This window comes from Thermobia domestica, chromosome 8, assembly GCF_964235325.1.
Source record: "Thermobia domestica chromosome 8, izTheDome1.hap1.1, whole genome shotgun sequence".
In the NCBI taxonomy this organism is placed as follows: Eukaryota; Metazoa; Arthropoda; class Insecta; order Zygentoma; family Lepismatidae; genus Thermobia; species Thermobia domestica.
In genome coordinates, this window is record NC_137461.1 from 67,787,186 (window position 1) to 67,859,274 (window position 72,089).

The following is a 72,089-nucleotide window of genomic DNA, read 5'->3' on the forward strand; positions in this document are numbered from 1 at the left end:
TCGTGTTAGTAAAGGTCTTGTGAAAAGTTTAAGTAACTGATGTTTTAAATATACACTAAAAATATACTAAAATTGATTTATAATATCTTCAATTAATTGAATGTTTTAGAAATGTTTAGTGAATTAATATGTTAAATAAACATCTAATATTTATGTGCTGTTAATTTTTTTTGTGTGTGAAACGTTTACTTAATGATTTCTGAGAACACGTTTAAACATATGTACATGGTAATTACTCTGTGAACATTTAACTAGTTGAACGTTTAACAAAACATTTAATAACACATTTTCTTCGTAACAGTTTCTTTATTTACTCGTATATGTAAATACTCGTATTTTCCTACTTGGCAAGGCTCAAAATCTTTTTTGGATGTCTAAAATTATATTTGAACAAAAATATTACGTTCTATTTCAGCACACCTCCACAATAAACACCACCTTTACGAAGACACTTATATATCCAGTAGGGAGGATTGCATTCTACAGTGAATTTTAGATCTATGTTGGCGGTAGATCGCTACCAAAAGGACCATTCCTATCGAATTGGTCTAAATGGAGTGGGTAGACAAATAGTGTTCTGGCAGAAGGTAGTAGTTCTCCAGTAGCCAAGTTGGATCAAATCATAGTGATTGGTACGGCAACTTAGACATTAGTCCTAGGCGTCGTAAGAATGACATATGAACACTGAGTGGTGGTAGGCAATTGGAAACTACAACTCTATTTTCCCTAGTTTGTTGACAGCAAAAAGAGAACATATATATACAATAATTCTTCGCACGTCAACATTTAGTTTTGAAGGTAAAGCATCCTACCATTCGGATCTTCGAGAGGTGAAGTACTGCAAAGAACTATTGGAGAGAAAGAAACAATGTGGGGAAGATAGATAGGGAAAGAATATCTGAAACGATAAGTGTAAATAGTAACAGATTGTGGGAGCATATGAAACTTTACATACAGCAAGCTACAGAAGAAGTAGTAAGTTATCGAGAACACAAAACAGTTAAGAAACCATGAGTTACAGAAGAGATGCTGCAGAAAATGAAGGAAATGAAGACGTCGAAACAAGTTCATACGGAAGAGGACAAAAAGAAGTACACAAAGTTAAACAATTAGTTATAAAGTAAAACAAACAGAACAAGGAAAGAGTTTTACAAAATAAAATGCGATGACAGAAGAATTAGAAAGAGTTAGGAAATATGAGAAAGTGTACAACGAGGTGAAATCTATGGAACTCAGAGAAAACAAAGGAAAATTAGGATAGCAGTAGAAAATGAGACTGGGAAGGTAGTCAGCGAAAGAAATTAAGTATTAGGAAGATGGAAATAATATGTTTGGCACTTGCATGAGAGTAGGAATAGGCTTAGGTGTTGAAGTACAAAATGAAGTACGCCAGGGTGATAAGAATTTAATATTCTTCTCGGTGAGTTTGAAAAAGGTATATCCGAGATTAGGAATGGAAAGACAACTGGGATAGATAATATACCAATCGAGTTCATTAAAAGTATGGGAGACAAGGGTAAGAAAGGATTGTTCCAACTCTACATCGAAATATATGAAACAGAAAAGTGGGCAAAAGACTGTTTGGAAAACCATAATGACAACAAAGGATAAGAAATCGAACCCAGAGAGGTGTAAGGATTACAGAACTATTAGTTCATATCGCATTCAGTAAAAATTCTGCTTCGAATACTGAACAAAAGGTTGTATGGAAGAACAAATGAAGAAGATGAAAAGAAACAGCTCTGGTTCAAGCGAGGTAAGGGCACAAGAGATACAATTGGATTATTAAGGGTGGTCGGTGAACGGTTTATAGAAAAAAAAGAAAGAAGCTTGTTATATTTATTGATCTAGAAAAGGCTTTTATTCGCGTGAATTAGGGAATTGTTATTGGGAGTTCTAAAGAAGATTGGGGTGGAATGGAAAGATTCGAGACTCATAAAAACTTGTGTATGAACCAACAAGTAAGTGTTAGAATAGGGAAGAAACTGACAGAGGAGAGTACAATTAGAAGTGAAGTTCGACAATGATGCTGCCTCTTGCCAACATTATTTAATATCTATCTAGAAGAGAAAGTGAAAAAGAACCTACGTAATGAAGACGGCATATTGGTACAATATATGATTAGATGGAAACGGTTTGCAGATGATATGAAGCTTGTTGCTTATCTGAAAAAGTCAATAAGATGTTAGAAAACTTGTGGAGGGGTTGTGAAGAATATGTGATGAAAATTAATGTTAGAAAGACAAAAGCAATTTTGATTGGAACGAAGAGGTCGGTGTCAAATATAGAATAAGAAGGAGAAAAATAGAAGAGGTATATCATAGATTTGGATACATTAATAATGATGTGAAATGAAAGCAAGGATAGGAATGGCGAAAGGAGGCTTTAGGCGTTAAGAAAAGTTTATTTTGTGGGTCATTGAATAAAGAGTTGAGAGAAAGACTAATAAAATGATTCGTGTGGAGTATTGTGGTGTATGGGACAGAAACATGCAATAACGCAAAAATGAAGAAAATGACTCAAGCTTTTGAAATGTGGGCGTGGAGAAGAATGGAGAGAATAAGCTGGGTCGAGCTGAAAACGGGTGAGGAGGGTGTTAGGAATGACGAGGAGAAAATAACAGTTTTAGATATTATTGAGAAGAGGAAGAAAGACTGGTTTGGATATTAGCTAAGAAGTAATTATCATGAGGGACGTGCTAGAGGGTATGATGACAGGAAAGAGAGGGAGAGGGCGAAGAAGGCTACAATTGCTGGAAGATGTTAAAATATAAAAACCGTATGTGAAAACGAGGAGGCTAGCTGAACACCATGGAGCATGGAAGCTTTTCAGTTTCGGCAAGTAATATGCCAATAATGGCAGAATATCTATGATGATGATCTTCAGTGCAAGACAATAACATGTATTAATGCATCTCCCAAAATTTATATAAATTACACTAAAATAAGAGAAAGAGGGGTTTACATTTACAGTATCACGACTGTTGTAACTAATATATCATGTTACATTGAGGATATAACAGGAAGCTTCTGTTTCTTGACATGGAATATTAAGTTTATATTTGCATTTTTCTTGTCTTGGTATATTGCTGAGAAGTGATGGCAGAACGCTCTCTTGACAATGTGTGGTTAGCGTTCATGTCTTTGACTCGAGTTCGATTACCGGAAGTGTTTGTGTTGATTAGATCCCACTTGAAGCCAAGCTTTGTCTAATATTGCATTGTTACTGAAAAGGACGCTAAACCTAATTCCAACCAACGAAGAAGAAGTGGTTGAGGTTGATAACTAGCATTCTACTTCCATAATAGTAAAGAATTTTTGCACTTAGTATAGTGCGACACAAATGACGTTATGTCTGAACACCAATTTCTACGTGGCGCTAGGGTCAGTTAGGCACTCGGAACACTCCCCACTTTCTCTCTGACAAGGCGGTGTTGCCATGTTCTAACCCTCCCCTCCCTCTCCAACCTTCGCTCTTCCTTTTACCCAAACGCAAAAAATTAGAAGGGCGAAAGATTCTGTTCACTCAGGATCATTTGATATTGTGTTTGTAGTGGATACAAAATTTAATTTCAGTTTGTTTTGTAAAACTGTTTGCAAATTACATGTGTCTGTTAGTATTTAGGTTCTGTATGAGTTTTTTTGCACGTTAAGTGTATATACCGGCACGTTTAGGTATATATTTTGCTATTCTTTTATTATAATAATGAATTCAAATTCTCGTGCACTTTGATTCCTTAACACAATAATCACTGAAGATAAAATACTACGAAAGACTTACTAACGATACAATAAACTGGGCTTTCTCACCTCATTTTATATCACGACCCCTTTTATCACATCCTCTTGCCTGTAATCCCCATAATTAATTTCCGGTTTCCAATAAGTTTTTCATTATTGCATGCCAATCGCTTACAGTTGTAAGGTGTATTTTTTTTTTTTTTTTTTTGCTTCTGGTGTTTCAATTTGCAGTTTCTCACCAGTTTCTCCTCCGTTTATTCCAAATGTTTTTTTTTAACTAATGCTTTTATTTGTTGAATATTTTTTGCTGTATTTGGTTACAAAGTATAGAAATAAAAATATGTCTATCAAAATTAGAAGTTTAAAATATATATATATATTTTTAAAATACATATTTTTATGCTACTAGGTCCTAATTACAAGTATCGTTTTCATTTCCCTTCGCGATCCCAAGTTGAGAAACCCCGCAAGGGACAAAGTGGACAATTTATTGCAACTAAAAGTATGAGTTTTTTTAGTTTAACGTCCCACACATATGCCATTTAGGCTAAAAGAAACAGATGATTGATTAAAATAAATATTTGACAAATTATTTTTTTGCTGTCCCACCGGAAATGGAACCAGGGGCTACGTGCACTAGAGCCATACGCGCTAACCACTAGACCAGCGGGAAAGGCTAATTTATGATATAAAGAAAAATGAATTATGTTTGCAAAATAACCTTCAAAAGGCATAGCCCTATTTGTTTAGTTTATGAAGTGGTGATAAAGAATCGATCTGAGGAAAGAATGGAGAAATGGTTACTTTAGGGCAACAGAATATGGATGTCGATTTGCTTCATATAATATAATATCGCACGCCTTGATTTTTATTAATATTAACGTGTTACAAGAAAAATGCAGTCGACCAATGTTTTTGTAAAAAAAAAAAAAAAGGTTCTGTTTTCAAAAAAGTAGTAGTAGTATTTACATACGGAAAACAAATGTTATAATATTACTCCCCCACGAAAACAACAAATATTACGAAAACACTTCTAACTTTTCTAACCTCAATTTACACACTGGTCTGTCTAGATCAAAATTCAAGGGGAGAGTTCCTGAGGAATTTTCTCTGTGGAAGCAAAGTTCTGGACTAAATTTTGAACACTGGAATTAATAATACCTTATCTTGCTCTAGGAAAAATGTTTCAATGATTTTATCATTGGTTTTAGATATAATTAGGTCCTTAACATGTGGGACCAGTGGCGTACACAGAATTTCATTAACGACGTCCAAACTTAAATAGTTTCAACTTTCAAAATACGAGCGTTACAAGAGGTCAACAAAGAGTGTGATATAACAACATTTCTTATTTTAATATAATGATTTGTATATATTTGAACGTTGGTAAATGTTCTTCTCTATATTCGCACAGTCACTTTAAAAATGTATAGTTTTTATACTATAAATCATGCAACACTAAAACAATTTTTGCTATCTAAGCCGTGGGTGAACTAGTTTCCCATTAGATTTGAAAGATGTCTCGTCTTGATAACGATAGAAGGAACATTACTTGTATGTTTCTCGTCTCCTCTCTAATTTGAAAATGCACTCGTCTCGTGTGCAACACAGGCCCCCTACCAGCCTCAGAGGTTTGAGGGGGCATGAATATGTTAGGGAGGCCAAGTCATTAAAAAAATCTCTTACACATAGTTAAATTGTGTTTTTTGTATCAATAATAGCATTTGGTGTTAAGGTCTAGGGGGGCCACGAAAAGTTTGGGGGGAAGGTTCCTTAGCCCCCCTCTAGTTGTGGGCCTGGCGCAACACTACTTACAGTCTTACTTAAAACTGCCATATCGATGCAATTGATATGATAAGGTTACATTTAAAGAGTTATGTAACACGAAAGAACACTAATTTTGCACTAAAGAATGTCGTAAAACTTTGTTATGATGCAATAGGCAAAGTTGACAATTTATTCTGAAATAATGTAATGAAACATGAATGGGACTTAATACAAAAGGCTTGGACAACGCGAGGAATTTTTAAAAATTGTCAAGAAACGTGTCACACTGTTAGGAAACAGTGACAGCAGCAATGATGATGATTATATCAATATTAGCTCTCCATGATGGAAAAGACGATGATGATTAATATGTACTGTACATCAAGTGAGTTTGTCGCCACAGCATTTTATTTTTCATTTCTCAATAATAAAAAAATGTCGAGGGTAGCCGAGCCAAAAGGTTAAAAGGAGCAGCAGAACATCTCTCCGTAGAAAACAGGAAGACCAACAATCAGCACTTTCTATTGCTTTATGCCAATTCCAGTACAGGGTCAAACATTTTAACATTGCTCGGTAACAATTAGACTTGAGGAGTTTCTTGCAATCAATTACATAAACAAACTCCACAAAATTTTGAAACTTACTCAAACCCCTTACTTCCAGAAGCACGGCTCAAACTATCCAATTCATGTTGATGATACTTAACCTTCCACCGATTCAGAGAAAGCAACATCATTTGCTAATCATTTCGTGGATATATTTACCTCATTCTCATCCGATATTTACGCATGTTTCTCATCGTCATATTACCAGTATTGACAATATTTCACGACCATTATTTACACCAGCACAGATCATCACCTTGATCTGACTGAAGCACTTGTAGCTTCAATCACGTGTACTGATATCGTCGACGCTCTCCGTAATCGCCGAAATACTTCTCCTGGGACTGACTCTCACTTATAACCAACTTCAAAAGACATTGACAGCTTTTCATGTTCTTGCTATATTATATACCTATATACTCACTACCGGCTTTTTCCCTACTGAATGGAAGCTTCTCAAAATCGTCGTTTTCTTAAAATGTCATAGAGTTCCTAGCAACATTGGTTCCTATCGGCCAATCAGTCCTACCTTTGTATTCAGCAAAATATTGGAGCGAATTCTGGTAAAGCAGTTCCATTCTTACCTTCTTGTTCATTCTCGTCTTCCTCCAACAAGTGAACTTTAGACAGTCGTTTAGCACTATTTATCAACTGTTAAAATTATCGAGCTATCTTGTTAACCATTTAAAATATGGATGCTTTCTATTCTTATTTCCTTTGATATTCAGCGCGCATTTTATACAGCCTGGGATCAAGGACTTCTTTTCAAACTATCCAACGTTCGACTTGTAGCAAATTTTCTTCACAACCGCTCAGCTTTCATACAAATAAATCAGACACAATCACACTACTTTATTCTACGAGCAGGATTACTCCAAGTTTCTGTTTTATCACCATTACTTTACATATTACATGTTACTGATATACCGACAGCACAATTATCCTTTTATGCCCTTCAGTTTGCTGACGATACGGCATATCTGGCTCTATGTTCTATGTGGACTGAATAAGTGCAGCATTGCAACAAGTAATTGATAAGTTTATCAATTGCTGTCTCGATTGGAAACTTAAATTAAATCTACCTGAAACTCAAATGACTTTATTTGGATTTACCATAACAAATACTGTCTAACTTACTATACAGAACGTTTACATCTCACTTTGATGAACTCATCACTGCTATTACAAAATAGTGTGAAGCATCTCGATGTCACTTTCGACAAATTTCTCGCTTGGAACGCCCACTTCTTCAAGTAATAAGCTAATATTCAACGTTAGATCAAATTATTGATCAGTTTGCAAGAAAAGTTTTTGTTCTTTTTGCTTTAACGCACAGATAGGTCGCCAAGTTATCAGCAGCACAAAGGTTTTATGACAAACTACAGGCCTTGGAACGCTATTTCTTACGAGTTGCTTATTCATTACGACCACGCACTTCAACTCCAGAAGTCTACGTTTGCACAACTATCCCAACACTCTTACCTCATTTGTACAACCTCTACTCTTGTTACATTCAACGCCGCATAGCAGACGCTAATCTGAACTCTTAGACCAGATTACAGCTTTACTACGTTAAGCTTATTCACCAATAGATCATGTTCTTTCTATCCACGAACGTGATCAGGCCATTGCTCTCTACAATCCTCGTCTCCCCATGTATTGTCGCAATCTATCCATCCGTTGCACCGAACTTCATCAACGCACCCCTAACTTTCTACTTACAGGGCTCCAGGTGTCTGAATCTGCTTTGAGTAGCCCCAGGACGGAAGATTAACACGTGATCGCAACTAACATCCTACGTCCTTGTGCTCTGTTACCAACACGTCACTTCATCACTTACGTTATGTACCATGCTCAAATTATTTATTTAAATAGCCTAACCGAAAATAAATCCTTATACCGATCTCCAAATCGAACTACAAGTAAATGGATGCTCATGGTCCAGAAAAGTCGTTATCTTCTGCAGCCCGTCCATCTTCGGGTGGAAATGAAAGTAACTTTCAAAAAACCTTTCCATGTAAGTCTGTGTTGGGATTGGTCATCCCTACCAACTTTATCCTGTTTCTGTGAGCCACAGAAACTCCCAACTCTCTTCGATTGCTATAAGGTAGAGAGATCAGTACACCTTCTCCCGCTGCTCTGGGCCAAAGAAGTTCACTCTCTCCGGCTGCTATAGGCTAGAGACATCCTTTTTTCCTTTCAATGCTTTTGTGGGCCAGAGAAAAACTTCACCCTTTCCGGCTGCTGCTGGATAGAAGGATCCTTATATCATCTCCCGCTGCTATGGGCCAGATAATATCTTTACCCTTTCTAGCTGCTATAGGCTACAGAGATCCTTATATGTTCTGCCACTGTTGTAGGCCAGAGAACAATTCCATTCTCTCCGGCTGCTGTACGCCAGAGAGATCTTTATACCTTCTCCCGCTGCTATGAGACAGAAACAACTTCACCCTTTCTAGGTGCGGTAGGCTAAAGAAATCTTTATACCTTCTCCCGTTATTGTGAGCCAGAGAACCACTTCACTCTCTCCTGCTGCTGTAGGCTAGAGATATGCTTATAACTTCTCACTGTTTTTGTGAATCAGAGAACAACTTCAGCCTCTACGGCTGCTGCAGGCTGTATATCTTCCTCTGCTGCTATGGGTCAGAGAACATCTTTGCCCTTTCAACCTGCTGTATGCTAGGGAAATCCTTACATCTTCTGCCGCTGCTGTCAGCCAGAGATCATCACCTTCTCCAGCTGCTATAGGCTAGAGAGATCCTTACACCTTCTCCCACTGCTGTGAACCAGAGAACAACTTCAACCTCTCTGGCTGTTGTAGGCTAAAGAGTACCTTATCCCTTCTAGGGTGCTATTTGGCTTAGAGTCCTTTTTTCGGATACTATGGGTCAGGAAATCCTTCTTTGCACAACCTCTCTCTGGCTGCAGTGAGCTAATACTCTGGGCAACAAAGTAAAGAATATCTAATCTTGTGGGCATTTTCGAGGAAAAGTTGGCATACACCATTTTCGATAAGTTCAATGTCTACGTAGTACAGATCCGCCGTATGCCACCGAATTTGTCTCCATTGTATATTCACCAGAAAAATGTAGTCACTACGCAATCTTTTGTGTATCGAGGTTGAAAGATAAATTGTAGAGTTATAAGAAAGTCGCAAGATGGCAGAAGACCGAGAGCATAAGTTCACTGCAACTTACGTTAATCACAAGAGCTTATTGTTAACAATAAAGACGGAATATGATATAAAATTAGAAATCTTTATAAAATAAACTTTGAAATCTACATTCTATTAATGTTTTAATATCGAGGTAAGATAAATATCAAGTCTTGCCGAGTAGTGTATCGAATTTTCATGTCTATAAATTAGGTTCACCTTTCGTTGTTACAAACAACAAAAAATGTCTTTTTAAGTTGCTTATAACACATATTTGAGATGATTTAATTTATAGAAGGTATGTCAACGTTATCATTAGTCTAGTTCATTCATTCATAAATGCTGGTGTCATTACAGCAGTTTCGGAGTTTGATATGTGTCTGAATTGACGACATTATTCAGATTCCAACGTGGAAGCTGTTTGCAGCTTCAAAAGGAATAAGAAGCTCGATCTTGAAGACTGTCTTATCTGTCAAGAAAGAAAAAGTGAGAGATTAATATGTGGCACCGAAAGAGGTCTAGAGACGTTAGTCAAGCTTTCGAGAGAAGAAAAAACTGCATTCCACGGACAACAGATCTGCAGTCAATCGAATACTAGCAGTGGTATCGTATCATCAGGACTCAATGTACTGTGGTGGCATAAGTCACGTTTTACATCCTTCACAAGCAAGACTACAAAACAGAGCTAACAGTTCAGGATCCGAAAGTTGCATATCACCCCAAAAGCTGAGACGCTCAACACCATCAGTCAATTGAGAGCTTTTAGAAAAGTAACCAACAAAGTTTTGACACTTTTTGTGGAGTCTGTTTTCAGTTGACCCTCACACCGTAAGTTGAATTTGAATGGAGATTAGATGAAGGTCAGATGTTGGTGTGGGTATATGCAACATACTACCTGGTTGTGGCAGTTCAGTTACACCGTGAACTTACATAAGGACAGAGAGATCATTGTACCTCCATAGAGCGTCATAAGGGTGTATATTCTGTATGAGTTCAAACAAACGTCAAACGTCGATGCAGCGGGGTGGAAAATATGCCAGGCCTTTGATGAGGGTGTTGTGACTACGCGGACAGTGCACTAATGTTCTAATAAGTTTAAAGACTGTGACGAAACACTCGAAGACACACTACGTACCGGAAGACCAACATATATACAAAATGAAGATCTTCAGGCAGCAATTGAGGCAAATAGTAGCAAGATATGTGAGGAACAGGTTCGTTGGAACTACAATTCAATGTGAGTGAAGAAATCATTCGGCAGCACCTCCAGCAACTTGGGAAGCACTTCAAGTTGGTCAATAGGTCCCACATGATTTGACTCCGGGCCAGAAGGCACCGCGAGCAGTCTTTCTTTGCTGTCTCGTCTGAGGAAGGAGCCATTTATAGACGAGGTGTTGACATGAGATTAGAAATGGGTCCTGTACGAAGCTCCACGGCGCGGCGCCGACATCATTGGTTAGCATCTCATGTGCCGGTTCCAAAACAGCTAAAACCAGCATTGCACCAGAAGAAGGTCCTCTTGTGTGTTTGGTAGACTGTTCGCTGCATCGTGTATCGGGAACTGATACTAATTGTTCAGAGCATCAATGCAACTGTGTAGAGCATCAATACAATTTATCTTCCAGGTACGTCTTAGATGGCATATCAATGTTCGAAGGTGGTGGGTGAAAAAGTGACAGAACTTTCTTGGTTATCTTAATGTCTTCTGCCAGAACTCTAATATTAAAGGAGCGTTATTCTCTGTGACCACACTCAATATGAGTAGTCATATACTGAATTTGTCTCAATCTGACATAGACGTCCATAGACGACTAGCTGGAGTTATAGTTTTTATCGCAGAAGAAGGGAAATATCATCGAAACTGCTTCAAAAAGTTTCAGCAAAATGCATATAGAAGTAAACAAAATTCAGCTGAAAGAGGTATTGCTATGGAATCTTTGATCAGTGAGATCAGGGAATCAAGATGCAAGGGGCATGTTATTAGACTAAATGAAGTGAGGAACAGATAATGTGACTTAGAATAAAAGCAGATTCTGAGGTACCATAATCGTACAAGAGCAGAAGAGCCAGATTCAAGGAAGAGCTTCAAATCTATTTGTACGATTGTTATGATTTAGTTGCAGTGCCAAACCAAGATGTATTGCTTGTTTCTAGGAAATTTGAACATGTGCTCATTTCAGATGTCATTTCAGAAGAGGAGGAAGAGTCTTACGCAATACCTGCATATCAGTGCCATGGTGACATTTGTTTGGAATTAATCCCCCTTGCATTAAAAGTAAGAAGTGATATTCTGGCACACCCCAAGTACAATGGATTGATTGAAAATGAAATGATAGACTATGTCCCGGAGGGTATATTCATGTTCATTCGCTTTATGTTTGGTGGTTTCAAATTGTTGGAAGAAGACCCAGAGGGTGATGAAGATATAACTTTGGACAGAAAGGAAGCTGATACTCACAAGGAAGGGTCACGCAGTGGCTCCGCTGAGATCCGAACGAGACAATTGTGTTTGCGTTTGATATGTTATAACTAGACGAATCCCAAAGTTATACATGCCACCGGGCGGAATGTCGTGAGTTACAACATATTTTGTAATATAAAAGCTACAAAGTTGGCAGAATATTTGAACCGAGTCATTTGTTCGGAAACGGTTAGGTAAATGGAAAACTCGGACAATACATATCCTATCATTTTCAAGGACACACTTTTCGGATAAAGGGTCCTCGCAGGGTCCCAAACGGGGTCCAACTCAAAAATTTTTAAATGGCAAGGGGGGTTAAGTAGCACATCGTTTGAAAGCTGTTGTAAAATGAAAGAAAATGCAGCAAGTCTCGACTGTCTACGATAACCCTGTGCAAATTGGCGGAGGGTCAAAATGTAAACAAAAACTTAATTGAAAAGTTCATGGTCACCAATATAAATCGGAAACGGTGGGACAAATATGAAAATAGGAAAGGGAGTGTCGCATTAGTTTCAGGGTGTAGAATAGGGCTTGTTCAATACTACATAGATACTACATAGATGAACTCTCTCCAACAAAATTGTTGGGTATCCCAGGGGTAAAAGTGCGGGGGAACGCGAGGGGACACCATCCCCTCACCTCGAGAAAATATGTACGGCATCCCTCAGTTCCTAAAAAATTACTAAGGGCAAAGATGGGCAGGGGGAACGGAGTGACGTCATGCCGCTACCTACCGTCCTCCCACCTATTCAGATCCACTTTTTCCCCACGGGTACTCACCTGTTCTATCCTACAATTCCATGACTTTTTAACTTCTTGAGAATTCAGTAAAAATATTGATAAAGGTTTCAACTCTATAACTTCCTGAAAGTTCAATAAAAACAAAAGTTTTATAGGAATCGGTACAATAACTCCTTAAGTTACACTGAAACTGGAAAAAATAACATGTAAACATATTAAACTGCTACTTGGTAATAAGATTCAAAATTATACCAAAACAAATGGAATGTGAACTTTATTGACAAAGCACATACGTCACAAATGAACACAAGTGATAAATGAGTGTGCATAGGGCTAAATGATTTACGTACTGCAAACATTAGTTGGTACTATCGAATAATTACTATATTTGAAAAATACTCATATTCTACACTAATAAGAAACAATATGAACACCTATCCCGCAAAGCGGAAAAATATCATATGTAACGGATATCTTTGGATTAATATGGGTACAGTTTTCTTGGACCAGGCTTGTCAGGGTTCATACTGCACCCATCTTTTATTGACACTTTTGCCCCAAATTATGCACAAAGTGATACTTGTGTTCAGCTGGGCATATTTTCTCATTTTTCATTGTCTCAAGAAAGCTGTTGCTAGGGAGTTAATTTCGTGGGTGTTTTCTGTGCTTGTTCAAGCACTTTTCTTCCAAATCTTTCTTGGAATTGGTCACAGGTAACTAACTCACTTGGGTTACAACTTCTGTCTGGGTTACCGAGACATTTGGATCACAATTTTTCTTTGAGTTATCGGGTTATTTGGATCATGACTTTTATCTGGATCATCCAGCTCATTGGGTCACAACTTCTATCTGGGTTATTTGGATCACGACTTCTATCTGGGTCACCGGGGCACTTGTGTCACTACATTTTTCGGGGTCACCGGGTCATTTGTGTCACTACATTTTTCTGAGTCAACGGGTCATGTGGGTCACGACTTTTCTCTGAGTCATCCGGGTCATTTGGATCACGACTTCTATCAGAGTCGCCGGGTCACTTGTGTCACGACTTTAGTCTGGGTTATCCAGGTCATTGAATTATGACTTTTGTCTGAGTCTCAGGGACACATGGGTCACGACTTTTGTCTGGGTCATCTGGGTCAGTTTGGTCACGACTTCTGTTTGGATCACAGGGTCATTTGGATCACGACTTTTATCTGGGTCATCTAGGTCACTTTGGTCACGACTTCTGTTTGGATCACAGGGTCATTTTGATCACGACTTTTATCTGGGTTATCCGGGTCATTTGGGTCAGGACTTTTGTCTGGGTCGCCTAGAGATTTGAGTCACGACTTTTGTCTGACAAAGAGATTTACGGAAGTGTCACTCATTGATTTGAATGCATACTTGTAGAACATTGAAAAATAATCGACACGGAATTTTTTATTTCGGCAATAGTGTGAGTTTAAGGGTAGAAACCACCCTTTGAACGATAGGAATGGTCTACAAGCATAGACAAAACAATCATTTAACGTAGAAGAAAACATACTGCCAGGGGTTTTAGAACAGCTGATGCAGAATCTGAATTCAAAAATACAAGATTCAAAATGGCGGATCAAATATGGTGAATACAATTACAAAACGTCTTCTGGTTTGAAATGCTCTGAAGTTAGGCAAGAACAATCATAGTTGGCAGGGGTGACTGCGAGAGGGTTGCTGACCGATTTTAAACCTCTTTCTCTACGTATTTTAACGGGATGCTTGATTAAAGTGCATCTCTGTGCCTCTTACTATTAGGGATGCTTACTTAAAGTCAATCCTCTCGACTGTCAGTATGCGGAGTGCTTATTGAAAGTGACTTCCCATGAATCTCACTATGGCCCAAAACAACCTCTTTAAATCCTAGTGAAAACATCAAATTAGGGAAAATTAACATCAAATCTCGTGAGATCATAGTTTCAAGAGCTTTCTCTTACAACGTCTAATGCAAAGTCCATTTTGTTATTCGACTCGTGGAGTAACCACAATTCATCAACTTTTGAACCTAAGGTAATTACAGGTATATATGCCAGTGCAGCAAAATACGCCGTGCTGGGACGTCCGCTAAAAATGCGCTTCCAATATGTGCCACAGTCTTGGACAAGTTCGATTTGACGAATACTCCGGGAGACAGCGCTGAGATCGCCACGCCGTGCAGTGTTGTTTATTTCGGGAAGCTTCTCTGGAAAGACGTTATTATTTCAATAGAGGTAAGAGTCCGTTATTAGTACCGTGCTAACTCATAACATTGCCGATTGTTTACAGCAATGTATGCCTTATTCCGTATCTATCTACGAATGCTTTGTTTTGTAAGTGTAATTACAGTATTTGTGATTCCATGGCTACTAAATTAATACCAAGCATGGCTCAGGGAAATACACCAGGGATTGGGCAGACTGACTGCAGAAGACAAAGATGTTTTCATGTGTCGCACACGTTCCATGTAATATCGGTGTAGTTCTTTCTTTTAAGTCACAGTACAGTGGCACTGTTTCTTTATCTTCTTATGGACTAAAACTTTTCAGTTTGAAACTTCATTTCAACTTTGGAGATTATCGTTTCTACATGTCATCTTTTTATCTTTATCTTGGACTTTGGTTATTCTTTTCTTTCTTTTTCTTTTTCTTTTTCTTTTTTTTGCTTCCGTCATGTTGTGTTGCAATATTTGAGTTCGTATAATACAGACAATGTAAGCACTTGCAAGATTTATTACATGTTTCTAGTAGTATCTTAGACTTGGCGTAATTACCTGCACGTATTGGTAAAAGCGCCACTTTGTAACACTTTTTCTTTTACCTTGGGTGCAAAACAAAAGTGAGTGGCATCATTGTCACATTTTTATCTACACGTGGAAAAGGCTACTCTGCAACGCACATCTCTTGTTCTTTGTGTTTCATGAAAATTAAGGCCATTAAAAATCAAACACCCGTAACATGGCGTATTTACCTGTACCTACCTTATTTTAAGAGCAAAAGAGTACCTTAAAATAGAAATCCTTTCTACAGGAACAACTGGTAGGATTGAGCCTCTTGACGGAAAAATTTCTTGAGACATTTTTCTGACATTGTTCTCTACAACTATAACATAAATTTACATCTTCGTAAGAATGCAATAAAGATCCAATCACTGGTTCATAATCAGTTTTCTTCTTCCAGATTTGCAAATCTTATTAGGTATGCGTGGTACAGAAGCGGCTATTTGGAAGGAAAACCACATGCGTTTGAAAATCCTGTAACATCTTCTAAAGATTCTGCAGCATTTCACGATTTGTTTACATTTATTTCGGTAATAAGGTAACCGTGGTGAAACGATGTTAATATATCTTACACTTTTTAAAAGAATATCATTGCTGTAAAACGTTTTCTCGATAAATTCATAATTATAACAATTGAGAATATATCAGCGGGGTAGCGTAAGGGAACGCCTGTATGCCCGGCATCCCCTGTTAATAAGAAAAAGTACGTATTTCATTATATTTATAAATTGTTTGCTTATAATTACCACAATTATTTCCACTGCAATCTTCTGGATGCGCTCTCTCACTTTACTTTGGCAAGCGGAACCTACGCATACGCATCACTCAGATGCACATTTTCTGTCTTTCCTCTTGTATATGCTATGTTCCTTGGGTATCCAGGCCTACTGCAAGCAACGAGATTTTCGTCTGCTTTCGGTCGAATGCGCATGCCCAACTACTTCTTTTCCTTGCAACCCAACATTTGTTTTAGATATAAGCCGGCGTATGCTCAAGTACTGCCAACTCTATATATTTTGAACTAAGCTATGGTTTCTGTATAGAACGTACGAGCGCTGTCAAGGAAATAGAACAAAACATAAATAGTTAGTTCAGCGCCATTATGAAGCATGTCGCTTATGTAAGTGATAGTATAAAAATAGTTATGCTTTAATCGTAATTAAATGCATCGTAATTGTAATCGTAATTAAAGGCAAACTAATAATCTCATCATAAATACATATCATGTCCCAGGATATAGCCAGATACTCTTTGAGAGGACTCACATACACAAGCATAACTATAATGTATTCTGTAGAATTACGGTCACCGATCTGGTAGGCCATCCTCCGCCCTTCACAAAGTTTACTTGGGGTCTTCCGTATCTGGATATCTGACAATGAAGTAGACACACAGTAGGCCTCCAGAGTTGATTTAAGAGCTTTCTATTTGCATTTTCAAATGATATATACACTGAGGCCCATATTCACGAACGGGCACCTGAGGTCCGGACCCAAGATGACAAATTTCTAGGGGTGATATTAAAAAAAAAAAAAAACGATATTGAAGTATGGTATGCGGAGAAAGAAGCTGCCCACGAGACAGAAATAAAGGGAATTATACTGAAAACAATATTCATACAAAAGTGGGGCCGGTTTTTGTCGTCACAATGCTAGTAGCAGAAAAGGAGCTGAGACAATTGCTTATTGGCGTCTAACGTAATCTACGCATTTGCTTCTGTATGCCCCACCAGGCGTGCAATTAGGGGAGCCTGGCCCCCTAAATGTTTTGGCCTCCTAATTATTAAGACCAGTTATTGATCAAAGAAATCTAGAATTGTGACGATTGGACCCTCTAGCATATTTGTACCTCTCTCCTAAACTTTAATGGCTGGTTGCGGGCCTTAATGAGCAGACTCAGCCTGTTAATCTTCTATTTGTGTTGTGTAATCGTATTGGATGGTTGCAAATTATGCCGTGCTAAATATAAAGCTTCTGCAAGTTGTTTCATGAACATGGCTTTACAATACTTTTTTGTGATAAATTATTGGCTTACCTCTCCCTGGCTATGACCTTGCGTTCTGTACTAGATTTATGCTTTTGATTAGCAACATTGATCGTTGGTGGTCAAGAAAAAGTGGCGATATAAAGTTTCTTTTGCGTTGTGATTTGAAATGAATATTTATTTTATTGTTTTACTGTAGTATGAAGAAAATTGCATTTATAACTAAGAGACAAAGCTGTGGAAAGTGTTCGGTTGCTACAAGGTATAGTACCTTACTAACTTTTAGCAAATGATGACTACGATAGCAGTACCAGACACAAATTTAATTGATTTTTTGTTAACAACTACCATATCTCGGTTGACTTACGAGCAGAGTTGCTCTCTGAAAGGGAAACGACATACCCTTTAGGTATGATGATAGGTTTTTTTTGGCTTTCTGGGTGTTCTATAGGGAATAAAATGTTTGGGGCAAAGGAGTCGGAGTGATGTTCAAACGGTATTTCTGATTTGGGTAATTTCATGAAGAAAGCTATAAAACATGAGTCATCGAAACAACATTTGCTGCATAGTGAATCTTTCCACTTGTTAAGGTGAATACACATTGAACGTGTATTGCATTGTATTGTATTATATCAGACAAGTGATTAACTTTGGCATCCCCATTTCGGAATACCACGCTACGCTACTGGAATATATGAAGTTCTGACGTAGTGAGAGGTGAGGGGACTCACTTTAAATAAACACACTGACTAGTGAGAGGCGAAGGAACTCATTTTCAATAAGTACCCCGAATAGTGAGAGACGAGGGGCTCACTATAAATAAGCACCCCTAATAGTGAAAGATGTACAGACACACTTTAATCAAGCATCCCGTTAAAGTACGTACAGAAAGGGGTTTCAAATCGGCCTGTAACCTTCTCGCAGTAATCTCTGTCAGTTACGATTGTTCTTGCCTAACTGCAGAGCATTTCAAACCAGAAGACGTTTGTAATTGCAATCAACATATTGGATCCGACATTTTGAATTTTGTAACTTTGACGTCAGATTCTATATCAGCTGTTCTAAAAACCCCTGGCAGCATGTTTTCTGCATTAAATGATTGTTTTCTGTCTATGCTTGGAGACCACTTTTACTGTTCAAAGGGTGGTTTCTACCCTTAAACCCACACATTCTCTTCAACGTGCATTTGTTTCACAGTTCAGAGTTTATTTAAGTAATGAAAAGTAATGACACAATAATATCAGATCGTCTATAAAGTTTAGAGCCTTTTGCGTATAAGATGGAATTAGTATCCCAAATATCAGGGTATTGACTTGTAGCATGTCAGTCCTAACGTTATTTTGGCAACTAATAATAGTTGAAGCTATAGTAGACGTACAAAAAGTATGATTGCTATTGCACCGTGAAGGTAAGTGAATTTTCCACAAAACTGTGCTGCATTTTATAATTTTATTTCGACAAAGGAACAAATGCGGCGCATGACCGTGAAGAAATTTGTGCTGGTTATGGGCAAGATATATTATCATCTAGTAATATCACCACACCTTTGCCGAAATAAAAAAAGGTACGTATCGTTTATTTTTCGATGTTCTACAAGTATGCGAAGTTTCATTCAAATCGATGAGTGACACTTCCGTAAGTCTCCTTGTGAGTCACAGACTCAATTGAGTCACGACTTTTGTCTGGGTTACTACGTCACTTGGGTCACGACTTTTTTCTTGGTCATCTGGGCCTTGGTCTCGCTTCTCAGATCCGGTCTAACCAGAATATCAGTTGCTTTTGTTAATATATCTTGCCCATTACCAGCACAAATTTCTTCACGGTCATGTGCAGCATTTGCTCCTTTGTCGAAATAAAATTATAAAATGCAGCACAGTTTTGTGGAAAATTCACTTACCTTCACGGTGCAATAGCAATCATACTTTTTGTACATCTACTGTAGCTTCAACTATTATTAGTTGCCAAAATAACGTTAGGACTGACATGCTACAAGTCAATACCCTGATATTTGGGATACTAATTCCATGTTATACGCAAAAGGCTCTAAACTTTATAGACGATCGGATATTATTATGTCTTTACTTTTCATTACTTAAATAAACTCTGAACTGTGAAACAAATGCACGTTGAAGAGAATGTGTCAACTATTATTGATATTTCTATAGTAAGTGAGAACAAGAATACCAAACATTTAGAAAGTAAAGCTGGATAGCGTGTACAAAATGTTATTTAACAATATAATAACTGCATTAGAGTTTTTTTCTATATCCTACAAGATTTGGGAAAGCATTTTATGACATTATGATTGTCCGATACTAAAGTTTTTGATTTTGTCTAAGATTCTGAAAGAAACAATAAGTTCATTTATATAAATGTCGATTTGAAAGTACCCTATGTAAATTTTTCTTCTATCATTTGACTTTGTTTCCATCAATCACGAAGACAGAATATAATCCTGCATGAGCTATAAAGCACATCCTATCTTGACCGAACTTGGGATGAGGATTGACTTTGACTTGTTCATTAAGTTTGTGAAACATTTTCTATCTGAATTATTGGTGTATGAATGAACTTTTGTACATTGAGGTTTGGACTTAGTCATTTTAAAAATATACCTATACTCGTGTCGCTGTATGAATCGTCCTGTTATCACGTAACAGTATAATCAACTTTTAAGAAAAATACCTATAATCGTATCGCTGCATTAATCGTCCTCTAATCACGAAGCAGTAGAATCTAAAGCAGAACACAGCGCGCTTTTCGTTGCTGCTGATGACCTCATGTGCTTGAAAGCACTAATTATCGCTACGTCAAGCCAATATGTAAATGGCATACAGCTGTAACTGATTCGTGAAGTTTAGGTGTAGAGGTAAATTTCAACGTAGCATTTAACGCCATGTGGTTTCAGGTCAGTGAGGATAAACAAGTGAGTTGGGCCAGGTCGGGAGTAATAGCAGTAGAAGTATAATTACTGTTTATCTATAGCAATAACCTTATGTATGATGAAGATTTACTAAATTTAATGAAGAACAAATTTTGTTTCCCAATATGGGAAAATTATAATATTTTTTTCAAATATGTCCTTTCATGAATAATATATTTTTAATTTCTTTTATAAGTTCATTCTTGTTCCTTACAAATGGACAAAAGCATTTAAATTTCTTCACTTCCTCTATTTTACTATCATAGATTTTATAATTCTTCTGACGGTGGTTCAAATTGAACGTTAGTGTGTCATAAAATTTGCTACTTAAAGTTGATGGGCACAAAGTTGGTAGCAGATGTGACTGACATTTAGTAGGTCACTTCTAGATAGCAGTGTAATAAAATAGCTGTATCCCGCCTTTTCTGAATTTGGGAGTTAGTTTTATCCCGAGTACTGTTCACTTTGAGAGTTTCAAAGTTAGTGTGTCTCGAAAATTTGCTATTTTAAATAAGTTGGCGGGCACAAAGCATACCCACGTTGGTAGCAGATGTAACTGACGGCAGTATAATGAATAGTTGTTAGTCTTCTCCTGTCTACTGTTCACTTCAATCTCTAGATTTCTGTGACAGTTTCTAATTTGTTTCTCTCGCAAGATATATTTAATCTAAACAGGTAGGCAGAAAATGATCCCCCTTGGTAGTCCGCGTTACCAAAAATACCTAGGTAGTGCAAGGGTTAATATTCATTTAACTTTCTGGAATAGGATAAGTAACGCATTGATTTTCTTTCTTTTTGTAAAATATTAATAATATTTGTTATTTCCAAAATTTCCATATAGAATTCTATCTTGTGTTACTACTTCAACTTCCTTTTTCTTAATTAATGTAAATTATTCCTTTAACTAAAAAGTAGTTTAAGATTTTTAAGGCTAGAAAAACACTATAAATGTACTTTATACATAAAATCATAAAACATTTTATCAACAATTAAGAGTATTAGTTTGTTACTTTACTTCCTTGCGTACTGAAAATTGCCAATATATAATATTTTTTAACTAGTCATATCATTTTAAATACAATATGTTTTGTCCTTACAATATCAGTGAATATAACCATCGCAAACATCTCTCTACACTCTCTTTGTGTGACATATTAAGGGTGACTTACTGATAAGGTGGCAATGTTATAAGGATATTATTGGTAAGGACAAGGGTAAACTGGCATTACTTAACATATTGACAAAATATATGTGCCTGTGAGTTCACGCGAAATACGGAACGCACGAGTAGAAATGATGAATACTAACTTCGCAACCTGTCATCAGTTTTTATTTACTTTGCGATATCTTTCCGCACCAAACCCTGTTAAGCTTTTTCTTGTATCTTATGACGTAATTTTTTATTCCTTTTTTTTTTAAAAAAAAATCTCCCGCTTTAGCCCCCAAGTTTTTTGTCTTACGAAGTGTTTTCGTAATTGGCACATGGAAAGAAACAAAATGGCGAAATAAATTTTCTTATACCTTATGACGTAAATTTTGGCCCTTTTTCGAATTTTAGATCTTGTCTTATGGGGGTAAAGCCCCCAAAAATCTTGTCTTACGAACCAGTCTTTAGTTTTGGGTATCCTTCCGCACCAAACCCTGTTAAGTTTTTTCTTGTATCTTATGAAGTAATTTTTTAGTCCTTTTTTTTTAAAAAAAATCTCCCGATTTAGCCCCCAAGTATTTTGTCTTACGAAGTGTTTTCGTAATTGGCACATGGAAAGAGACAAAATGGCGAAAGAAATTTTCTTATACCTTATGACGTAAATTTTGGCCCTTTGCGAATTTTGAATCTTGTCTTATGGGGCTAAAGCCCCGAAAACCTTGTCTTATGGACCAATTTTTAGTTTTGGGCGTCCTTCCGCACCAAACCCCGTTAACTTTTTCTTCTACTTTATGATGTAAATTTTGGCCGTTTTTCAAAAATTCAGGGACTCACAGTATCCAAAAGACCCCGGTTTGACGCGCGACAGTTTTTTTAAAACATTTCCGGCCGGCCTGTATCAGATGTAGGGGTGAAACAATTTGTACCTTATGATGTGATTTTTCATGTGCTACCTACCTGTCCATACATTTCTCTTGGTTTGGTTTGAATTGTAGGTTATGCCTTTTGTCTAGATTAGATTCTATGCTACTTTTGTCTAGATTAGATTCAGTTAGATTATTTTAGTTTAGGCATCCATTAATTATGTTCCTCTGTGGTAAATATAGCTTAAGTTAGTTACTTTTGCTTAAGCTGACTTAAGTTAATGAAGTTAAGACTAGCTTTTATATATTTTTATTTTTAGTACAGGAGAAATTTTATCAATTTCTCACATATACATCACATGATTGTGCCCCGTAGACTGAAGGACAAAGATGATTAATGAAAATGGATAACTATGAAATAATTGATGGAATGAAAATGTGGGAGGTAACGGGACAATCTAGAAAAAGTTCATTAACACGTTGTTGTCCACCACAAACTTGTATGCGCGTGTATCGATCCAGGGACCTTTCGCACTAGCTGCGAACTCTCTACTACTGAGCCACCATGCCTCCTCAGTAGAGAAGAAAGTGGTCCCGCATAGCGTACTTATCAATGCTCTTCCTTTGGTGTGAGCGATCTCAAGTTCGATTCCCGGTGGGGACAATCGATAGGAAATGCGCAAAAGCTTTCTGAGGACAACAATTCTGATTGAACTTTTCCCTGGGTTTTTTCTCATTCATATTAGGCAAATATCGCGATGGTACCTAACACAATGTTTAAATTCCAGTTCCATCCCTTTCTTCCTCCTGAGTTCTCTGGTCGTGTGGTTGCCGAGTAAAGTTATTCCTCATACGTAATGCGCTTAGATAAACCATAGATGCAAGTAATATTCAAAGTATATTTTTTAACCCAACTTATCCGAGAAGAGGTTGAGCGGCTGCTGGTCTATTCGTTTTCATTGAGTCAAAGGTTTACCCTAGGTGGTCCTAAATTTTGCATTGAGTCCGTGGAAATGTCCTCATGTCATTTCATTAGCGTTACTTCTTTTAGCTAGGCCTTTTAGAAAAAAGATAATCCAAACATGCTTCAGTAATCATAGAACATTTTCAGGTCCGTTAGCCTCAGCCGCACCTCAAAGTGGGGTCTGCGAGGGAATAAATTACATGATTACCTGATAGTGGTGGATCTAGACCGCAACCTGCCCCCGCCAGTTGACATAGATAATTGAAGCTGTAATTTATATATTTTCGAAAGCTTATAGTAAACTCATGATATACTTATCATAGTTTGGGTTCTTGCTACTCCCCCAATTTTTGCCATCTACATCCGCCACTGCTGCCTCATACATAGACTAGGTAATAAAGAAGGAAATTTATGCAGCAACAATGAAGAATCCTACAAAGAGAAGGAGAATTATAGCACTTTACCTTATCGTAGGAGCAGCTCTGATTTTCCACCAAACTGAAGTAAATTTCATTTTGTCATTACACATACAAAAATCTGACTGCGGTACAACCATATGCGTTCCTAGACAGTGACAGAAAGTGGTTTACATATTACGTAAGGAATCTTTCCTTGTGACAACGTAATACCATTTATTTTCATAAAACCAAGGAAGAAAAGAGACATTTTTCGGTGTGAAATTGTAGTAACAAACTCTCTGTCTCTCCCTCTCCATTATATTTCTGTCTTTCTTTTTACATTCCTGCTCCCTTCATCTCTCGTACTTTTCTGAGAACTAAACTTTTGTATTTTGGAGAAGCAACAGACAAAGTCGGGGAGGAAAAGTAGACCGCGAGAGGGCGCTCGTGTGGCCGACAGATAGTCGCAGATAATTACGCGGGACACGTTAATTAAAATCCAAGTTAGAAACGTCGCTCACGATGCCAGATTACGACGACTTAAGCCCTTAGTGTCTTTTCTCTTCCTTTACTTCTGGGCGCCTCATCCCTCTCGTCTCTTTTCACAGCGCTCTCAGCACGTCTGTTCCTGTATTTAAAGCTTTCTGTTTCTAGAATGTTCCTCTTTTGTTTGTTTTACAATCACCCCATCTATAGAGCACTTCACGAACTTAAGACTAGTTTAAATCAGAGTTGTATCTGTCACAAGAAATTTTCGTTTTCCCTGTTTGCTAATTCGCATTCCATTACACGGGCGAGAAGTTGCTTATTTATGTAAATAGTAGTTTCTTCTTTATAAAGAGATTATAACAATTAAAGTATAATGTTTAAAAGTTAACACAATTTTTATTTAACCAACAGGCTTGGACACTGTTAAAAGTAAGGTAAAAGCTCGTACCAGTACTTCCTACGAGTTGACACTCCGTAAATTCGATACGTATTTCTACAAACCAAAATAAGATTTTGCTGCCAAACACAACATTATTTATCTTTGAACACCAAGAATTTTTATTTCCTAAGCCGCTCAAATCACAGTCTTTTTGGAATTGGATTTCAGTTGAATGTTTCTTTCAGCACCGAGGCCATATGGGAAGTATACGTACAGCTTTACCTGTGATCCGAACCAGAAAAGCGCCCTCCGGGTTTCGAATCCGAGTCTCCGGCGTCAAAGGCGGGTATGCTATCCATATAACGACCAGAAAGCTCAAATCGTAGCTTTTTCAGGAAAGTTTAAAGTCTCTGTATATAACCGTGTTTATTTGTAGGCATACTTGAACAAAGCAAAAAAATGTAGTGGGTTTTCATAGCTACTAACCAAGCTCTTCTTATATCAGTAGCAGTGTTTCTTCCAGGTATACTCACGGAACAAGGAAGGATTTAGTCCCCGAAGTTCATCTCGTAGCAAAGATAAATTTCGGTTATATACCATTATTGTGCAGGGTGTGTGCTTTAGAATATTGTGTCCAGTGCAGAACATCACATATTTTGATTTTGGTTCCCGAACAACATTTTCCGGAAGAAAAACTTGATCCGAAGGGCATTAGTAGGGATCACGCGAGGACTGTCAATGAGTGAAATCTTGCCTCCGTTACAGAGGGTTAATCATTTGGTTGGACTTAAAGTCCATTAAAGCTATAAGGCTAAACGTATCCAAATATTTCTACATTAGTCTCAAACAATACTTTTAGACGTTGATGCACATCAAGCGAATAATAACAGATTTTGAATTAGAGCTCCAGAAACAACACATACAAGGCTATTTTTCGGTACCCTTTAACCCTTCTCATGGAATCGCGATAATGGGCGGTGACAATCACTTACCCATCACACCAGAAATAATTGTCTTTTTATGTGCAAACAATATTGCTAAAACCTAAAATAGGTTTGCAATCTACCTTAAACGTGACCGGTTTTGTGACGTAAAAGGCAGTTAGAAACTTCCGTAGGCATGTCAAACGGAGACCTTTTGTCTGGGTTGCGAACCCCAAACCATTCTCATACATGAAACTACTGAATGGCCTTGACATCCACCCAGTTTCTCCGAGAAGGAATTTAAATTAATGCAAGTCTTGGGGGAGTAGAAAACGTAGCTCAGAATTGATTACAAACATGGGAGTAGAAATTCAAAGATAAAATTCGATAACAGAAATAATTTAGAATAAGAATTTAATGATCTGATGTTGAATAATTGAATAATCACAGAGCATGGTATGGACTGGTATGACTTAGACTAGAGAAGACAATGCATAATCACTTACTTTTGGTAGCGGTGATAATCAGAATCTCTGATGGACAGAATGATGGAGTAGAAAAAACTAATGATGAATAATCTGACACGTAGAGCTACGACGTCAAAATAGAACTTCCCAAACCCGGAAGAGAATCCGGTAGTATTTATATGATTTTTCCGTCATATCAACATTCTTACATATTCTTTCTAGGTCTTCCTAGTTCTAGAAGTCATAGCCGGTCATTTGCATTGTAGAAGTCAAGGCACTCTAAATTTTCCATTGGATTATGAATCCTAAAGAATATTCAAACTGCCTCCATTTCATACCTTGCCTATTTTATACACATTTTAAAATTCAATTAAATATTTTGTTTGATTTCACACTGTGGTACACAATAATATGTTACACTTAGTATATTCTTGCGCATAATCCAGATACTGTAATTCTTATTAGGACCACGCTTATGGGTCTTATAAGATTGTAATATTAGACTGTTCGTCCGTTCCTCTACAAGATAACTATTTTGAAGAAAAGTGAATTTTCTGCTTTTTGTAATAGACAACTAAAATTATTGTATCAGAGGCATACGTTACTGCAATCCGTTAATGTTGGATATGGCAACATTACATCACTGCTTGTTTGAGTAGTCTATTTAATGAGAACTTACAATAATATAGGGGAGGATGTATACGCATATAGTTAATATATTAAAATGATTGTCCAATACGCACTAAGTATTTGCGTATTTGCCAAAGAGGTATTTATTTGTTACTTTAGAAATAGGAAAGCTTATAGGTTATATAAGCCAATGAAACGAGAGGTAAATGAAGTAAGATACGCTTGTATTTGATAAAAAGGTAAGCGGTATATCATTATTGGTATACCAACTAAATGAAAATCTAAAGAGCAAATGAAGATATGGTTTGTTAGAGATAAGCAGACCAAAGTAAAGGCACTAAAGATATAGAATTTACAGAAAGTGGAAGAAACCGAGAATCACCATCTACATGAAAGACGGAAATATCAATAGCGGAAAAACAAAACCAAGATTAATGTGATGATGCATAAGAACAAAATAAATTATCTAGTAGAAGAGAGGGAGAAACAAGGGAAATACTGAGAGCAAGACATCTTGAGAAAGGGAATAAGGAAAAGCTAATACCGCAAGGAGTAAAAAGATCTGAAAGCTTCTTTCTAGCTTTAATAATAATAAATTAATGTTATATGTGTGTCTGTCAGTCGTCAAATTTCGAATAGAAAGGAGTCATCTAAATCCACCAAATTTTGTACACAGATACATTTTCACCAGCTCCAATCACGTAACAAGTTTTATTTTTAATTTTCGGCTCGAGAGTTAGGGTTTGGAAGGTGAAAAATTTTGCATAAAAGGAGAGGATAAATGCCCGGGACGATGAATATTGGTTGTAGTAGATTAGAGTTTATCACGCCCCTCTCACCACCAAGACCATATGAAAAAATTAAATAAAATTTTTGAGTTTTACGTCCCACGTTTATGCCGGCTAGGCTAAAGGAGACGGTGAAGATGAGAAATAAATGAAATGGTGGAATGAAGAAAGTAGGAGGAAACGGGTGATCCCCGAGGAAACCCACGCACACAGTGTTTGTCCACCAAACAGTTTACTTGGTGGGAGCAGAGTTTGAACCCGTTACATCATGCACCAGAGGTGAACGCTCTGCCACTGAGCCGCCGCGGCCTCACCAAGACTATATGAAACGTGGACCTACGGGTTGACGTGGAATTGCAAACACATTAGGTTCCTCTTGGAATCGAAACCGAGTCTCTCTCACCAAAGGCATGTGCACCAACTATATAGCCATGAAGGAGGTCTCGAGGGATATTAGTGTCACATTTATAGTTTTCGGGGTCTCTGAGATGAATAGTGACTCTGCAGATACCACTCACGACCAACTTTCGCCAAATTGTCATCGTGGGCTTGAGGGTGGGGAGGTGAAATGTATTATAGCTAAAATTACCGATATTAATGTCGAACCCAAGTTTTCGGGGTCGTTAGAGTGTGTAAAAACTAACATGTCCAAAATGACCTACTGTGTCAAATCCATAGCTTCCGGGATTGTTAAGTTGTTTGAGGTCAGTCCCAATTAGATTTATGCCTAAGATGACACGAGAAAGAATATGTGAACCATTCCGTTTCTTAATTTCTCTTCTTTTATTCATTTATTTCACTCATATTGACAGAGGCAATGTCAAACATATTGCTCTTCCTTATTTATTTATATATTTTTTCGAGTTTCATCATATGGGGTTCACAGGGGTCAAAATGTATGCGTCAACGGAAAAGATAATTATCCAGAACGATGGATATTAATGTTGAATACATAGTTTTCGGGGCCTCTGAGATGAATAGTAACATTCTCGATATCGTGTTCACGTTCAATTTTATCCTCTATCATCATTGAGGGGAGAGTGGAAAATAACGTATCAAAGATCATCGATATTAATGTGGAATTCATGATTTTCGAGTTGTCTTGATGACATTCATGCCACAGTTTAAGCAAAAAGAGACATGCCAGCTGGCCCAGGAATTGGTATTGATAACAGCAAAGTATTGCTCTTCGTTATTTATTCATTTAAGTTATTGCCATTGATAACGTCAAAGCGTTGCTTTTCGTTATTTATTTATTTATTTATCTAAGTCTGTAACAGACATAACGCCGAAGGCTTGCTCTTTGTTATTTATATATTTATTTAAGTCATTGATAAGGATAACGCCGGAGGGTTGCTCTTCGTTATATATTTATTTAATTCATTAATAGGGATAATGCCGAAAGGTTGCTCTTTATTATTTATTTATTAGAGTCGTTGAAAGGGAAACGCCGAAGGTTACCCTTCGTTATGTATTTATTTAAATTATTGACAGTCATTGACCGCTGAAGGGTAACGCCGAGGGGTTGCTCTTCGTCATTTGTTTATTTATTTAAGTTATATTGACAGGGTCAACACCGAAGGTGTAGTAATACTACTAAACCAACTAACATTTTATGGATTAGCCATTCTGAAATAAAATACATCTCATAAATAAAGAAATAATAGTAAATGATGTAACGATTTGCTTAAAATCATTTTGACCTTGAAATCCTATTTTCTAGAAAATCGATAACGCAATAAAATACTTTTGCTGTATGAAGATACTTGGTTTTCTCAACTAACTGTACAATGTTTACATTGATATGAAAGATTTTATGAAAAGTAAATCGTGAACCGAAAATGTTAGTATTAATTTTATTAGAATGTTGTAAATAACATTGTATTGTTGTAGCAGGTATGTTGAGTTTCGACACATGAAGATGTTATTAGGTACCCATCAATCCTCTGCAATACAACAACAAATAACAATTCGAAGTTATTGTAACTATGTTAAAATTTTGTCGTGGGCTCAGCTATACTATGAAATGCACTTACCATGTACTTCCATGAACTGAGCCAAGACATTTGTCTGGCACAGCGGAGCCCCCACTCGCTTATTCTTTAAAAGCAGAAAAAGTCAAAAGAAACCAGATTCATGAGGTAATGTTATGGATAGCATCAGGATAAGTTTTTAGGGGATCAGAAAGCTAAGTAATAAACAGACAACATTAAAGTACCATTATGCTGAATATCTAAACATTAATTTTATATAGAAAATAATCTCAAGAACATTAAGATTTAAAATAATTTCATTTATAAACTTTGTGATCGTTATCATTTTATTTAGAACATCTGTGATGAGAGGTTATATTTTAACAATAATAACATAGCAGTAGAATATACCATATCCCAATTAGCGTATGTATCTACATATATAGATTCAATCTGATTATTATATTACTTTAGTTGGTTCCTAGAATAATTCACATGTATCATTGTAAGTAATCATAACGTTCCTTTCTCTTTCGCCTTCATCTCAAGTACATTTACGTCGTGTCCTCCAGAAGTAATTAGACATATGGCAAACACAATAATTAATATATATATATATATATATATATATAACATGTTTTCCATTATTTTATAATTTATTTATAATCAACTCTCTTCTTTAAATATATATATATCTATCTATACATATAATTAACTTTAAATACTCTTCTTCTCATGTCTTTGTATATTAGTAACTCTCTTTCTTCCTTCGTTTAAATGAACTTCTACCACATTGATTAACTTGACATTCCTGTTAAAGACGGCGTATGTACTTACAATGTAGTATTTGTGGACTATTATTTAAGATCATATTTTGCGGAATTTCATGTAAATTATTTTCAATAAATTTCTAGTGCATTATAAATAGCATAAATAAAAGAGCATTATCTGACATCCAAAAGAAACTCGCAAACTAAAATCTCAAATCAAAGCTTGTAAATTTAGTCTATTTAGCAATACTATATCATACTTCTGAATTTTCCTCGACATTGTTCAAAATAACAAAGATCCAACAGGTTGACTGAAATTTGTTATAAACATAAAATTTGAAAGGAGTTAATATAATTTAAACTATTGAATAAAATATCTAATTTAGAATTATTCTTGTCTCGACTTTTCTCAATTTCAGTCCATTCAACCTTTCTTTCTTTTATGGGCATCTTTATCAATCCCTCGTTTAACCTACTTTTTACGATGCTTTCAACTTTTGCATGAGAGTTCTTTGCTGGAAAAATATAATACTGTCCTGAAAACTGGCCTTGAATCAATTCTGAACTGCTCCTTAAATGACGATTCTTGGATACAAGCATATTTACCTGTTGTCTTGGGAGGTCTTGGTATTCGACGAGCTGTGGATATGGCGATTCCTACATTCTTAGCGTCATACCACGGATCTCTGCGTTTAATCGAAGCTATCCTTCCACAGGATTATTGTTTGGACCCAGATGGTTCAGTTCAGGAAGGCTCTAATAAGTGGGCAAGCTTAGCAGATACAAACCTCCCAGAAATTAGCAAAAAGTTTTATCAGTCATCTTGGTATACACCAATTGCATATCAATTACATAATCATCTGTTACAATCTGTTGTGGTTCCGGAAGATAAAGCTAGGCTTCTTGCTGCCTCATCTGAAGCGGGTGAATGGTTGATGGCGGTACCTTCTCCGCCCTTTAGGCCTTCATTTGTCAAATGAAAGCTTTCGAATTGCTGTTGCCTTACGTTTAGATTTAGCTGTTTGTGAGCCTCATCGCTGTCCAGCATAACCAACGTGGCCTGCATGGCCTTTCATGCATGAAGAGCACTGGTAGATTCGCCCGACACTCCGTTAATGATGTAATACTACGAGCCCTTAACACAGCCGGAATTCCTTCAATACGGGAACCTTCTGGTTGCTGTCGTTAGGATGGAAAGCGACCGGATGGGATGACACTGGTTCCATGGATGAGAGGTAAATGTTTATTGTAGGACATGCGCTGATACATACGCTTATTCAAGTCTTCCTCTGTCAGTAATGAAAGCTGGAACTGTTGCTAATCGCAGAGAAGCTGAAAAGCAAAGAAAATACAACTTTCTCTAAAAGTTTGTTTTCACTCCAATCGCTATTGAAACCAGTGGTGCTTGGGGTGCAAGGAGTCTTGAATTCATTAGGGAGGTAGGAAGACGCATTTCTTGTGTTTCTGGCGAAGTTCGCTCCACATCTTATCTAATACAGCGTATATCCCTTTCTATCCAACGTGGTAACTTCTCGTCGGTCCTTGGCACTTTACCACCTGGCAAGTAACTGGATGAGGTGTTTATACTCTGAGAAGAATTGTTTTGTATATATTAATTCATAAACATTTTTTCTTTGACCTTATAATTATATATTTAAATTGCAATTTATATGAATGCAGTGTAATTATGCCATTTCAGTTAATAATCTTATTATTGTAAATTTTATTAAGACTTATTGTAATAGCTTGCTACTATAGAATATTTAATAAATTCTGATTTAAATTATATTATTTCATGATTTTTAATTTGGCAGACTGAGGCATGGGAAGAGAAGAGTCTCTCCCAAACAAACTTTTATTTAGCACTTCATCATTTTGTTTTCTTGTTTTCTCAATAAATTAAACAATTATTTCATTTCTTTTTTATTACCTGAAATTATTTCTTTAAATTTAGAAATCACATTCACATAGATGGATTGGCTTTATTCTATATAATTTCTTCACTTAAAATATTTTGTTGATCTGAACAAATTTAGTACATTAGTTTTTTTTATATATCGATTCGAAAATATTATTTACTTTCTTATATTTCTACCATATGGTACCTACCGGAATACTTGTCACTACTTTCTCAATATGTAATGCGCTAGGTATATGTCAATAAAAGCGGCGCATTACAAAGGGATTGCTTTGTTATTTATATATTTCATTCAGTTCTTCACTTTGAAATATGAAATATTGCATAAACTTTATACTCCCCGTGCAAAGTACGGGTATTTCAGCTAGTAAAAAAAATAACAAACGAGCTTATTGACATTTCAATATATTCTTAAAACGTATGAAGGAGCCATGACTGACAAAAACAGATTTTAGTAGAAGAGGTTCCGTAGCCTCTTCTATGTGATTTGGAAGAAAAGCAAAGATATGCAAACCTGTACAACTTTAAAAGCTGATGGGTTGCATAGCAGTCCATGGAAACCTGGTAGAAGTGTTATACTCAACATTGACTTATACATTATGCATTGCTCCGAATCCTAAAAGTAAGGCTGTTATAATTATGAATTCAATATTTAGCGTTCCTGATTCGCAATTGTGAGATCACGGATTCGAATCATGCTTTCATGTACCGTATCCAAACAAACATTTCTTAATTTCTCTCTCTTATCAGGCAAATAATGGGATGGTACCATTAAACGTATCACACTTCTGAAGTGAAACTGAGGTACATCCTCATGACGGCAAACCTATTGTTCTTTATGCTGCATGACATGTCAATACGCTATAACCGCTTGAGTGGTTAATACAGTAAATATTGATTTAAAATATAGAATAATTAAATAGAATAATTTGAATTATTATTGATACATAGAATAATAGCAAAATGTATATTATTTTATTTAATGGAAAAACTTATAGAGAAGTAATATAGAGAAGTATAATTATGTATAAAAGATAGAATAATTACTCTGTACAAGAACAATATATTAGGTAAATTTTGGTAAACTTTCTTACCTTTATTTAAGCGATAAAATTGTAATGTTTGCCGATGTGATTTTCCTCAAGAGCCGCCCCTGTTCTAACTGAAATTACGATCACATTCTGATATCCTCAGAGGAGCATTGTTATATACCTATTATGTTTAGTGTTGATATTGTTTACTTTAATTAATATTAAGAATTACAACTACATAATTCCATTTTGGCTATGTGGTTAGCACCCGTGCCTTCGAAGCGAAAGACCCACTATAGATGGGATCTCAAGTGTTTTGGATTCCACGTTAAGCTTTTGGCCCGCGTCTCATATAGGTCCAGTGGACGTTGAACATAAATTTGGAATTATAACTATGCACTTATTTTTTCAAGCTCGTTGGGCATTTGTTCGTAGGGAAGGCCACAGATTTAAATATTAATTCATTAAGCGCAATTAAATCAATTAAACCCGATCTCTCTGTTTTCCTCTTGCTAAACTTGTCCTCACTTTTGTAGAACTTGTATTTATCAATAATAATTTATTACTCTGTAAGATGGACACCTATCTATCTTCGAATTTGGTCATATTGAAATATGATTCCTATGCTGTTAGTATTAAAAAAAACTTCTGTGTAGTGAACAGTTGAACATTTGACAGTACCCGCGATCATCCACATTTCATACGAACTCTTGCGAACATCTTTCATTGTCATGTTTTGGAAGATCCAAATAACAAAGGGAAAATAGAAGAAAGCTAGTCTTTTGAAAATTTGTTCTTATTAAAATCCAAACGGATTTATTGAGATTATGGTTCTCTTATGTTTTCGTCTCGTCTTCGAAGCCTTTCCTTAGTTGTAAAACCTCAGCAGTATGATAAGTCTATTTGTGAATCCGGAACTAACGACCAGAAAGGGTGGAAGAGCATGAATGTTCCGATTCTCTTCGAACTAACAATCTTATCTGCATCTATTGTCAAAGGTGAAAGAGAGAAAAGAACACAGATGTATTGCAGCGTTGTGTAGATAATTAGCATGTTGAAATTACAATTAAATCCTAGAGTGCAAATGGCGAAGTCGGATATTTATTACATGACATGTGTTTATATTGCAGAAATAATTAAGACTTAGAAACTATGCTGTGCATAAATGTTGAAAGTCTTATAGAACGGTTTTGTCCGGCTTATAGAACGGAACGGCTTTCGAGACGTACCAGAGCAAAAACGTTATATCGAGATGCAGTTTTTTGCAACCTATTCAGAGTTCTGTTCCATCTCCTCCGTTAATCTTCTATTCAAACCAGAAGTCATTGAAACTGGTAATTTTTGTTTCAACACTTATAACCATAGAACAAAAAACAATAATAGACAGCAGAAAGCGTTTTTCTGTAACCGATTCATTGTCTTGAGAAAGTATACCTCTTCACAATCCATAATACCCAACAAAACCGGAAGTGATTGAAATTTACTACTATTTCCGGTTTCAATACGGTTACCATGGAGCAACAGCGGTAAGAGATATTAATCAGTTCAACTTCTCAAGAATCTTAAATTCTGTCTTCTCCGATAATTATCTATTACATTAGAAAATTGACAATTTCCGTTATCAATCTTTATAATCATAAACCAAAAACAGTAAGAATAGCACGTAATGACTTTCTGATATTTATTCAGCTTTGAGGAACATGTTCCATCTATGATCTTATTAATTCATTACAACCAGTAATTATAAATATACTACTTCAAGTTTGTGTATTGAATTTCCTTAGGTTGGAAATCTACCGTAGTTTTACATTGTAAAATGAAACTAACTTGTTTAGTATGTATTATTTTGTTGATTGATTCAACGCTTGAAGTTCCTTTAAGCACCAAGGCTGTGCGAGACGTTTACCTAGAATGGAATCTTAAAGTGAAATCAGAACTGCATAAGCTCTTATAGGGAATCAAATTTGGGTCTTTCGCGCCAAAGCTGCGTACGCTAAATCACGAGGGAGCTCTAATATTTATTACTAATAATATACAAATGGTTAACATATGATACGTGATTATTGCATTAATAATGATTATGTTACTAGATATAATACTTATTCCTCCAAATGCTTACTTCCTGTAAATTGATCACTAAATTTTCTCGTAATCATAAGTTAGCTAACAATCTTCAGTGGGGAAAACACGTGCTGATTCTCAGTGAAAGCTCATATGCTTCAAATTTATATTAATCTGCTTAACCTGTAGATTCACGTATTATATAGCCTCATATACCTTCTGTATCCTCATGTAGTATTGTAATTATTTAAGAATTGGAAGACATACTACTGTTGTAAATAATGTTTCTATATGTAAGAATATAACAAGACATATTTTCCTGAATAAACTAATGGTTAATTCAATAAAATGATAGTTTATATAAAATAAACAAATAAAAGATATTCATTTAATAAATATGTCGAAGTGAATATTTAAAGTGGTTCACAATAATCGTCGTGAAATTTTTCAGGACGAATACTTGAGATTATAAAGTGTTTTAAATAAAAATAGGTTAGTCATCCACGAGAGGTATAAAAATGAATCCTAGTCATGACCCCAACTATGGTTTGTTTGGCAAGGGGCAAACATGAAATTCGGCGGCCCAATTTATAAATAAATATTCGCTGGCTTAAAATAAGAAAAAAATAGTAATATCTTCCGTAAGTCAGTCATTTTTACTATTACTAAAGCGCTCTCGCATATCAGTCATTTTCGACCATTTTTATATATCTCCCTCATCTCTCTCCTCAAGTTCTGGGACTGAATTTGGATTTAAACGGCATCGGAAGTGTTACTGTTTATCTAAGCGATCCGGAAAACTATGGATTCGATACTAATATCGGTCATTTCCGAACATTTTTTGTATATATACCTCCTCCTCTTCCTCCCACCGTGAAAGCAAAACAATAAAAACCTTTCCAGGTCTGAACCTCATCTATGTTGAAAATTTGATCGAATTCGGCCGGGTGGTTCAAGAGTTATTAAGTAACAAACATATCACTTTCATAGAGAGAGAGAGAGAGAGATCACTCTTTTAGGCGCTCTCCAACCAGACTCTCGGGCCACGTGCCCCGTTTACCCACATTCTAGTTGCTGTCCTGATTCAAGTACAATCGTTGTGGGAAGCGGTTGATCACTTCATATCTACAATTATACAATTGCATCCTTGGGCTTTGTTCAGTTTCCCAGAACTAAGTAGCACCTCTATTACTGATATAGACTTCTTAAAGAAGGTCCTATCTTATATGAGCAACATAAATGTAACTTATACAAAGTTAGCGAAAATTGATTGATGAGGGATGACTAAATTGGTCATTTTCAGCATATTCCATGCATATTCAATACAGGACATGTGTGTATAATCAACATCAAAATCATAACAATGTAAATAATAACCCTGTCAGGCACGTAGCCAGGATTTCGAGAAGGGGGGGGGAGGTCCGTGACATGAAGTACTGTGGTCATCACACCAGGGGCTCGATCATTCTAAAACTATTTTACTTGAACATATATTGGTTCGTTTAACCAGGATTTCGTAACAGGGGGGGGGGACATGAAATTCTGAAGTCCTAGAAGCTCGATCAATCTAAACTACTTTACTATCAACATATGGGTTAAAAAAACAAGCAGTCGAGACATCAAGACATTATTATAGCTTATTTTGTTGCAAATAAAGAATGTTTCGATTTAGTTAAAGATTAGAGAAACTTACAACTCAATCTTAAAAATTTTAGTGTTTTTACGAGAAAAGACGAAAGGGTTTCTCCTTCTTTCTTTCTTCATTTTCTTTTCCTTTCTTTCTATCTTTTCTCGTAACCACCTTCTTAACTTGATTCCTATGATCACTGAAGGAGGGATGGATTTAGTCATTTTTCCCAAAACTTTGAGCGTTATTTCTTTTACATGTTCTATTCTGGCTATTCCACTGTTTCTTTTTCCTCTCTTTCCTTTCATAAAATATTCATATGGTTTCGTCTTATGTAAGCAGAGAGATATAATTTATATATTTACTATATAGGATCACACAGGTATTGTTTTAGATATATAAATTTTCAAGTTTCAAAAGCTGTTAAAATTACAGTAAAATGGTGCTTAATTATTCAGTCAATGTAAATACTTTTTGCTTCTACGTTGTTATTACGGAAAATTGTATTTCATAATACAATAAAAGCATGTATATACTAATAAAATATAAATAATATAAGTTAAATTGAACGTACACTCCCCCCCTCTCCACCCAACAAAACATCTCACTCCCTTCTGCCTATGAGTCTGCTGCTACACCAGCACTTCGAAATGTCTCCCACATGTAATATATATTGTATGCTCCAAATTTTTGTGAGGTTTAAGTTTGTCCCATATTTTCTTTGCTCCACATTTTCACAAGGGAAGTAAATCCACTTTAATGATTGCGGCAAACTGTAAAATGTGGTGAGACAGTGAGAGAGAGACAAATAAAGAGAGAGAGAGAGAGAGAGAGAGGAATGTCTCTACTTTCTTCGTCTGTCTCGTTCTCACACACCGTTTCAGTGGCTCCTGCTTTTAAGTAAAAACGAGTCAACGCGTCCGCAGTAGCAACAACACACAGGCGTCCACGAGACGTCTGCGCCGATTCGGGAGTCGAACCGAAGTCGCCACCGGTTGCTCATAGCTCCATAAAATTAAACCTCGGGGCGTGGCCTTAATGTTCACATTTTCTGCAGAGATCGTCGAAGATGTCGTTCTTGATTGGTTAATAGGCGGAGCCTCTGTCTTCTTCCCACTCCCCCTTTTCTCTATTTCTCTGTGTACGTATTTGCTTCACAGAGTCACATACTAAGGACACACACACAAATACATATCGTTGTATCCTTGCATTTTGACTGAGTGACGCAAGGTTAGGTGATACGTTTGTCTAACACGTAAAACACGAATGTTGTTACTGTTCAGTAGTTCGGTTCTGACAAATTATATACAAATAGATGAAGCTAGACTGCAAACAAATTAAACTAGATGGAAAAAACTTAACAAACTATAGAACAAGATAAGAAAATATACAAAATTTACGTAAATAAATAAATATGTCAATAAATTATAAATAAACCTGTATTTACACTGGTTTGTAAGGAAAACGAAGAGATATCTGTAAATTACAGTAACTTACATAGTTGAAGTATGGATATAAAATATTCGGTATTTACGACTTACTACGTTAAGTCTGTTTGATTCATTAATTTTAGCTTCAGAGACCAAAAACGAAAACGTTTTGAAAATTGACATATAGACAATATTTGAACATATCATGAACATGAACATGATGAAGTAGGATAGGTTCTATTCCGTTCCCCTAGACTTTTTGGGAGCATTAAAAAAAAGCAACGGTTTATTATAATAATGTTATTTTATTAGATTACTCTTCTGTTAGTTAATTTGAAATCTTCTAACTTAAATCTCATGGTTTTTCATATTAACTAGATATTTTAGCTGATACTTTATACAGATAACTTAACCTAATACAAATACTATATTTTTACTGAAGTTTCGCTGTGTCTCATCGTTGTATTGTAATATGAATAAAATTAATTAATTATATTTAGCAATACATAGGAAGCGCCTGCTGCTTATGCAACCCATCACTAATTGACGTTTGTTTGCAGGTATGTAGGCGTTCTGCTGACTTTATACTAACCCTAGGAGGGCCAAGCAGAGTAAAAATTGTACCCCACTTATGATAACCCTGTAAGTAATGACTGTTAGTTTTACATTTTTCTTATAGCTGTCTTTAAATAAATGAAAAATATAAGAATGAAACATTTTTTGTAAAGAAAGTGTTATTTTTCGCTATTTTTTTAGTTGGGGTCCAGAATGTACCCCACTCGGCACTCCATGGAAATACGTAATTTAAATTATCGTAATGTGCATTTTTTTTACATTTGGCTGGCTCTACTGTTTCGTAACATAATAAATTCTGAGAAGAATTTGAACTTGTCACTTGGTATTGAGTATCATCGTGTAACAGCTAGATAAAGCTGCAGAATGAACTGCGGAGTCCTGACCAAACAATAAATAGAATCTTGTATATTCTTGTGTATTATTCTTCATCTGATCAGGATTGTTTAGAATTTACAAGAAGAAATTGACTACCAAAGAGATTAAAATAATGACTATAAATCCTCACGACAAAACATATTCACGACAAAAATATATTGGGGTTGAATTTGTACCCCGGTTGGTACTCTGTGGATGCTAAATAGTTTGGCTTCCACAAGTTTGTGCATGTTCCTTTCGTGACTGCTTTCCATTATATCGATTATCGGTGGGAGCTCATGTGGTTCAGATTCCATGTTAATCAATAGTTCCACGTCTCATATAGCCTCCTTGCTGAACGGTACGTTAAACTCTACAACAACAAAATTAATTGGGTATATTTAGAAGGAAAAATTTCGCGCCTGCTGCTTAAGCAATCCAACGCTAATTGAAGTTTGGTTGGTTGCAGGCAATTATGCGTTTTGTTGTCTTTATATTAACCCTAGGAGGGTCTATATATACACAAGGTGTTTCAAAACAACACCGACAACGTTTGGGAGGTGATTCCTGACACCAAGATAAGACAAAAAGTGTAGACCAACCTGCGTGCATAAATGCTTCCTTTCGGAGTTATAGGCTGCCGAAAACATGAAAATCTGAACTTTGAAAGAACATAGCTTCAAAACTATGGGAACTACCGTAGTCAGGTCAAGACTTTATTTAGGAATTAGTATGCGCCCAATCCAAATACAAAAGTTTCAGAATCTTTCGGTACTTCCGCAACAATTTTTGTAGAGGTAGTTGGTGAGTACTTCAAATTATATGCCCGTAGCCGAACTCTTGTAAAAATATTAGAAGAAAGGCAAGTCCAAGAATAAAAATATTACAGGAAGGGGAAGTTTAAGAATAAAAATATTACAGGACTGAGAAGTCCAGGAATAAAAATATTACAGGATAGGGAAGTTTAAGGAAAAAAATATTACAGGATGTTAAACGTCGAGTAAGTTCGTAAAAAAGGCATAATTTTATAACAAGTTCTTTTTTTTTTTTTTTTTTTTAAGTAAGCCAGATACAGTCAATTGACTACTGAGACCGTACAGTCAATAGTTTACTGAATTTTTCCTTTCCTCCTATTGTCGTTTTTCTCCTTTCCTCCTATTGTCGTTTATTTCATTTGATTGCAAAAATTTAATTTTTTGGCATTTATTATAGCATTTTGCATACATAAAACTACACCAGAAATTGCGATGATTTTCAAACGATGAAACTTGCTCTTTTTTCCTGTGAAGTATTGTGCTGTGTGGGTCGGAGACATTACGCTAAATTCATAAAAAAAACAACTGAAAGCTTTCGAAATGTGAGTGTGAAGAAGAATGGAAAGAGTTAGCGTCAAGCAGAAAGCGAATGAGAGGGTGTTGGAAATGGTGGGAGAGGAAATAACAATTTCAGATATTATTAAGAAGAGGAAGAGAAACTGGTTAGGACATTGGGTAAGAAGGAACTGCATCATGACGGACGTGCTAGAGGGTATGGTGGCAAGAAAGAGAGGGAGAGGTCAAAGGAGACTACAATTAATGGATGATATCAAAACAGAGAAAAGGTAGTGGAAAACCATAAAGCATGTAACTTTCTCAGTTGTGGCAAGTGACCTGTCAATAATGGCAAAATACCTATGATGATGATGATGATGATTTTAAGCATCAGAAACAAAAGACGCTAACTTTAATCATTTTTTTAAAAAAATAATAGCTATTTCTTCAAAATAAGATAGACAATCTTAAAAATTCATCTTCTGTCGAATGGTAGAAGCTTGTTTTTATATGCTCGCTTGGAAACTAAAATTATTTCATTACACAAAATTGGATAAACTTAAATTATCGTTCTAAACTTCAACAAGAAGCAGTGATAAATTTATCTTTGATTGAGTTTGCTCAGCTAAATTAGAGAGCTGAGACTGGAGTTGCAATTAATCATTATAATACATGATTTTTAAAAATCATTATATACATGTTTCTGTAGAATGGAAAGTTGAAAGAAGAGAAAAAACAAATAGTTTTTCCAACCTTAATTATATTTCATTCAGCATTCTGCTAGTGATAATTCTCTTTTATCGAAAGAGAGACAAAATGCAAGTTCACTGACAAACAATATGGTTTCTCCTGTATTTTAACTGTATATCAATCTATTTCAATATTAACCATTTCAAGGCCATATATATATATATATATATATATATATATATATATATATATATATATCACAACTTCCTCCCTTCCTACATAATCCTCGCTTCCGTGAACAGAGAGAATCTATAGAGCTGAATTGTTCTCATTTTGATATGTGTACTTTATCAAAACGCAGTTCATATTAATTCACTGTTTGCCAATTCGTTTTTTCTTTCTTCGATAATATTCTATCTTTCTTTTTTGTTCCTCTCCTATCCACTACCCGTTTCCCCGCCCTGTCCCTCAAACCTCACTGAATGTTCAAAAAACACAAATTGTACATATACAGTACACTATTGCTAAATTCGATTGGTGTTTTAATTTATTTACAACTATCCGATCTGGACATTTATCTTTTTTTTCTTTCTCTCCATCTCTCTCTAACCCGTCCATCCCTCTTCTAAATCCTGTTATACCTCTATTATTCTATTTCCTATATCCGTTTCAGATACAAATTTTGAATCATATCATTTACCAGCACTTTGTATTACAGAGTGTATAGGTATGCAACAGAGAGAATGAAAGATGAGCGAAGTGATCATACATTTTCATTATAACAGAAGTGACTGATGAAAGTACCTAAGCCAGGAAAACGGCGAAGGGAATCAATGTGCTGGGCACACGTAACCAAGGTCAGAAGCCTGTAGGATATAGAACCTATGTATATCCTAAAGATCTGTACACTTAAGAGCTTTGTAAGTGGACAAGGAGCTCACTCGCTAAACGGTTCTCTATTGAACATAAGTAGACATGCTACTTAGGCATAACAAAACTGAGCCACCACATGAGATTATCAATATTTCACCCATTTGGTTATAACGCATAAACAAAGAACTGGCAATTAAAATACTGGAGTGGAAATTAGGTATCCAAATATACAAGAAGTGATCCATACCTAATAGAATAGTAATAAGTTCGTTAGAAGAATAAGAGGCTAATAAATTTCTCGTTCAGCGGTGAGGCTATATGATACGTTAAGCTACTGTTTCATGTGGGATTCTCACCACACGAGCTCCCGCTGGGAATCCTCCTTGTGTCTCCCGCACCAAAACTCACGCTAACCACACAGCTACTAAGGAGCTTTAACATTTGTAAACGCCTGCTAATAAAAGTACCTGCACTCATGAGCCCGGTTCTTACGAGAAAGGAACCTACGCTCACTCGACCTTCTTCTCACGAAATTAGCGTGAGTTTGAGTGAGCGAGATGTCGGACTAGTGACGTGAGCGTCAAGTTTAATAAATGTGATGTCGAAATGATGTTCTAAGCGTGAGATTGATTGAGCGTATAATTGTCAGCCTTGTGATGTGAGAGTGATGTAACGATGTATTGGCTGTGATGTCGAATTAGCGTGAGGTGGTAATGATGTTGTGAGCATGAGATTGATTAAGCATGATGTTAGAATGTTGATGTAAGCGTGAGGTGGTGTGTGCATAATGTTGGGTTAATGATGTGAGAGTGAGGTCGAATGAAGTTAGTCCTAAGCGCTTACCTTTCTTGCCTGATAACACTGTATTCTCTCTCTGTTCCTCGCTATCTGATATTGGGTCTCTCTCAGTTGAACTTCATCCCGCTGGGGTACACAGAATTAAATCAAAGCAAGGGCGCCGATTTCTCTGTAAATTTGGGGGGACCCATTCAGATGTTGAAGGCATATATGAGGATTTTAAGACAAATTACATTCAAATTATGCCAAATATTGTATATTCTTAAATACAATAAGGGGGCCCACATGAGCTTTGGGGGCCCCCTCGACCCCCCAGTATCGGCGCTCTTGAGTCTAAGGTTGTATATTAACATGTGCAAGCCATACCGACACCAAGAAGAACATAGAACGAACATTTATTTTTTTACAATGCATTTAATTTTCTCAGAACGGTTCATATTTTATATTCATTTATTAGTATCACGCAAGTAGATCTTACACATGATACTCTGCATGAGAACTCTTGAAAGAAAGCGAATTCTTGAATTCTATTTGTTGCAAAAATTAATAAATAAATAAATAAAATCTTTCAGTATAACGTGGCACACGATTATGCACTTTAGGCTAAGACGATGATTAGGGCAAGTAAATGATAAAAAATTTGGTGGAATGAGAGAGTGGGAAGAAAGGGAAGTACCCCCGAGAAAACCTACGGAAACGATGTTGTCCACCACAAACTTACTTCGCCGGGGATCGAACCAGGAACCTCACGCACCAGAAGTAAGCACTCTACCACTGACCCATCGTGTTCCTCAATATTTCTTGCAATAGATAGCTAGTGCGATTATTTCGACCGAGTTGGTTAATGGAGTCAATCAGTCAACTTTGTCAGTGGTAACGGTGATTTTAGCACTGTCTACACATATTCCGTTCCTTTGACTATTGAAACAAAGGTGTATATTTGTAGGAAGAACCACATTGCAATGATTCACTGATTGAGGTGGATCCTGGTATGACTCCATCTCGCACCAAGTGGGCTTTGTAATGAGCAAGCACGGTGTGAGTGGGTTTTCTCTGGTTTTTCGGTTCCCTGTCACTTTCTTCTCTCCACCTCTTCATTCATTATCATTATCATAGTTTTGTTTGCCTTACGCAGCATAACTGTGGAACGTAAAACTGAAATACTTCTGAATGCCACTTATTCTAGCTTTGGAACTTCTTGTATAAAATAACAGACAAATTCTGACCAAAGCATGTATTAACTAATAAATAATAGCGTTACAGTTTCGGCAAATTAACTTTGTGTGTCTGATGTGTGATAATGTGTCTGATGAACGCAAAGTTAATTTGCCGAAGCTGTAACGCTATTATTTATTAGTTAATATATGCTTTGGTCAGAATTTGTCTGTTATGAAATACTTCATTTCATTTTCACTATAGAAGTTACACCTCTCGCCGTTAGATGGCAGCAAATACCCTTCAGTGGTTGACTTCTTCAGAACGAAATTGAAAGTTCGTGTGATCCTCTTTACTGTACTTAACATAATGCCTTTCAGTGCAAGAAAGCCAAAAATGTATTTACAACTTTATCGGGGATCAATTTAGGATCATATAGTATGCAACCCTATCAACTGTTACTTTCTAATAAAGTCTTAAATTCCATCGAAGAACAGCTGTACGATCATGTATTAATAGTCTTCATCCCGGCGAAATTAAAATACCGCTAATTTTACAGTAATTATGTGATATCTTCAAATAGATAAAAGTTAATTGAAATATGGAACAAGAGCGCCCTAGACAATATTATTTTGCGCGAGGTACCGTTATCACAAGTCACCTAGTGGATTTCCGTTTTCAGCTGTTTAGAAATGCGAAAATAAATGCCGATTTTCAAAATGGCTCGAAATCGAAAGCAGATAAGTGAGTCGTGATAACAGTTTCTCATGTAAAATAATATTGTCTAGGGCGCTCTTGTTCCACATTTCGATTATCTTTTATCTATTTGAAGATATCACATAATTTCTGTAAAATTAGCGGTATTTTAATTTCGCCGGGATGAAGACTCTTAACTCTCCATTAGAGGCGCACCAGCGGGTACCCACGGGTCTTGACCCTTCCAAAAGCTTCGTAAGTCAACATACATTTGTACACTTTATTAATAAAACTACACATTTTTAACAGGGAAATGATTGACGTAACATGAAAACTTGATCTTACTCTTCATTTGTACTCTCTCCTTTACAAAAACTATCTAGTTCCCTCATTTTTTTTCTGAAAATATAGGTGGAAGTATTTTACAATTACTTATAATCTTTTCGGATGCAGATTAATAGACGTAGTGGCTTGTACTACTGGACTCCCCCAGAGCTTGGACCCTCCCGGAAAAAAATATGGGCTCGCGTCTGCTCTTCACCATCCTAGAAGAACGGGCAGAATAGAATTTATATTGTTTAATTAGTAAATAATTCCGTTGTATAATTCAGTGCAAGAGCAACAGATCTATGAGATTGAAGAATGTTTAGTAAGCATAAGTTCAATAGCAGTTGTTGCTTATTTTATAGACTAGAATTCGTATTCTTTATTTCAAATAGCTTCCAATTTATCCTCAACAGCGGTAGAAGTAGATCTGAAAAGGTAAGAGGACGCATGACGTCATGACGTCCTCCGTGCCTATCTTTGCCCATTGATTTTTTTACGAAATGGAGAGAAGCCATAGATATTTTTGGAAGTGGGATAACGGCGTATACCGGCGTTCCTCCACACTTGTACTCTCTGATCCTCAGTACTCTTCAAAATCAACACGTCAAAGATCTTCGGAGATTTATATTCCTCGGACCACCATGATGCGGCACATGAAAGGAGATCTAAAATTGAAGGTTTAACGTCCAATGAATGTGAATGAACTGGGTAACATGGATGCGCGGAAAGAGGCATGCAGAACTCTCATTAAAGCATTCCCTTCCAAACAATCCCGTGGTGCAGACCTCTTCACACATGAGTGTGCTATATACCGGAGAATGCATTCTCTAAACATTATAATATGGTGTAAGGAAAACCCCGGTTTTACAAAGAGATGGAGAGAAACCCACCACACGTAATGGTGTGGCCTGGAATGAGTGCAACACACATATTGGGTCTTACTTCTTTGAAGACAATGTTAATAGACATTACTTACCTGGAGATGCTTAATGCCCCAACTGGAAGAAAATGGTATCAAAGACCATTGATACAACAGGATGGAGCGCCAGTGCACTTGGCGATTCACATGCGCAATTACCTGAATCAGATGTTTCCTGGCCGCTGGATTAGAAGAGGTTGTGCATCTTCACCAGCTCTCTTTGCCTGGCCTTCAAAAAGTCCCAATATGACGACACCAGACAATGATCTCTGGGATTTTATAAAGCAACAAGTAAGGAACACTCAATATCACACAACGCAGGAATTACAAGCAGCTGCGGAACACGCCTTTACCTTCGTGACTCCGGAGTATCTCCGCAAAACATCCGAGAGAACTTGGCGCAGAATTCAGCTGTGTTACGCCACGGATGGTGATCACACCGATGTTTCTGACTCTTACAACTCTTAAAACTTCAAGGTAACTGTGTACAGACATTCTACCATAACAAACACTGTACTATTGAAAGTAAAGGGGGTGGGGGGTACACCCACTTCCGGAAGACCCTGTAGATCTGTAACTTCCTGTTGCAATAGAAAGCGAAGTTGTTCTTTAGACACTGAATATATAAGGTCTATTTCCATATGCAGATTTTATTACTGACTAGAGCTATATATAATAAATATTGCTGTTGAGGCACTTACCCCACCTGGACACGAAATTATGAATGACCTTGAAGAAGAACTCCTTGGATTGAGTACTGAACCATTCTGTCACAGCTTGCTGCACATCAGATCCAAAGTGATGCTTTCGGAGGTGTTTCTTGAGTGGTCCACAAACGTGGAAATCACTGGGATTTAAGTCAGGACTATACGCGAAGTGGTCGAGCACTTTCCACTTAGACGACGCCAAAATAAACCTCTGTTTGTTTGGCAACATGAGACTGGGCATTGTCATGCAATAAAATGATGCCCTTTGTGAGTTTAGCTCGGAGTTTATTCTTGATTGTTAGCCGCAGCCGACGGAGAATGTCGCAGTATTTCTTGGCGTTTATTGTTTCTCCTTTGGGGAGGAACTCCCCTAGCAGAAGCTCCTGCTCGTCGAAGAACACAGTCACCATGGCATTAGCAGCTGACGTTGTGGAACGGATTTTCTTTAGTTTAAGCGACCCTGCATGCTTCCACTCACGTTTGGATTCCGGTTGAAAAAGTAGGCATACGGACTCATCTCCGGCAATTATCTTTCCAAGGAAATTGTCACCCTCGTTCTGGTATCGCGTTAATTCGTTTAGTGATATTCCCATTCTGTTGTGTCACTGTTCCTCGTACAAACACTTGGAGACTCATTGAGCACAAGTCTTCCAGTAACCAAGTCTATTGCGTACAATGTCATGCACATTGCCATGGGACACCTGTACTTCAGCACTAATGGCATCCAAGGAGACCCGTCTATCAGTTTGAATGCAATTGTCAATAGCAGCAACTGTTTCATCAGGAATACGATTCATCACCTGCCCGGATCGCGCATCATCAGTCAGTGTCTCCCTGCAGCCACGAAAACACAAACACCACTTTCGCATTGTTTTGTCTGAAACACACTTCGCACCATACACACACCCTGCATTCTCTTGTGTATGTCCGCCGGACGGACACCTTCCGCACAAAGAAAGTGTATCACACCCCGCTATTCTTCCTTGGTAACGTTGGTCACTGACACCTCCATTGGTGTGTCACACGGTGCCACGTCTTACCTGGAGGAGAGCAAGGAACATTGATAAGTAACCAACCTCTGCTAACGTGCCACACTACACCCGTGTGCAGCAAATATAACATTTATTATGACCTACACATATGGATATTTACAATTGGACTTTTTCATTTGACATATATATATATATATAGGGTGGTAGGTAACTCAACCGACAAATTTTGGGAGGCGATTCCTTATACGAAATGAAAGAAAAAGTTCTAATAAACACGGGCCGAAAAATGCCTCCTTTCAGAGTTATGATCCATTGAAAATTCGCAAAATCATTTTTCAAAACTCCCTAACTTAGCAACTATAGGACCTATCCCAAGTGGTTTAAGGAATTACACAGGAACTAGTATGTTCTCTATCTAAATATCCATGTTTTACCATCCTCCGTTATCGGTGAAAGGAACTGTATAAAGGAAGTTGAAGTATAGGAATACTCCTTTAAGTAGTGTTGCGTTCGTTTCGCTGGTACCGATTTATTCTGAAGCATCGATATTTAGATAGAGCGTATACTAGTTCCTGTGCAATTTCTTAAACCGCTTGGGATAGGTCCTATAGTTTCTAAGTTAGGGAGTTTTGAAAAATGATTTTGCGAATTTTCAATGGATCATAACTCTGAAAGGAGACATTTTTCGGCCCATGTTTATTAGAACTTTTTTCTTTCATTTTGTATAAGGAATCGCCTCCCAAAGTTTGTCGGTGGAGTTACCTACCACCCTGTATATATATCACAGAAAAGTGCATCTCGCTACTTTTTTTTAACTATGGCGATCATTGCTAAAACTGGAAATCGTAATTTCCATCATATCCGATTTGAGTAGAGAAATAAAGTTCAAAACGAAACTTATTTTTCAGAAACGGAATCCAAAATAAACTGTTTTATCTCTATCCCTTGCAGCGTTTGCTCCATACACACCATATCAAAAACGGAAGTAGTAGTAAATTTCTAACAAATCAGATTTTAGTAAGAAGATACACGTGAAGACGAAACCTATTCTTGAGATGCTGAAAAGATTTTTAAAAGTTTCTACGCCATTTTTGTTCTGCATGGATCAACATTGAATTTAAAACTGATCCAATTCCAATTTGGATGAAGAATTAATGAACAAGATTTAACCTATTCTTGGGTTGCTAAATTGGCTTTTTTTTTAAAAAAAAAAAAAAAAAACTCGTTATGTGTTAAACACAATAGCATCACCTTAGATTTTGGAAGTCCATCGACATAGGAATTTCAAGTTTTTTATAAGTACATTAATTTATAATTTAATAAAAAGCATATGTTTCCCAAACTCAAGGGAGGAACAAATGTCCCCCTTGCCCTTCCCAAATGACGTTCCTGCTTAAAAAACGAACATACTGGCATACTTCCATTACGTATTTAGTTTTACAAGACTTCCATTACGTATTTAGTTTGAAAGTCGAAAAATCTGGAAAAGGTATTTAAAGATCGGGTTGGATAGATTTTATTCTGACGTGTACATTTTGAATTAGGAATTCTGTACAATGAATTTGTTATTTTTTAAAAAATCATTTATATTTTCTGCAGAAAGACAAAGACAACAAAGGAAATAAATGAAGATGGTTGAGAGGCAAAATATAGTAAAGAAGACAAGAAAGAAGAAATGCGGTAAAAGACGAAATAAGAAAGAAATGATAATGTCTTCCTTCCCAATTTTGCAGATCCTACCAAAGAAAGAAAAAAAAAAACGAACAGGATTAGAGGATGAGAAAAATGAAGAGACAAGACGAGGAGAGGAGGGGGAGATTGAGCGTCGGTGGGCTTTCCAGCGTAACTCGAGTGGAACACGTTTTGAGAGTCTCTGTGATCTTTCATATAGCTCATCGAACTCTCTGTTAGGGATCAGAAATGGACCTTTTTACAGTGACTACAACCGCTTGTCTTTTTAACTAACATTTAGTCAACTAATGTCTTTGTATGTAGATTTTTAATTTACCTATAACAGTACTTTTCAAAGTAAATAAATTTAAAATAATGGAAATCCTTATGATAGATTCTTTAATATTATTAAGTATTCTGCCTTTCGGCAGGTCCTGAGACTAAAGAGTTTTTCTTTTTTCCCAATTTGAGATCTAGGCCTGGAAATGTTTCTTCCACGTTTTTCGATCCTCAGCTTCCTCTTTTAATTCCCAATATTTTGTTCTGTTTCTCAAATCATCGATCAGTTGTGTTCTTCTTCTTCCTATTCCTTCCTTTCCTTCCATCTTTCCTTATATGACGGTATGAAGAAGGAAATTTCTTTGCTAGATGTATCCAATCTAACTAATCTTTCTCCAAAGGATGCTAGCTAGAAGTGTCCTCTTCTCTCCTATCCGTTTTAAAACATCTTCGTTTGTTGCTCTCTCTGTCCATTTCATCTTCTCCATCTTCCTCCAACATCTCATTTTGAAGCTTTCTAAATGCTTCTTCTCTAATATCCGTAATGTCCAAGTCTCTGAACCATACAGTCCAATGCTGCATATATAGCACTTGGCCAACTTCTTTCTTAGTCCAATATTAAGCCGCTAGTGAAGAGTGATCTTGATCTTTTCTTGTTGAATGTTTCTTCAGCTATGGCAATTCTTGACCTGACCTTTGGTTTATAATAGTTTTATAAACTATTACTTCATAAGTTGCTTAGAAAATAGGGTAGTGAATCTGAGGAGCCCTCCTTCCCTTGGAACTAACTGGAACCATTTCATTGGAATATTTAAGTACAAGACTATTATCTGGCCATATTATCAATTTTATATCCCATGTTTCCGAATTAGAATTAGATAAGGTATGTATATGGCTATACCAGGCAACAGTTTTATGCCATTGGAGGCAGTAAACCTGTTTTAATGAATCATAGTGGTTAACGAAGAATCCTGTAGCCTTCTGTAGAAAAAAAAAACAATATAAATATCATGTGTTTTATTTACGAGAGTGCATGTAAGCTTATGGGTTAAGAAAATTTAAAATTACTTCTTTACCTTTAATTATATAAAAATATTACTAAGCGGATCCGAGGAGCATCTCTCCCTCAAGCAATGATCTGTAGCCTAAAAAAAGAAAAAAGTTGGGATTCCAGAGATTAAGATATACAGAGAGATAATAAAGTTGTGAGGCTGAGTTTTCCAACTATATGAAGCAGTCAATCTCAGAAACAGGAACAGTTGCGAGAGCGCACATACCTGTCGAGTAATTAAAGCAACTTTTAACCCTTTCTTCTCTATCTCTTCCCCAGGAACTTCCTCTACGATGTATTTATCTTCCTACTCCTTTAGAACCTTCTCGTACATTTTGTAGTAGTTTTCAGCCTTCAATTTAGCAACTACATTCTTCAATCTTCTTTTACAGGTATCAATGTTGTTGGGGAGAGGTAGGTGTTACATTAGCCAAAGCATTTTCACTTCATACTTCCCATCGGCGTTGATGGTCGTTGTCTGGTTAAAATATTCCATCACTTCCTGCTCTGCCTCCATTTTCGTTTTCTTTTCCGCTGGATCAGTTATGCCTAAAACATTCAATTTCCACAACTCTGAAACAGGCGTTGTTTTGCAAAACATCGTTGTGACTTACATTGTAGAAAAGCTAACAGAATCCTTCCTGTTTATTTTTCCCATTAAAATCCAGCCGAACAATGTTTCCATAGCAATCAGGCCAACTTTCAAAGCAATTCTCTTATCTGTGAAATGTTTACCGGCAATGTCCGCTCCTATGAAAATTGCGATTGGGCAAGGTTGATTATCGGATAATTCTATATTCATTTCCCGTAACTCTGATAACCAATGACCATCTATGATTGATGTAAAACTATTACAAATAACATCCTGATCTAATGCTTCAAAATTACATGCATAATCACTAGAGCAACCCAAAAGCATAAAAAACATAACAGCAGTTTACACATATGGTTGGTACCTCGAACATTGTTGTGGTTGTCTAAGGTACTAGAAGAAACTAATTTTAAAAGCATAACAAAGTATAATTTTAGAAGATAAAACATAAAGCATAATTTAAAATATAGAGCACAATTCCTGGAAAATTCTGTTTAACTGCAAGTTTAACATCTGTATTATTATTTTTTAAACCAATATTTACAGTCCAAAATCATTGAGAACATAACAATGCAACAATGAAAAGCTTATTTTTATTTCTGTAAACTTTCCTGTGTAATCCTTTGATGTGGAGAAAAGAAAATAAAGGAAAAGAAGAAGAAAACTTTCCGCCAATAATGAATAGTACACAAGAACTCCACACTATATTTTTTTGTATACCACTTGAACTTGAGCACTTTCTGTACTTTTTGGTGGCATCTTTTCTGTATATATGCACCTCAAAGGCGCACACAAGTGATAGAAAAAACTGACTTGAGTAAAGCATATCTCTTTACAGTACATTAAGTAGAAAGTTCGTTAAATATGAAACTGGTTGCATAAAATATTAATAAATAGACCAAGATATTTGGGATATTTAATGTACAGTAAATATTATACATTATACACGATTATTGTAAAACAATGATTGAAATTAAAATAAAACATAATTAAACAAAAAATAAAGCATAATGTGGGTTGCTCTAGTAATCATCATTGAGGTTGGTTAGCCTAACTCGAAAACACTCATGTGCACACGGTTCTGAAAATACACCTTCAAAAAGAGCATGCGCTACAGTTTCTTTTCGTGATACTTCAGAGTTCATTTCCCGCGCTAAACTAGTATAGATACAAGATCGCTGTGAACCAGTGTCTATAATTGCCCTGACGTTCTTTTCTGAATTCCACCTTCTCACTTTTACTACCAACATTTGTAAAACTGTTTCGGAATGTTCATTGTTTGTCAGCGTGTTTTCGATAACATGCTTCGCATTTGTCTGTTTATCACTGTTACTTGACGCATTCTTAGATTTATTCCTGCCACTACACATAATACTAACATGACGCCCCTTGCATGCACTACAAGTCACAGAGTACAACAAAATACTTTGGTTTGTGTAATATTTACCTGTACCTTGGGCAGAAAGTACTCATACATATGCACTATACTTAGTAGAATGTTCATTTTTATATTAACAAAAGAAGATTGTTTTTAATATATGTAAGTGATTATTATGGGATAGTTGAGGATATGAACATGTTTTATGGTTAACTAGTCAGTGAGTTTGTGTACTTAACAGTTTTAAGAAAAGGATATTATAAGTTATATCAAATAATAAACCAGTTTAACAGCGTTTATAGACGTTGTCAGTTTTATTAAAAAGGTGAGATTAATGGTATTTAAATATCGAAACTAATATTTTTATGCCAAAGAATTACTACCACTTCGGATTTTTATCCCAGCAAACGAACCAGGTTTACGACTATCTTTTGATAAGTCGTTATAAAAATTTGGTTTACCTCACCCGGGACTTTGTAAATTCAATTCCCGAAGAAGAGTAAGGCTGAATTTACTTTCATATTACAGTTAATGAATACGAACTTAACAATATTGCGAAGTGGTAAAGTAATCATAAGAAAAATGGACAACGAAACAATGCAGCAGGAATCAAACACTAGTGACAGCGATGAGACTAGTGTAACACCAGGATTGGCATCGGAAGATATCTTGTTAGCTTTACAGCGACAAATAATGCAGTTGTCTACCGAGATAAAGCAGACCATGGAACAGAAATTCAACGAATCTAACAAGACCATGGAACAGAAATTCAACGAATCTAACAAGACCATGGAACAGAAATTCAACGAATCTAACAAGATCATGGAACATAAGATAGAACAGAAGTTTGACGAAGCTAACAAGCAATATGAAGAATTAAGTAGACGGATAGAACAGAAATCCGACGAAACGAAACAGACAATTGTCCAGGTGGTGAACGACATTTCCTCACAGTTCGAGGAAAAGTTAAAAAGGATATCCGATGATTGTCAAGAAAAGCACAATCAACAAAACCAAGAAATTAGTGCTGTAAAAAAAGATTTAGAAGTAATAGAATCTTCCATTAAACAGCAAAAGATCCAGGTCAGCAACAACTCTAATAACATACGTGTAAATACACAGTTGTTAGCTACTATTCAGGAAGAGATTAGAATGTTACAGGCTAAAGACAACATTTTCCGTAATAACTTGGGTAGTGATCGCTTTGAGTTGCCCCATTCATCAGAGATGAACTCGCCTTCGCCCGGATCTGATGAGGATATTATACTAGAAGAAAGTTGTCCGAAGAGCACTGATGAGCGAAACATAGATGGTGTCATGATACAGCACGTCACGGATAGGAACAATCACTCAACAAGAACAAGGAATGAGAAAAAGAAGGTAAAATTAAGTGTTAAAATGAGTGAAATCAGAGCTATGAGCAAATTCAGTGGTAAGTGTAATGAGAATGCTACTTCTTTCTTAGAGAAATTCCAAGACGAATGTAATATAATGTCTATCGATCGATCACAATATATGAAATTAATACCCCATGTATTACTCCCACCTTGTTCCTTATGGTTTAAAGCAATACGTGATCACATTAGTACCTATGAGGAATTCAAAGCGGCATTGATCGCAAATTATGAAAATGACTTTTTGCTGGCAAATAGAGATGCCACCCTTAGAAATCAACACTTCAATCCTCGATTGCACAAATCTCTTGTAGAGTTTGTTGTAAATGTCTACAACGACTTAAAGGTCGTTAATCCTTTGCAATCGGAATCGAGAATAATAGCATCGATTCGAAATTTGCTTCCATTTAAACTGCAACAGATCTTATTTTCCACACAGTGTATGAGTTTCAGCCATTTATTGATGCTTGTCCAATGCTACGAAACTCAATACCATGCCATGAACCCACAATCAGGAATGGGTAAAAATAAGAATAATTCAGATCATTTGGTGCCTGTTCGGAATTTAAATATTCGGAGTGTGAATAATACCGGACCTAACCTAAGCCGAGTATACTCTAGCAATCCAAATGAGCAAAATAGACAAGGTTATGTAGGGAATCCGCTTAACCTAACTAATCATGGTAATTATGATGTCAGATCACTCAACAGCAGTAGATATAAAAATAATCGAAGTACTGAGCGAAATTCCAGAAAAGCAGCGAACTACGTGGATAGACGTAATTGGAGATCCAGAGATGGGACTTCATACCAAAGTCAGAATCACGATGAAAGACATGTACAACACAATGTAGAACCTAATCATGATAGCGCAGTACAGTGTACTTTATTAGAACCGTATGCAAGTTCGAATGTAACCTGATTACCGTTACTGAAATTAGGTTAAATTCATGTTAGTTGTAGATTCCTGTAAATTTTCATTTTAAGTTTATGTGTTAATATCAATAATGAAAACGATTCTTAAAAATACTTGAAATGCTTAAATAGAATTTTAGGTAGACTGGAAAATTAATTTTCAAATGATTTTTATTCTTTCTTGTTAATATGAGGAATTATAATTCGATTTATAATTAATTAAAAGCAAAGATTATTTATATTAGATTGATTTATGTTGAAAACTTAATTATCAAAGATTATGTTAAAAAGAAGCTCTATTCTATAAAATCAATTATCCAACGACTACCTTGAAAGAAATTCTTCTTTATTATAACATCTTAGTGCTACTATGTATACCTTTAAATGCAACATCCGACTTATTTGTTATTTAATGCGCCCGTAAAGATTAATATTATTTGTAACCCACGTTTGTCCTTTACATTTTTCGAAATCGCACCCGTCGACGATTAATTAAATAAGCGACGATATTTTAATAAGGAAGTATATTAATAATATAGTGGATAATAATAAAATAAATATAATTAATGTAATTAAAGATAAATATTGATGAAATGAAAGAATTGTTACGAATGTATTTATATATATATATATATATATATATATATATATGTATATGTGAAATATAATGAATAGATATACAAGGTGCGATCAAAATATGATGGACATATATAATATAAGAACACTAATGTAAACGGACCAGTGGTTCTTGAAGATAAAAGCCAAGCCTACTCATGACTTTTATATTCAGTCCCTTTGTCGAGCGACATTTTTATACAACAAAATACTTTGGTTTGTGTAATATTTACCTGTACCTTGGGCAGAAAGTACTCATACATATGCACTATACTTAGTAGAATGTTCATTTTTATATTAACAAAAGAAGATTGTTTTTAATATATGTAAGTGATTATTATGGGATAGTTGAGGATATGAACGTTTTATGGTTAACTAGTCAGTGAGTTTGTGTACTTAACAGTTTTAAGAAAAGGATATTATAAGTTATATCAAATAATAAACCAGTTTAACAGCGTTTATAGACGTTGTCAGTTTTATTAAAAAGGTGAGATTAATGGTATTTAAATATCGAAACTAATATTTTTATGCCAAAGAATTACTACCACTTCGGATTTTTATCCCAGCAAACGAACCAGGTTTACGACTATCTTTTGATAAGTCGTTATAAGAGCTCTTGTGAGAATTCTTAAGACACCGAAAACAAGATCTCTTTCCCTTCAGAACTTTTATTTTTCATCGTATGTCCAATTACATGCGCTTACGCAATCTTCACAAAAAAATGATCACAAAAAATGCACTTTGCACTACTCTTGCAATTAACCAGTTCAGCGGTAGTTGGTATAAAATCGGAACGATTACTACGTACTTTCTTTTTATTCTCCACATTACTACTGGCTTTTTTTTCATCTAATCCGGACACAGCGAGAGCTATTCTTTCTTCATTTTCAACTTCTTTCCACAAAAGTGACATAAAATTTTCCAAACGTTTTTTAAAGTTTCTTTCACTACTCGTGTGATCACTATTCTCGTTCGTTTTACATGCATGCAATGCAGCCTCAACTTTGTTTTTTGTTTGGTGGAATCTTAAAGAATACTTACATGCTTGCTCCGCTTCTTCTAGCAAATCTCTCACTCTACTTATCTTCTATTGCCAATGCCATTATCTTGTCATCTATCTCCTTTATTTTTATGTGTTTTTCTTCTAACAGTTGACATTTACCAGTAATTTCATTTTCGTTTTTGAGTTCTGCGCTACATAGTTATAAACAGTTCGTATGCAACTTAGTGAATACTGCTCTTAAGATTTTACGCTTTTTTTTTTTTTTTATTTTCTCCATGATCTATTCTGTCCTGTTACAGTCGCTAGATGTTAGAAATGAAAGTCCTACACTTTAGAGGAATGAAACCTTTTATTACAGCTATTCACTTCACACAAAATCACTTGACACAAACAATAACATCTACAAGCACACCTTGCCGCCACAACTTCTAGTACTTCTTCTTCTTCTAACTTCTAAACTGCAAACTGTGTACAATGTTGCCAGCTACTATTTCCAACATCTCATCAAGGACCACAACCATGCCAAATTTGATTAAGACGCGTTCATTTCCGTCAATAACATCCATTATTTCTTATTCTTTCACTAAGATTAAGCTCAACTTCGATGACCAATAATTCGGGAACCTGAAGTCTGTACACCGTAATATTTCATGCCAAGGTTGTGCACAACATTTCATTCCATAATATTTCCTATGTCTACAAGATTAAACATAAGTGTGGATGACCTATGTGATTGTGGACAACAATAAACATTTGAACATGTATTATGGCACTGTGAGGCGCTAGATCGAAAATAAGAAATTATCACGATGAAAACATTATGCGGGGCCACACTGACAGCGCATATTGCAACATCTGACCATATAACATCTGATGTTTCTGGTCGTACATGGTGGTTTTAAACTATGTTTTAACATCCACATCCAACCGATAGTACGCATGTGGATACATACTAAGTATGTTATATAAAACTATTACTTCTGTATATGTTTTGAGAAATACAAGTTCTTAGTTATATAATGTTTAATCTTGAAAGAAACCTGAAATTACGCATTTAGAAAGTATATTCTGATGGACTGTAAAATAAAAGAAAGGCATAAAAAATATTTTATTTTGTAAAGCATAAAAAAATATTTTATTTTATTACAATTCAATTTTTTTTATTCGACATTCAAATAAAATAACAACAGGCATAAATGAGGAATGGAACAGTAATTGCTAACAGAATAACAGAAAAATATAATAATTTGAATAAAATTGTAACAATTGCATTAAATAAATTTATGAAACAATTGCAAAAAACTAATTGTCAGCAGGAAATATATTTCGATAGTCGAACCAAAGGAAAGGGGTAGAAAACCACCTGTCAACGGCATCATATCTAGTGTTACTGTCTGCTTTTCTACGCCATCCAATGATATTACACCTTATTTGTATAGTATGTCGTCCAGTTGTATAAATGCTCAGTGTTACCCTTTGTGTTAGAGAAGAAATACCTCATCTAGTTCTTTTCCATGTGGTAAGGTGCCAAGAACCTACGACACGTTTCCACGTTGGATAGCAATAGATATGCGTTGAATTAGGAAATATGTTGAACGAATATCTCCAGTAACGATAGAAATGCGTCTGCCTACTTCTCTAATAAAATCAAGGCTTGCAGATCCCCAAGCACCACCAGTCTCGATGGCAATTGGAGCAAAAATAAATTTATCAAGGAGGTTGTTATATTTCCTTTGCTTTTCTGCTTCTCTACGACTAGCAACAGCTCCAGCTTTCATAACGGCTAAAGGGAGACTTGAATGGGCAAATGTATCTGAACATGTAAAGTCCCATACTAGTGATTTGCCTTTCAACCTAGGAACTAATGTCATGCCATCAGGTCGTTTACCATCTGAGCGACAACATCCTGAAGGTTCACGTATTGAAGGAATTCCAGCTGTGATAAGGGCTCGTAAAATGATATCATTCACAGAGGACTGTCTAGTGTGTCTACCCATGCTCTTCATGCATGAAAGGCCATGCAGGCCACTTTGGGTAACTTGATCCCCGCAAGCTGGACAGCGATGTGGCTCACAAATACCTGCACCTGATCTTAAGGCGACAGAGATTCGAAATGCCTCATTAGTCATATGAAGACCTAATGGTGGGGAGGGTATTGCAATCAACCATGCCCCAGCATGTAGGGATGAGGCAGCACGAATCCTTGCTTTATTCTCTGGATCAATAACTGACTGTAAGAGAAGTTCATGAAAATGCGCTGCAATTGGTGTGTTCCAAGATGCCTGAGAACTTATTTTGTTAATTTCTGGAAGATCTGTATCAATTAAATTTTTCCATTTGGTAGAGCCTCATTTTATTTTATTTTAATTCTGCCGCCAAGAATTGGATCCAGATTGTTACAACTGTTTGAAATTCAGCTGCGCTGTCGAAACGTCCGGCCAGAGAAATCGTTTCAGGTGGGGGAATAGGTGGAGTAAAGACGATGATCAAGATATTCCAACCCACCAAGATCGGCCATTGTACGGTGTTTGTCGTACAAGTTGGTGCGGGCAACTATAAATTGTTTGTGCCATCTTGTGATGATGTCCTCAATCATGAAATCAGGTCCATACATTTCACATAACTGTCAGTGGATCTCTAACAACAACGATTCTTAGTGTGGAAAAACTTGATAACTACTAGTCGCTTCGTACTCGACGGGACATTGTACGCGCTCAGTCACATTTACCGAACCGCAATTCTCTCACCACTAACTCCACAAAACTGCGGTTCATGTTTGGTTATGACTACTTGTTTGTCTTCCATTGCTGAGATTCGGGTACTTTCGGAACTTACTTTCTGGATGCTCCTCCTCATATGTCCTTAATTTGTTGATACCTTCTCATGTAAATGTTCCACTGAAAGAACAAACCTCGTATATTTCTGTTTCTGTTACATAGTTATCGATGAACAGAATGAATGGTATATTCTGGCCGTTTCCATTATATTATCAGCGTGAACTGAATCAACATTCCAATGAAATAGAAATATTCAAAACCTACTTCTCAAAGCAAGATAACTCCAATGTTTACCGAATGTTGTTCTTTGTCGAAAGGCGTTAAAGTACATAGGTTAGTACATACACGTAGTAATTCACTTGTGCAATCGTGCACGAGTGAGAAAGTTAAAGAAAACATGTTTTAATTTAGAGCATACAAACTACTTCTGGATCATATTCTGTACTGTTCCTGTCTTTGTTACGCAAAACTTTTTTTTCTAACGAGTAAAATACAAATATTAACCCGTCTAAGATTCTTTAATTAGAGTCTGATAAATGGACACTTGTTTCGTTTCTCTGTTCTTTGAATATACTAAATTATGTCATATTTTGGTTCCCGCGCATTATTTTAGTTTGGAAAAGATTGGACTACTATTTATATTGAAAACATATACATACAGTCAGAAGCAATATTAAATACAGGTTAGAGGTATAGCTCCAACCTATACTTAATATTGTTTCTGACTGTATTATCTCCCACTTATTCTTGTGCTCTCTCTCTCTTTCACCCTCTTTCTCTTTCTATTGTTCTCTCTCCTCAGGTCCAATTAAACAGAAAAGCTGTTGTCTTTGGCTCGAAAGCTTTTAAGTCTTTATACCCATTATTTCAGTGAAACTTGGTAAGAAATATAGCCTGGAATATGAGTACAAGTGTTTTAGAGGCTCCTTTCATGTAGGTGCTTAAACTTGCTGTCTCAACAGGGGTGCCAAAATTAAGGAAAAAATACAGGAAAATATGCCGAAGTTATAGACAGTGACATATACGTTGACGTACGTATTGATATCATTCTAAAAACCTGGTTCACTCTAAACACAGTGGTGTACGAATAAAATTTAGAATGTATGAGGGAGCTTCTTAAGTGATTATTAATTTAATTTTTCAAAATGTCATAGTAAAGTTTGAACATGTTTTCTCCATATTTACTAATCGTATTTCAATGAAATTCAGCAAATACTGTAGGCTATAAATATAGATTAAGAAATGAAGTACCGTAAAACGGGGCTACTTTGACAGGTTTCGGACTAATTTAGATGTGTACACGGGACATTTTCTGCAACCAATGAATGATACTATTCTGATCATAACAATAGGTATCTAGGCTATCACATCCACTACTAAACCTAAGTCTCTACAAGTAAGTTTTGGCGGGAAGAAATTAAGAAATACCTGTCAAAGTAGACCCGGGGGTGGGTCTACTTTGACATCTTATGTATTTGCTGCATAAGGTCAAAGTTGCTCAACGTATGGAGTTATTTTGACATGGGATTTATGTAAAGTGTATAAAAGACTGCTTTGGTTATGTGTAAGGTACGGTATGCTGTATACTTGATGGTGCATCTTTATTTTGTTGTGGTGCATCATTATACACCACTATACAAGTTTTTCTAAAGCTTTACTTTTAACATCTTTTACTTTGAACATACACGGTGCTTTACCTTATATTGTTACTTTATTTTTTACTCTACTTTATTTTTTTTTACTTTACTTTACTTTTAACATAATTACATATGTACCGGTATGTTATCTTTACAAGTAACAATGGAAAGAAAAACCTTACTCGTCAACATCACAGTCGTAACAAGCATACTGAGGATTTTTTGACCCACCCTTACAAAACCCACACACCCATTTTTTGCACAGGACACATTGAATCCACTCTCTTCCACCCTTCCACGACACGTTGATGCATATCGTCAGTGTTAATTAGATTATTCATTAGGGGGGGATAAACAGTGGCGGATCTAGAAGTCCTTATTTTATATATTGGGGGACAGAAAGGATATTGAGAGGGGGTAGAAATACAATGGGAGAAATACCTCATCCCCTCCGGCAATTCGCACCGTGGACACCATATCAGTCTTTATCTATGAAAGTATATGCAACAATTCTCACAGGAAGCACGAATTGCTCATCTGTCAAAGTAGCCCCGCTCTATGTCAAAGTAACCCTAAATGTCAAAGTACGGTACTTTTTGAAGTGCAGTTCAGTGTTGCCAATTTGGGGGAAAAGTCGCTAAATCTGGGGGATTCGCCTTCCAGGATAGCGACAAAAAATAATTTTTCCGATTAGCGACTTTTTTGGTGATTTCGGAATGACGATTTGGCGACTTACCTACAAATCTAGTGACTTTTGTGCTGCGAAAAACTTGTACTATTAGCTCGAATCAGTTCAGATATATGTTTATTTTCCTTTTGCTTATTTGAATCAGTGCAGGTGTTGACGAGCTGGGAAAGTGCATAACATTTATCTCTATATTCCCACTTTGATTGCTGTTAACTCTAACCTCCTCATGGGTACCAATCCCAGCTTTTAATGGTCTTTAGTTTACAGAGCTTCCTTTAGAGGCACAAATAATACACTGCCGATACCAAACAGATTATCTGTAGAAGCGAGAGTAGAAGTGAAGTGTGTAAAATTTTTTTCCTAGACCTTTAATTTTGTTCGTTTTTCTAAACTCATTTTTGATTTCGCTGAAGCAAAATTGATCATAACGTTAAAAATGTATAAAAGTGAAATAATTATTAGTTATATATGTCTTTCATATATGTTCTTGTAGCGTAGATAGTATTATGGTTTGAATTGAATTGATCACGTATCTTATATACACACACACATATTATAGCAAACTTTCACGAAATTTTTTTAGCGACTTTTCACCGAAAATTGGAGTCATTTCATCTCCTATTTAGCGACTTTTTGTATCAACTTGTTGGCAACACTGGTGCAGTTACTTGACCCTTGGGCTCCTTCAAGGATTACTTAAAAATCTTGGAAAAGGCTAAGGAATTTTTGTGATAATAACATAATAATAATAAAAATAATAACATCTAAAGTAATAATAAATTTACAATAACGGAGTAAAATATATGCAGTAAAATAACGTCGTAATGCAGAATTATATGCAGCTTGAGAATAAAATATACCTACGGGTGTTTGTGTTATTTTGTTATATAACTAAGGAAGCCTGTAGAATAGAGAGAGTCAAACTGTCGAATGTCTAGATCGTATTATGTGAAAAATGATGTCTGTTACGAGTTTGTTAGAATGGAACTCGGAAATACACTTTTGAGAGTAGCGTTTTTGGACTTTAGTTCGCCATCTATTAGTTTATAAAGATATTTAAGATCACTGGTTTTTCATGACGAGTGTCAGGCAGTTGAATATTTAGTGTTCGTAACAGTTCGTGTTTTGTTACTGCACGTGTATGAAGTACTCTGAAACGTACTATTGCAAGAAAGAAGTTTAGCAGGAATAAGTTAGTAGGAGCTGCCATTGTCCAAATAGATCAACATTACTCTATTTTAGGGGAAATTATTACCAAGTAAAACGTTGCTAGAGAAGAGAAGTTCCATATTTCTGTTAATCTGAACAGAAGTTCTAGAATGTGTATCGATTGCTTAGTTATAGTGTTTACATGTCCTCTAAAACTTACTTTAGTGTCAAAAGTAACTCCGAGATCCTTATGCCTATTGACTCTCATTATGAGCAAACCATTTATGTTGTGTGAGGTGTGTACAATATGTTTTTTTTAGGGAAAATGCTATGGATCTACTCTTATCGAGATTCACTTTTGGGAACCATCTGCTACACTAACTCATAAGAGGAAAATTATCTGTCATTTTGAAGTAGCTCGAAGTCTTCTGTACTATTGACTTTCCTGAAGATTTTACAGTCATCTGCAAATAACAAGATTCTGCTGGAAGTTGAGTTGAAGCAACTGGGCAGGCCACTCACCAAAATATGAATAAGAATAGTCCAAGGAGACTCCCTTGTGCTACTCCGGGTGTTACAGGTAGTGAGTTAGAAATCGATCTTTTCAAGGTGACTCTCTGGGTGCGTCCTTGTAGGTAGCTAGTCAGTAAAGATAAGAAAGGCCCGTGAATACCAAATTTATTGGACATTTTATAAATTAGATATGGACGGTTAATGGAATCGAGAGCTTTAGGTAAAGCAAAATAGATGGTGTCTAGTTGTGCACTGTTGAAAACACTCCTTATAGCATGATTAAGTATGTTACTTAAGATAATATGGCAAGGACTCCCGAATTTGTGGATCCGAGACATATACAGTACATGTAACAGCATTCGAAAGCCGGATTCATTATGAACACAATGACATGCGAAAGGATGAGCCTAAGGTAATTAATACAAGAGCAGGAGGTTCCTAAGTGATACTCTACAGTTATCTTACGCTTCAGCAAAGAAGCGGAAATAATAGGATAATAGTAAGCATGTCATCCCGCAGCGAAGAGCAAGGAGGGACAGTTTTCCAATGGATTTTCTCGAAGACTTCAGTTCTTCAGTTCAGTAAAAGGTACAGTGGCAGGAAATAGAAAGAGAGCATGAAAGAGACTATAGTTGATGGATGGAACTAAAACAAAAAAATGTACCTTAAGACGAAGAGGTTGGCTGAAAATCACAGTGTATGGAAATTTCTCAGTTGCGGAAAAGTGACCTGTCTGTAGCAGAATACCTGTGATGATGAAGGTGCGAGAAGGGACGCAAAATCAGTTTCGTTGCCATTGATAAGGAGAAAAATTATCCTCCCAACAAGCATCAATTTACTTCTATTGCGTACGGCGTTCTTAGTCGAACTGAGGATGTGCAAGCTTCAATCATTCGGCAAACATTTAAAACTTCCAAAGAAGTTGGTAAATAAACGGCAGTTGAAATTCAGGGAAATAATTTCCAATAAATTAACGTAAATTAATATTTACATTGATTCTGGAATGGAGAATCGCTCAAAGCTACAGCAGTGAACTGGATCACACAGCCGTTCTAAATTTTCGTACCTTAATAAAATAATTTTGAAGAGATAATGTAAAGTTTGGTGATGACAGGGTTTGAGTAGAGCTAAAGATAGGAACTAGATTGTGAACACGGCCTCTCTAAAAATGTTCTTGCCTCTGTAAAATTTACTCAACAGTAATTTAAAAGGCACTATGCACTTCCTAAGTTTTCTTTTACACCTCTTAGCTCTATGAGCTTGTGTCGACTCTGAGACAACAACACAACTTTCACCGTTCGCACTTTGATGTCTTATCTTGACTGACTTGTTTTTATTTCCCTCCTGCTTTCTTTGTTTCCACCACAGCTGACAAAAGTGTTTGTATATGTTACCACTTGTAACATTTTATAAATTCCAGGGTAATAAGAAGTGAGTCTCTTTTTGTACCATAGAAGTGGAGTGAAGACGATTCCAATTTACCAATAAGCAACAAAATTATTGTTTTGGTTGCCAACATAACAGATATGAATTTTCCACAGGTTGTTAAATTTCAAATTTCTCTCGTGGAAAATTTCAATGTTTGGATTTAGGGCATTTAGCATCCCAAAAAGGCTAAAATGATTATTATCATATCATCTTACAGTGGAGAACCAATAGGAAAAAGATATATAAATTGAGAATTTCGTCTACCTATTAAGTCAAAAGTCAATAAAAACAACTGGATCGAGCTTTGAGCCAAATATAAGACTGGCAAGCATATTACGATTAAAGTTTTTTAATGTTTATCTTCGTAACAAAATATTATTATTATTATTATTATTATTAATAATAATAATATGCTATTTTAAGTTTAGTGTCGAGGTTATATGAGCGATAAGCAACGAGGCTATATGAGACGTGGACCTACAGCTTCACGAATCACATAAGCTCCAGCCGGGAATCGAACCCAGGTCTCCCACACTAATTGCTTAGTCACGAGGGAGATAATAATAAGAATGTAACACAACATGGAGAAACTATGATTTCATTAATATTGAAAAGTATATTTCTCAAGTTTCTTAAAAATCAAATTTACGTTTGAAGATGGGAAAGTGCGAATGTCTCCAGTGATGAATAATTATATTTTTGAAAATGTTTCGCTTTACTCTATTTTAGATATCAGTACTTCAACTAGTTTTCTTTATTATTTTTCTCTTGAAGTCCCCACATAAACAGTATAGTACGTACAATTAATAATATATTTATGTGAAAAAAAGTACGGACCAACAAGGAGCGTTATCAAGGTTTTTGTGGTTTCTATACACGTTTACAAAAAAAGTACAGAGCAACGAGGAACGTTACCAAGATTGGTGAGGTTATTATACACGTTTCCAAAAAAGTATGGAGAAACAAGAAGCGATTTCAAGGTTTTCGTGGTTACTCTATACATTTACAAAGAAAAAAAAAACGAAGCAACAAGGAGCGTTATCAAGATTGGCATGGTTATTATACACGTTTACAAAAAAAAAAAGAAAAAAAAAAGAAAAAAAAGAAAAAAAAATAGTACGGAGGAACAAGAAGCGTTATTAAGATTTTCGTGGTTACTATACACGTTTACTAGAGATTACGGAGCAACAAGGAGCTTGGCATGGTTACTACTGTATACACGTTTACAAAAAAGTGCGGAGCAACAAGAAGCGCTATCACGGACTTGGTATGATTACTATACAAGTTTACAAAAAAGTGAGGAGCAACAAGGAGCGTTATCAAAGGTTGGCGTGCCTACCATACACATTTACAAAAAGAAAAACGAAGCAACAAGGAGCGTTATCAAGGTTGGCGTGGTTACTATACAGCATCAATTTGAGGCTTACAAAATATTTTTAAGTTTATTGAAAACTACGCATGAGAATTTACACGTACCTCTATCATTATGCTCAGCTCATTGAGATATACCAATTGGTGTATGTATCATTTTTGGACATCTTTCTTTTATGTAAATAGTAATAATATTTTAAAATTTCTGAGATCGCATGTTCGAAAAAAAAAACTATTTCTTGTAACTTTTCATATTCTTGAATTGGCAACTATGGGAACAAGAGAGCGGAAAGAGCTGACGAAATAGGCCATGAGGTGGATTTTTCGTTCAACGTATAAAAACCAAACTGCGCAGCGCTTTTTGGTAGCGAAAAGGAAAAAAAAGAAAGAATTGAGAGCAATCCAATTCATTGCTAATAAAGCAATCAATTCGTTCCCTCAGATCCGTGCGTTCTTTATTACTACAATCAAGATCCGATTACAACAAATCTATTATTATCTTCTGTCTATGCACTCTTTTATGTAGCCTAATTTGATTATAAATTATGAAATCATTTCTTGCCCTTTTTTTAAAAAAAAAAATATTAATGTGATTAGTACAATTTTCCCCTTCAATCATATGTATTCAAATCCATATTTAAAACATCGGAGACTTTTTGTTCTGCGGTTCATTCTGGGTGATCGAAACCTGGAAATATTGTTAAAGACCTACATGAATTTCCCTAATTTGTAAACAAATCATTTCGATTTATTCACATTATTTTCTCTAACTTCCTTGAATTTAAATAATAAAAAAAAAAAAAAAAAAAAACACGCTACCACGAGTAAAGTATAGTCATTTTAAAAACACTGTTCACAAAGACACTATTCGAGGAATGCAGAGAAAATCTTTATGTCTTGTCTTCAAACAAATAACTTAATTACCTGAAGAAGGATAACATTTTGAAAATAACAAGATTTATTTGAAGAAAAAAAATAAAAATACCTGAACTAAATCTTGAATTAAAAGAAACGAAACGTTAGAGGTAAGTTTTCATTATTTGGTAAAATGATCAATAGAATATAATTTATTATTAGCATATAAAAAAATAAAGATGAATTACGCGAATTCTTGTGCTATTTTTAAACATATTATCTCTTCTCTAGGATGTTTCTAAATGTTCAGATTTCTAGATCTTCCTTTCGCTCTCTTACGTGTCTTTTAACTAATTACTACAGTTTCCTAGTGAATCACATAATAACAAATTCAACACATGGGTAGAATACTACAAAATAGTTCAAAGGGAGGTGAAACGGTCACGTGTTTCTTCTGAATGCTGTATTTTTTTAACATTGTAAAGTCGAAGTTTTGAATGAACTTGAAATATTCGTACTTGTTTGTATTTGCAATTAAGGTTAAAATTAAGCATTGCTCCGAAGTGTTATAAAAATTCTTTGCAGACAAATTACATCGTAGTAAAGTCCACAGTACTACAAATTTAACACCAAAGAGGCTGCGCAGCTGTCTAAAAGCTAATGGAAAATTCGAGAACTTGCTTTTGAGCATCTTAACACAGCAAGGGGCTCAATTCTAGTGTATGAGGTCCCTGGTGCGACCCTCGGTCAAGTAAGTTTGTGCTGATCAACACTCTCTGTGTGTTTTGTCGTAGTACTCCCGTTTCCTCCCACATTCAAATTCTATCGATTCTTTCACCATCATTCACATGTCTCAATCATCCGTCTCCTTTAGCCTAATGGGCATAATTGTAGGATGTTTAACTGAAAGATTTCATTTTATTTTGAACACCTTAACAAATCAGACAACACAATTCATTTGATTCTTATTTGATGCAAATTAGACAAAGATAAAAGTGAAAGTGTGATTCAAAAAATGACGTATCAAACCTGCAAACGTCCGTCAAATTTGGACCAAACGCAGTGGTTGAAGATCGTGAAACTTCCTTAAATAAGATGTGTCAAAGTTGATTGAAATTTACATGCCACAAGTTCATCAAATTTGACGTATTGGAACGTGATTCAAATTTCACATCTCAAATTTGGTTGAAATTTGAATCAACTTTAACACAGTCAAATTTTCACATGGAGTTTTGTATTTAGGAGTCGCCTTAAGCGATAAGTGAAGAAGTGGTAAATTATATGATGTAGCTATTGTTTATTATAGTAATATATAAATCTGCGTAATCTATAGGTCAGACTATAATTCTAGTTCCATGTTAGGACTAATAAACAATACAAACTAGATATCTACAATCAACGTATTGATATCGTTTATAAATGAAATTAACTCATATTAAATTGTATAAAGCAATTCATTTTGATAAGGAATGGACATCTAAATGGATTTGAAGAAGGTATTTCGGGTGTTGCAAAATAAGTGTTACAACTCTTGGGAGGTCACTCCTGCCACTGAGACAAGAAAAAAAAGTTCTCTAGACCTGAAACTATCGGGCATAGTTTCAGATCTACAAGGTGTCGAAAGCGTGGGAAAATGACTTTCGGACGCCAATAGTTCGGAAACTATCCAAGTAAAGAGAGCGGGTAAAAAATCACTGAAGAAGTCATACCTGCTGTATTGAATTTTGTATGTTTCACAATCCTACCATGCACGCGCAAGGGATTCCCCAAAGGAACATAGGGAGTACCGGATAATCTGCCAAATGAAAATTGGTCTAAATGGATATGAATTGATAGGGTTTCTACCAGGTAACAATAATTCTTTTGTATTAAGTCGATATCTGGAACAAATACAAAATGGCGGACACCTTCATACCCGTTGTGTGTGGTTGCATAATCGCCAGGCACGGATGCTGACCAGCAGTGACGTTCTGAGTATTAAGTGTAGCGAATTTGTACTCAAATGTTCTAGAAAGACATCTGGAGTGTCGGTAGTGCACAACAGATGAAGCTGTGTGATCCACATCTGTGAAGACACGTAACGAAAAATGCCCAGAAATGCACTCATATTCAGTAAACAGGAGTTCAAAGAGTCGGAAATGTCAAGAACAGCATCAAAAATATGAAAGCCATTGCTAATTCCCCAATAGTATTCTATCAAACCGATGCAATATGATGTGCACTGTTGCATACGAATAAGGATGCAGCAACTGAGACCACGTTGAAATTGTGCTAGGGGACTCACAAAGAAACTGGGAAAACTAAAGGAATGGCACTAGTGGATCGCATTATCGATTTTGAAATGTGTTGATATCGATATGTAACTACTGGACAAATGTCAACATGTCTCATACTGCTGGGACACCATCTCACGTGCAAAAACTAGGAAAATAACGTTGTACATTCTGCTATTATATCTCGTGCATTTTTTTGGTATAACGTAACTAGAACACGATTGTATCAATGGCCTTTTGTGTTTGGGACATTGTTCCGTAGTCGACACATATGAAAAGAAATCTTTTAATCCATGGTTCAAATTCTGAGAGAGCGTGAAAAAAACAAACTTGCATCATGTTCCACGTCTTCTGGGACATATGATGTACTTGAAATATAGGAAAATACATCCAGAAATTAGTATCTTACACACAGTGCACATGCCAAGACAAAGACGAAAATGAACCAATTTGGCCCATGTAACACTACAGATGGAACACCATACATATGGAAAATAAAATAACATGAGAAATAGGAAGAAATGTCTTAAAGCTCTGATTGTTTACAACTGTGCAGTAGGAGTAACAAAATGAAAGACACAAGCATATCGGAAGGCTGTACAATACGAAGCAAAAAACCTGCAACATGAAAGTTTAAGTTCATTGTGAAACTACGCCAACAACATAGGCAACCAACCTAACGTCTTTGTGGCACTGATCACGCCAGGATAACCTTCGGCTTCGTCCCCCTGCACACTTCGTTTGGAGCAAGAAATGCATAGACCACGTGACTACAAACCACAAATTTCTCACAAGATGGAGTAATAGATTGAGGTTCTTCTCATTTCTCTTCTCATTTTACATCCTCAGTTTTAAAGAGAGAGAAAGAGAAAAAGGTCAACGTGATAAAAACTAAATAAAGAGGAATATGTGAAATATAAAGGAAAAGAAAACGTGCGCATATATTGACAAATGACACATGCACTTCAAAGGAGACCATCTCAAATTTTGTTATGAACCATATATAATAACTGTGAGAATCAGCAAACCACAAAGACATAATTACACACAGTAAGTGTTATACAACACATATTTATTTAAACAAATAAAAATGCTTGCAGAAAGCTGAAGATGTCTTTAAAATCTCAACCATAACTGAAACAAGAGATTACTTCTCTATTGTTTTTCTTCGTAGCATCCATCTAAATGGAGAAATGAGAAAGAGATAACATCTTAAGAGATTCGCACGTATACAATATCGGAAACTGCTAAATGGAAAAAAGTACCGTCTTTGGCTGTGATTCGAAACCAGAACCTTAGTGTTAGAAATCCAACACTCTACCGATGTAGCTAGTCTGACATTAATACCCTGTTCCTCCATCATTACCTATGAAAGATGGAATGGAGTCTGCAGAAAACTACGTCTAACATGTCCACGACAGACCGCCTATAACCTATGTCTAATTGGTACTTAAAAAAGCTAGTTCTACACGTGCATAGAAAAGTAAAATCAAATGAGTAGTTAGTACACATCACTTTGTCTGTCTCACTCTATCTCTGACTATAGAAATAGAGGAAGAAGAAAAAAAATATAGAGGTTGAGAATACAGAAGAACAAGCAAAAATATAAGTTGCAGGAAAATGAATATCAAGGAGAGAGAGAGAGACATAGAGACAGAGAGAAAAATAGAGGGAACGGAGCAAATGATTTAATATACATCGGAAAAGAAGATTCACAACTGTGCTATACATTTAATGTATTGAATACTCTGCAGGCCCGTATCCACGGGGGGCTAGGGGGGCCGCCCCCCCATAACTTTGGCTGGCCCCAATAAAGGTTTCACGATAGGCTTGCAAATAAACTATAATATGGTGATGAAGTATAATATGATTGGGTCGGGCTCCCCCTAACTTCGGCCGCCCCCCCCTAAATTTGTGGGCTGGCTACGGGCCTGATACTCTGTTTCTTCTAAATTGCTTGCTAGATGACAAATATTAATTTGTAAAAACGTAGCAAATGCCCGCGTTGTCTTGTTTTCTTACTATTTCAGTAATAATGGAAAACGTGGTTTATGCAACATAATAAATTACTAATTTTCCCACAACAACCATGTAGATGTTGTTGATGATTTTGAGTTTAACGTCCGTTCAGCAGCGAGATTATATGAGACGTTGACCTACTTATTAACGTGGAATTCGAACCATATGAGCTGCTGCCGGGAATCGAAGCAACCATGTACTGTTGGTAAGAAATTTCTAAGCAAAAGAAAAAACTGATCAGCAAAATACATAAAACGATAGTCCTGCAAACTATTACTTAAAGAGAATTTATTGTAAAATCAATACATCCATGTGGCGGTATATAGTCGTAAAGTGATTAGAAAACTTAATATTAAACTGTCGATCACATTGTTTTACTTATTTGAATTCAATGTCGTATAGATTCGGTTTTAGCTCTAGATTTCAGCGTTCTCACTTCGATTCTTAACTTGTTGGAAATATGCATTAATCGAAATTATAAAAACATACGAAATTTAACTATCTAAAAGAAGAGAATAACATAAAAATCCGGATTAGAGTATTACAATAAACATGTGTATTTTCTTTAGGGTTTGCAAGTCATAGCTTATAGAAATTATAGAAAAAACGTTCGTTGTGAAAGCACAAGAAAAAAAAACAGAGAATAGACACAAACCTCAGGTGGGTTTGAACACTAGAAGGCGGAGGTAGTGGACTACTCTACTAAACCGCTCGGCTATATCTTAATCCTCTAGTACGTTTTGATAAATATTGTCTATAGTATTTGCACTTTACTTGTTTCTGTTTTGTTGTTTGTCATATAATGTATACGAGTGGCGAATAATAGAATAGAACTGTTTTAGACGAGTATAAACAAATTTCCCGGACAAGTTGTGATCTTATATGTATCTAAATTGCACAAATAAATCAGATTAAATCTGTAAAGTGCTTCGTGGGTTTTGATGGAAGTTAACTGTTGCATAGTTACGAGTTTTTGTTTATGCCCACCACTCGCTGGAAGTTATGTTCTTAAAAAATAGTAACTGCTACTATATTCTAATGTATTGGATTTAAAAAAATGGAAAATATTTTGTTACTAACAG